The following is a 72,089-nucleotide window of genomic DNA, read 5'->3' as shown; positions in this document are numbered from 1 at the left end:
CAAAGGCTCTTGCTACCCCATAGTGCCTTTTTTAGGCAAGGCTCAAAAGACAAACCACCTCCATAGGTATCACAAGGGATAAGAAACTAAGAGTAATGCTACTCAATGCCAGAAGTCTAAACCTCAAGATGCACGCACTCGAAACTCTCCTTAGCATGGAGAACATCGATATCTGTGCAGTAACAGAAACCTGGTTCAGGGCTCCGAGAGCACCCCAGCACTACCAGGTTATACCTCATACCATGCTTTTCGGCCCCAAAACTTGGACCGAACCACAAAAGGAGGGGGAGTATCGATATTCATCAAAGATACCCACACCTCCAGGTTGGTGGCAAAGCACGAAGCATCAGAGACTATCCATGTGCAACTAACAGTGGGTAAAACTGCCTTCCAGTTTATAGCCTGCTACAGACCACCCTCCCAAACCCAGGAACCCCACTCGGCCTTCCTGAGAACACTGGAAAATATGAAGGTCTCTCCAAACACCATTATATTGGGTGACTTCAACTACCCAAACATAGACTGGGAGCATTACTCTAGCTCCAACACCCTAGCCCAAAGGTTCCTAGAATTTATAAACACAAATGCTATGGAACAACTTGTTACCACTCCCACAAGAGGGGAAAACATACTGGACCTGATCATCACCAACATGGGGACTCTATGCTCCAGACCAGAAGTGTATCCCTCACTGGTAAGATCAGACAATAAACTAATCTCACTGGATATTCACATCCTGACCCCACCCCCTGCCCAGAACACCACAGTGAAAAACTTCTCTAAAGCAAATTTTACACTCCTCAAAACTGAGGTGAAATCCTACAAAGCCCCCGGGCCTGTGGAAAATACAGCCCAGACCGCAGAATCCTTTATAAACGCATTCTATGAACACCTTCAGGAATGCATGGATCATGCGATCCCAAATAAAACCAAGATCCAATCCTCCAAAGGCAGACGTCCTGTCTGGTGGACCCCAGCCATAAACAAACTATACAATAGAAGGAGGAAGCTACTAAATGATAAAGCAAAATCCTAAAAAGGGAAGGCATCACTGATCAGTATTAGCAAAAAACTACGGGCACACATAAAATTGTCTAAGGCCAGCTTCGAGAGAAAAATTGCACAGGACACTAAGGATAATCACAAGGCTTTCTTTAGTTATGTTAGGAACCTGGGTGGTAATTCCCAGATATGCTCAGAATTAGTCCAAAATGACAAAAAATACACCAAACCTACAGACATTGCCAACATCCTAGCTGACAGGTTCAGCACAAACTTCCCACCAAAAGGGCAAATATCTATCCCAGCAGAGTGCTGCCCCCCTGACATCTCAGATGCTCAGGTAAGAGCCACCCTCTCCAAAGCAAAAAACACAGCATCAATGGGACCAGATGGTGTCCCGGGCTGCGCCCTACATGAACTCAAAGAAGAGCTAAACCCAAACATAAAACTACTGTTCAATCTCAGCCTTACTACAGGATATGTGCCCAAAGAGTGGTGTACAGCAACAGTGGTCCCTCTCCATAAAGGTGGTGCCTCAACGGATCCTGGAAACTATCGCCCCATAAGCCTGACTAGCTTGGTCTGCAAAGCTATGGAAAGGATCATCATGGACCTCATAAATAAAGATATTGGGGACCTACAAACACTGGATCCTACCCAGTTCAGCTTTGTTAAGGGCAGATCCTGCCTTTTAAACATGGTTGATTTCTTTGAAACAGTCACCAAGGCCATTGACGAGGGGAAGGTGGTCCACACAGCCTACCTGGACCTCGAAAGCCTTCGATACAATACCCCACTCGGGCATTATAGATAAGCTCACCAGCTTAAATATAAACCCCTATGTCACTAGATGGATTGCAAACTGGCTCAAGGACAGAACCCACATGGTTAGAATTGCTGGAGCCATGTTAGACTCCAAACCAGTTACAAGTGGTGTCCCACAAGGCTCAGTCCTGGGACCTCTCTTGTTCGGTATATTTCTCGCAGGTACAGGCCAACACAGAAGGACTGTGGCTGACCAAGTTCGCAGATGACTGCAAACTGGGTGCCATAATCGACTCTCCAGCCGACACAAGCATCCTCCAAAAGGGCCTCATAGAAACAGACAACTGGTGCCAGTGCCATGGCCTCAAGCTAAATGCCAAAAGTGTATAGTCATCCCTTTGGCAAAAACAAAGTGCCCACAAATTACCACATAGGTGGAAATCCATTAAGTACAGAAGAAGTAATTAGGGACCTGGGGACCCAAGTTGATAGCAATCTCTCATTTGACAACCACGTGGCCAAAGTGGTTAGAAAAACATTTTATATAGCCCACCTAATCATGAAGGGATTCACATCTAGATCAGGGAGGTCATCGTGCCTCTTTACTCATCCCTCATCAGGCCCATAATTGAGTACAATGCCCCTTTTGGGATGTACCTTACCAGACACCTGCAGCAACTGGAAAGACCCCAAAAGTACCTCACCAAGAGGATCAAAGGGCTCAAACAGATGCCATATGCTGCCCGGTTAAAGAAACTCCAGCTCTACTCAGTGGCATACCGCCTGTTCAGAGGCGATCTGTGCCTGACGTATAAAGCCATGTCCAACCCGGAATTAATGGACATGCTGCACCTCAAAAAATCTAAATCCCATCGAGCTACGTGCTCGAGAGACTTGAACCTCAGCACTGAAACAAATAGGACATGCTGGAGGGACAGATTCATAACCCAGAGGCTCCTTCACTCTGGAATAAAATCCCAGTCCAGGTTAGGCAGAGTCCCTCACTGACTCTCTTCAAGAGGAATCTTGATGAGTGGATGGGAGATCGTAGGTTTACCCCGGGTATCACTTCTGTGTCACTGTTAGATAGAGGCACAGTATACTAACCTCGAAAAAGGGCATAGCAAAATAAATTTAAAATGGGTGGCGAAAGCCAAACACATTCTGGCTAGGCTTATAAATGCCCTAGGGCAGATAGTCTAGTATGAACCTATGAACCTATGAACCTATAAAAGACTTGTTTAAACAATTTCCCCCTGAAGGGGGTGGGAGGTTGGCATAATGGTTAAGGTGTTTACCTTACAAACATAAGGTGCAGGGTTTGATTCTCACATGGGGTAACTGGCTAGGCTGAAAATGGCCTACAAGAGCAGTTAGTCTAGTACTAATCTATGAACCTATGATTTTGGGCATTTGCCCTTCTTTATTTTTGAGCAAAGCGGTTGAGAGGTTTGCAGGTTAAATGATCTACTGATTGACAGTACAGAGTAAACTGACACCCATTTAACACTTCTTTAGGATATGTATCAGCAAAGAGCTAGTTTACTTTGTACATCCAATGATATTTGTTTATTTAGTTACTGTTACCCATATTGGAAGTGTAAATAAGCTTAAAGGCCTCGGTGTAGCATCTATATCACATAACTGAACTTTTAAAAGTTCGAACGTCACATGGTCGACACCATATGATTGAACATTTAAAAGTTCAAAAATGCAACAGAAAAACTACCTGAATGGTTTAAGAAGGGGGGCAAGCCCCCTGCCCCCCCACTCTTTAAATATACCAACTCTGAAATTGCACTTCAGTGCAGAAAAGGGAAATCTTCCCATTCCGCACTGTACAGAGATCTCCGTTAAAATGTTCGTACTTTTAAAAGTTTAATCATATGGTGTCAATCATATGACATTTGATCTTTTAAAAGTTTGACAACGTGATATAGCCCCTCAGTGTAGAGCCTTACATTGTAAGATGGATAGCAAACAGGCTGACAGAGCCCACATTGTCAAAGTATGAGATGCCACCTCAAGAAGAAAAAGGTGATTAGCTGTTTTCCTCTGGTCTCTGTACTGTTCAACATCTACCTCACAGATCTTTAAAACACTAACTCATATATAGAAAAAACAAACCAGTGTCCAGAGTGGGAAGACCACCAAGAAATAAGCAATCCACTCTGTGCTGCAACCTCAAAAAACTGAAAGTCCAACGGGCATGGAATGAAGTAGGCAGGTAGTAAAACACAGGTTTATTGCTGTAACAAACACCAAGCATAAAATCCAATACAAGTAAAAGGCTGAGCGTGTAGATCCACCACTTTCGATAAAAACACAGAATTGTATCAAACACAGTCAAGCGCTTTCGCCCTGCTCTAGGACTTCTTCAGAACTGTGTAAACTAAAGACCCACCCATATTTATACCAAACAATTAACCAATGACATCACAAAAACCTATTAACCATATAAATACTTAATAAGGGTTGAAGAATTCCATTTGAATAAAAGGAACAATAAATAAGAAAAATAAATATGTTGCGTATATAGTCTTTACATAAACGCATTTATTATTTACTATCAAAAAGTATCCTACTAAGTCACAACACATTAACCCTATACTTCAATTCAGGTTTGATAGATACATTGTCATTAATGCCCAGAATCACCGTGGCATTAAGCCTCAGTTGCCATCTCATTTCTGCTTGCCCCAAATTGTTTTTCCTATCCCCCCCTCTTGGGTTGTTATCAGTGACCTCCAAAATGCCAAACAGAAAAAAGTGATTGGGATAGTTTTTAATATGCCTATATATGGCATTATCTTCATCACGTTTTCTCACAGTGTAAAGATGTTCATAAATCCTCCTTCTGAAAGTTCTTTCCGTCTTGCCCACATAAAAATCTAGACATTCTTGACAAATAGCTATATAAACAAGACCCTTATTCGAACAGGACCCAATAACTAGTTTTGTCTCTCTGTCCCTTGCTTCCAGTAATACTGAGGACCCAACTAAACTTGACGGATAAAGTTTTACTAATGTGCCCATTTCTCTTTTCACTATATCCAAATTGGAACACATTCTGGCTACCCGGACCATTTGACCCTTTACTATGTTTCTTTTTATATACAAAGGGTGATTACTTTTGAACTCTAAGTAATCATTAAAGAAGGTGGGTTTCCTATAAATTTGAGATTCAACATTCCTATTATCATAGTTCTTACTAATCAAAACATCAAGATAATTAATACTTCTTCTTCTTTCAGCTTTTCCCGGTTAGGGGTCGCCACAGCAGATCATCTGTCCGCTCATGACTGGCAGTGGAGTTTTACGGTGTCGGGTTGCCAGCCCAACGTCCAGCCTTCCACAGAAGGCACACACACACACACACACACACACACACACACACACACACACACACACACACATACACACACACACACACACACACACACACACACACACACACACACACACACACACACACACACTCATACCTAGGGCAAATTTAGAGTGTCCAATCCACCTACTGCATGTCTTTGGGATATGGGAGGAAACCAAAGCACCCAGAGGAAAACCACGTGACCACAGGGAGGACTGTTGTTAAAAGTACCAGTGAATTTAAAATATTCACAAATATTGTTTAGATATTTCATGAATTCCTCATTCATCTCTCCCACCTTTCATAGAATAAAAATATTGTCCAGGTATCGCAAATAGTGAATCCAATGCACAGAGAAAGGGGCTTTAAAAATATATTGTTTCTCCTGCCCATACATTACAAGACTGGCAAACAATGGAGCACAGCTAATACCCATGGCTATACCCTTAACCTGACGATAGTATTCCCCTTCAAACGTAAAATAATTATTTTTTAAAATAATTTCCATTAGTACCATAATGAAGTTCACCATGGTGTTATGTAAGGATGTCCTCTCCACTAATACTTCATAAAAATACTCTAATCCAATTTCATGCAGAACTGAAGTAAGCAAATCCACCACATCCACAATAGAAAAACACAAACTTTCTGAAAAAACATCTTGGTTAATTCTACTCAAAAAGTCCCAAGAGTCTTTTAACAGATGATCAATTGGATCCATGGACTCCCTAACCATTCTGTCCACAAACACCCCTAAGGTATAGGTTATACAATTCTGACTAGTTATAATCAACCTAAAAGGGGTGTCTTGGATATCCTTATGTACTTTCGGTATCCCGAAAGCAACTGGAATAATGGGATTTTGATTCACTAGAAAACCATGTGTATCATTTATGACACCCTGTAACAGTGAATCTTCTAAAATCATCTGGATTCTCCTATGAGAAATATTTATTTCATTTTTAGAAAATGTTTGGTATTTCTCTTCCTGTAGTAACATGGAAAAAATATTGTTTTTATAATCTTCTTATAAAATTATATATGCAGCATATTTATTTTTCTTATTTATTGTTCCTTTTATTCAAATGTAATTCTTCAACCCTTATTAAGTATTTATAGGATTAATAGGTTTTTGTGATGTCATTGGTTAATTGTTTGGTATAAATATGGGTGGGTCTTTAGTTTACACATTTCTGAAGAAGTCCTAGTGCAGGACGAAAGCTCTTGACTGTGTTTGATACAATTCTGTGTTTTTATCGAAAGTGGTGGATCTACACGCTCAGCCTTTTACTTGTATTGGATTTTATGCTTGGTGTTCGTTACAGCAATACACCTGTGTTTTACTACCTGCCTACTTCATTCCATGCCCGTTGGACTTAGAGGTTGCAGCACAGAGTGGATTGTTAATAAGTCATATATACCTTACATCTAAGAGGTAAATACGGTAAGGATTTTGCTAACTCTCAACCACATGGCAACAGTAATCAAGGCAGCCTTTTATATATCAAACATAATAAATAAAGATACCTCATCCAGAACAAATTAGAAATCATTTCTCTATACTCTGCTGCAATCAAATGAGTTATATAATATCATGTCTCTGTTAGTATGCATTTGTCCAACCCTTTCATGCAGCTAGGAAGAACCAAAAAGTTTCTAACTGAAATGATGTCCAAAATAACACCCCACAGCTATGAAGATAAGCTTAAAGCTTTATCCTCTACTCTGTCTTCTAAAGACATCTGATAGTGATTTATGTCTAGCATTCTATGTTATTAACGACTCAACCCTCCTTGTTGTTGTTGTGTCTTTCGGCTTTTCCCGGTTAGGGGTTGCCACAGTGGAACTCCGGTCCGCTAATGATTGGCAGTAGATTTTTATGTGCCGAGCTGCCAGCCCTGATGCACAAGCTTCAACGAAGGTACACCCATTCACGCATGTTTCCACACAGAAGACGCTCCAGCTGAGAATCGAACAGGACAATGTCTTACTGTGAGGTGACAATGCTACCGCAGCACTAATTCCATAAAACAAATGACTCCACCAACAGGTAAGTTAAAGGCTTGAATCTCCAGCAATCAATAAATAAATAAATATATCAGGTTTGCTAGCTGTGTGAACAGTAAGATAAGGAAGCTGATGTTAGAGATTAACAGTATGCATGTTGTTTTTGGGAGTGTTTGGTCGAATTAATTTCTTTTCATATGATAGATACCATCTGAACCATACAATGAACAGAATAATTAGTTCTCAACTGGGGACAGTAGTAAGAGGTTTTTAGAATTGGAAGTAACATCTCTGTAAGGAGTTCACAGAAAATTTGGTTAGTGATGTGTTGTCCAGTGAAATAAATTTAAATAACAAAATTTGTGACCTTAAAGCATTGTTATGGGTGGAAAGAATTGACGGCAAGTAATTGCTGATACTTCATACATAGAAAATAATTGTGTGATGACCTCAGTATATGAGGGAAGATGCAAGCATGTTGCTTGCAGGAAATCATAGTACAGCTGATATATCCTAGATTACTTTACTATAAAAAATAAGACTGAATGTGTAACAGTTTGTGTTCTAACCACTATGTCATTAGCACAGTTTATGTTCTTTCATATAAGCTTAGAGAATATTCTTCATGTGATAATATCCAAGTGGGAGCAAAAGTAAAACAAGGAATGAAGGTTAAAGCATGGCTACTTTTGGTGACTTCTGACCTGCCTCAAACTCTCTCCTGGTCTATCTTGTCTTGCCATTCTTGAGGCTATAGAACATTTTTGAAAAGGGTTATTCGGTTACACTTGAAATGGTCAGTAGAGCAATTGCCTACTACTTATCTATGAACCTATCACTTCACAGTTAGTTTTAAGAAACAGCCACACCAGAGAATAAAGATAAATGCAACTAATGAGAAATGGATGAGAAATTCAGTGGAAATAGTGGAATAAATAACTGGCATACGTTTTAGTTTATAGACATTTGAATTGTCAGGATCTGCTAGAGAGAGTCCTGAAATACAGAGATTGAATGGCCAAAAAAAAAAAAAAAAAAAAACCTGACTTACAATTTCTAAGTCTGAGATGGCCATTTCTAAGGATATTTCATTTTCTCTGACATATGGCATTCTCAAAGTTGGTATATATTATCTGATATATAAGTTTGGGGGTGTGGGAGGTATACCATCCTGCAAAAAAGAAGTTTGAAGGAGAGAGATTTTTAAGACTTGCTTTTGTGTGGTTTTGGTCTTTTTTTTTTTTCACTTGCTGGCACTAAGCACTTGGGTAGACATTTCAGTAGGAAGCCCTTTTGTTCTAGTATAGGAGATCTAGTTGAAGATTGTGTACCAAGGCAAGGTAACCATGTAAGTCTGAAGTTAAAAGGCCTACCTTGGTAGAATGTGTGTTTACATAAATGTTCTAAGAAAACATAATTTATGATGAATGGGATCCAACAGCAAAAAAAGATCTTGACATATAAGGAAAGTATTACAAAAAATATTTGATAATAGGCACACAAAGAGGAGATATGAGACTAATTTGGATGAGAATACATGTAATAGTAAGAAAATAATGAAAGTAGCTGTTAAGAGTAATTATGTTGCAAATATGGTGAAAGATAAAGCATAGAATAAAATGTTTGCTTGAATATATGTATAGGGTTTAGCAATGTAAAATGGGCATTCATACTATATGTATAACAGACAGGCTTCTATTCCTCACAGCATCAGAAAAAACGTAAAAAAGCAATTTTGGAAAGCAGGTATTACATGCTTTTCTCATTTGCAGAACAGTTTACAAATATCTATTAACAGACACGCTTTTTTATAAACTCAGCAATACGTGCTTTTTTTTACAAAACTGTTTCCTCAGATCAGTTCCTCAAAAATATGTTTTTTCAATATCAGCAACAGAATAGATGTTTCCTTTCAGACTTCCGTTATTCTGATTGTGTTCATTCTCACATCAGCAGAAGTGCTTACAAGTAAATCACAAAAGGACAATAGAAAAGTCTCAAACAGACATTACGTGATTTCCCACAAAAGACAAAAAAGATACTAAGAGGAAAAAACAAAATCTAAGTGCGTGACTAGAACTGTATACAGAACTGTAAATCAATTTATGTTAGAGGTATTATGAAGAAACTTAGGTTTCAAGGTAATTGGAAAATGGAAAGTCATCATTCATATCTGTAATGAAGAAAAACTTTCTAAATATATGCTACAAACTGACAGAAGAGTATGTGTCGTTTGTTACAAGAATAAGTTATTTATCAGTAACTGTGCTTACAGTGAAATATTATTGTGCTGCAGTCTTTATCAGTGTGCAATTTGAAAGGCTTGATGCTTTGAACAAACTACAGATGCAGTCATGCAAAACTCTTTGTTAACCAGACTTTGATTCAGCAGTTCCAGTACAGCCAACAACACTTTGTGTCTTAAGAAGACTTTCGTTCCAGTTCCAGTATAGCGCAGCAACAGCACCTACTTAAATTAAAATTTTCAATGGTGACCCTAGCCTATATCCAAACACAGGGAGAGTGGTAATGCCTTGTATAAGGTCACTCTAGTAAAAGCACAGTAACTAACATTTATGTGAAGTACTTCAGTTTTCTACAGTTTGCAGCAGTACAGTTTCTCAGATGTCTGAATCTGGAGTGGACTGCAATGCAGGAAAGAAAAGTGAGCAGTGCCATAAATTCTCCAAGAAAGGTACAAAACAAAGTTCCAAGACTGAAACTGCCAGTTTTGTTGTACCAGCTTCACAAGTGACTACAGAGACTTTTCAACCATCTACAGTAAAGCAACCTGACCATCTGCCTCTCTGTTGACTAGTAAGTAAATGTTTCTGTGTTACATACGGTATGAATGCCATAGAGATAATAACAGAATAAAATGTTGGCATGTACAGCATATTAGCAAATGTAAAACCTTATTAGAGCAAGTTGATAGTAATGCATTATGCAAATAGATTACAATATTTGACTGGTATCTGAAACAAAATCATGTGTGGTATGTCAAATGTTTTTTGTGTAAATCATATGAAACTGCTTTCTATGTACAATGTCATAAAAATACAGTGCATACCATTATTCAAAGGTTAGACCATACAGATAAATATTTAAATGGTAAAGAACCAGAAAAAGTTAATATGCTTACATTATATTCAGATGTTAGACAGTTATGTCCTGTTACCACATGTGAAAGGTTTACTTCAGAGTTACACCAACAGTCAAATCAATTATTAACAGAAACTCTAGTACATCTTGTTACAAAAAAATTAATAAACTTCTAAAAGACAAAAGAATGCATTCAGAAAGTTTAGACAAGTTATACAAACATTTTTCAAAAGTGCATAGGAGTTTTAGATTCAGCAGAACGGGTTACTGAGACACATCAGGCAGACCGCGAGGAAACTCTTGAGGAACAGTTATAGGATAAATAAAATACATTAGCTGAACTGACAGAGACTGACTTCCTGCATACAACAGCTGAGTTTAAGAAAACATTGCAAAACAGCAGGAAACTACAGCTGAGCTTACAAAAGAGATATATTTTACAATATGCTTGTGTTTTGAAAATAGTTACACATACATGGCAAGATCTAATGTATAGACAAATCATTCTCAAATGTTTTAAAACTTTAATTCAGTTAAATCAAGACATTTATCAGTACTACAGTAAAGTAGAGTGCATGACTACCATTCTTATAGCATAGTCAAAAGGTAAACAAAACAGTTTAAGTTAATAACAGTAAAAATTTGAAGTCACAAGACTAACATGCATGTATTTTCTTTTCATCTAAAGTACATATGTTACAATGCACAAGAATAAAAGGCAGACAGCAGCAAATATTAATAATGTACATATAAACATATGTTAGTTAAGCTAATATCTATTTTGTTTTTTACTATTTTTTTTTTTATAATTGTATGGTAACACCACACCAAACAGTTAAAGTTATGCTAGACAATTTTAAAAAGAAACAAAATCACATATGGTATTAGTCAAGCAGTCTTGCAGTTAAATACAAAAAAAAAATACTGAAATTCAAGTTAAAAAAATCTGTAAGCTAATTGTAAAGTAATGTATATTTATGTAGTATAAATGCATAGTTATGCAAATCACAAATAATATAATTTTAGGTGCTTCACAACTGCATTCTAATATCAAGTTGCAAGTGAGTTAACAGATGATTAAAAGAAAAAATGCTAAAAGGATTAACTATGGCCTACAGAGTTTAAAATGTGAGCTCAGACCTTCCCAGATTAAATGAATAGTTGCAGGAAATGTTAGAAAGATAAGGTAAAAAGCAAGACTGATTACCAGACAAGTGGCTTGAGTTTTTCTTAAAAACATTATTGTTATTAAAACATAATTAAGTGCTAACATGCAGCACTATTTGGTAATTGTAATAAAAGTCACAATTGTGCATACATGTCATTAATAATCAGTTTGCAGGCAAATGTTAAAATAAAAAAACTCATTTATATCAAGTACAGCCAGAAAATGGGCCATAGTATACATACACTTAATATAAATTATATAAAAGGGTATGAATGCCTACTAGTAGTAGGAAACAGCAAAAGCTCTCAGTTTTACACTGACTGTATAAGCAGTACTGCAGAAGGGTCTGAAATAAAGCTACAAAAAATATCTCATCCCTTCTGACAATACTCTTTTGGGAGGAGGGGAAAATAGGTATTAGTGCATGAGAAACACTGGTAAACAGATTAAACCTGATATGCCAAGATATTTTACAAGCTGCTAATGGCTATCAATGCTAGTTATTGTTGTATTTTTAGTATTAAATTGTATTTACAACCTGTTAAACTGTAAAGCTATACAAGAGATGGCTTAAAATTGCTTTATTAAAGATATACAAGACAGAGAGAGAGAGTAAAGATATGTAAAAAAATGAGCAATACTGGTCATCATGTTTTAATATGTTTTGGTAAGTTAATGTTGGTATGCAAACAGCATGAATATTTCTAATTGCTGAGTATGTAGTTTAATATCTAAAATAACAGGAGTTATGCTTCTGGTGCCAATTCCACTAGATACCTCTAAAGAGACATAAAAATTTTGCTTGATATTAATGGTACTAAATTTGTAGATTTGACTAAATGTAATTTGCAGTTTTTATATGAACAGATGCAAAAATGCAGTGTAAAATGTCTAATACTAGATTGAAATGCATGAGTAGCAAACAGTCTGTGTAAATATACACTGTATAAGGACACATTGCAAACTAACAAGTTCAAAGTAATTTGTCAAGTTGTAATTTTATCATTAATTGTAATTTTATCCCTGTTTCTTTGGCCCACCATTTTATCCATACCAATATGGGTTACCGCAGTTAGAAGAAAAAATTATTTTAAAATATGTACTCATACAGCTAATGGACTAATATGTAAACAGCATTCTTCAGTGTATACTTTACTGTCAACTAAAGAGTATGGGCAGTGTAGAAATAGGGTTAAAATGACATTGAAACTACATTTTCAGCACTGTATAAATGCATGCAGTAGCACATAGTTCTTGTCTCTTATAAATATTAGTCTTTTCTCTAATCTTTTGGTATAAAATGATTAATAAAAGTAAACAGTTAATTCAACAGCTGCAAAGAGTTAATGAAAGAGTTCTAAGTCATAAATTACATTTTGTGATTGCAAAATAATAAATTAATCAAGTTAAAAAATAAAACTAAATCAGACACAGCTCATAACTGATGGAATATTTTCACAGAATGGTCTGCAAAAGAAAAAGTTGTTAGATACATTCAGTTTTGGTAGCAATACTTGATATCATTGTATTAACTATGTAAAACTGCATTTTGACTTGTATCAAAAGAAGACTAAAGGTTTTGTTTCCTAATGTGTTTCCTATAAAAATAAAGAGAGAGGATTATTAGAGTAATTCTGTTGGAAATATGCTGAAAGATAAAGCATAGAATAAAAAAAAGTTTGCTTGAATATATGTATAGAATTTAGCAATGTAAAATGGGCATTCATACTATATGTATAACAGACAGGCGTCGGTTCTTCACAGCATCAGAAAAAAGCCTAAAAATCAATTTTGGAAAGCAAATATTACATGCTTTTCTCATGTTTGCAGAACAGTTTACAAATATCTATTAATAGACATGTTTTTATAAACTCAGTAAAACGTGATCTTTTACAAGGCTGTTTCCTCAGATCGGTTCCTCAAAATATACTTTTCAATATCAGCAGCAGAAGAGATGTTTCCTTTCAGACTTCTGTTATTCTGATTGCGTGCATTCTCACATCAGCAGAAGTGCTTACAAGTAAATCACAAAAGGACAATAGAAAAGTCTAAAAACAGACACTACATGATTTCCCACAAAAGCCCAAAAAAGATACTAAGAAGAAAAAAACAAAATCTAAGTGCGTGTCTAGAACTGTATATAAGAACTGCAAAGTGAATTTTGTTAGAGGTATCGTGTAGAAACTTAGGTTTCGAGGTACCTGGAAAATGGAAAGTCATCATCATTCATATCTGTAATGAAGAAAAACTTTGTAAATATATGCTACAAACTGACAGAAGAGTGTGTGTCATTTGTTACAAGAATAAGTTATCAGTATCTGTGCTTCCAGTGAAATATTATTGTGCTGCAATCTTTATCAGTGTGCAATTTGAAAGGTTTGATGATTTGAACAAACTTCAGATGCATCCATGCAAAACTCTGTGTTAACCAGACTTTGATTTAGCAGTTCCAGTACAGCCAACAACACTTTGTGTCTTAAGAAGACTTTGGTTCCAGTTCCAGTACAGCAGAGCAGCAGCACCTACATAAATTATTTTTTTCAGTAGCCAGGAAATCCTATTACCCAGCCTATGTATTAAGTATAGATGTCTCATTCACAGCAAATAAAGTTATTTTTATTCTATATTCTGCCTTGATATGACATTTACTAGAATATACTGCAATGCCTGCTTTACTATGTTAATGGCCACCTTTGAAGCCAGTGTCCACAACTTCGCATGTCATCAGCCTCACCTCACAAATGTCACTGCCATTTGTTAACATGCCATCACTTTCATGACCAGGAAAATATTGGACATTATCATATAGACAGAGACAGCATACGGGAGTTAGTGCTCTTGTGCCTTCCTCACATGGAGTCATGGGAAGTGCTTGGACTGTCTATCCCAGTGGAGTTGAAGTAGCAGTTACTAACTTAAAAAAAAACTGCAGACTAATGATCCTTAGCTATCAAGATAGGCTTGAAGATTTATCCCTGTACTCTGTCTCTTATAGAGTCCTACATGGTGATTTAATGTTGTCATTCTGTACTGAGAAGTACCCAGCCCTCCCTATTCTCCAACTCTTCCATAAAAGAAATGGTGCTACAAATTCTGAAATTAAAGACGTTAAATAAATCAGGTTGACTAGTTCTTAGACCAGTAATATAAGGATGTTGACTTTATAAACTAGCGGTATGAAAACTTCTTTTTGAGAGTACATGGTTGAAATACTAGTATCATACATCCTATCTGAGTCATGCAGAAAAACAGAATTTTTGATTGTAAATTGATAGTAAGAGGTTTTGTAGAAATTTGACTAAATGTCTTTAAGGTTAGGAGTGGAAAATTACTGTGCTCAGTGTTCCACTTTGGAATGAAAGATGTTAAATAAATCTGATAACACAGAGGCTTTAGTATTATGGAAAAAAATTATGTAGGGTAGTCACTGAAATTTGGTCTAGTGATGCTATTTGTCATACAAATATCAAAGGTTATGTGGGCTTCTTAATTTCAGGGCAGGCAGTAAAGCAGTTGAAGTTCTCAATTAATGGAAATAAAAATTACATCTGCATTAACTTTTAACAGTTTTAATTCAGAAATTATTTATGTTAATAATATTTAGAAATAGTGCTAATCTCCAGATAGTTAGGTTTAGGAGAAGCCCCATCACCTACTTAATCAGGATTGGTGAAAAGTATTTGTCTCTGAACTCAGTATATATGGGAAAGGCACACATATGCTGCTCACATAAGAGCCAAATGTGCCATAGACATTTTGGGATTCTTTATTATTAAAAAATAAGGCTAATCATGTAATACTTTCTGTTATATCCACTGTGTTATTAACACTGCTATGTTTTCTTTCCGACAAGATTAGGGAATATTCTTGATGTTGTATTTTACTTAGTGGTAAAAAAGGAAATGCATGTTAAAGCAGGATGACCCTTAGGGAACTGTGAGAACTTTAAAGATTTCCAGTTGTAAGAGAACTAACCAGATGTTCTATAAGAAAAGGTTTTATGATGCCAATTATTGTGCAATAAAGACTAATCTAGTTAACTGGAAATGGCCTGTTGAATTCAGAGGAAATACTGCCGCAAATAACTGGCATAGATTTTATTTCATGTTAGGAACCTTGGTAAATGTTTGTATGTCAAATAATGTTAGTCATGTAATGCTGACATTAAAACATCCCCTTGGTGGCATCTATCTGGTCATTTTAAACATAAAGTAGAAAAGACGATTTATGATAAAAGAAGATCAAAGAGCAAAAAAAAGAGAGTATTAGAAAATTAAAACTTGCACAGAGGCATTTTCAAGGCTTCATATGTGGTTGCTAGACCACTGGCCCAACAACCATTTTAAAACTAACCAAGCTTATCCCAAATTTTCAAAATATTCCTGGCGTGTGTCAATACCTCAAGGAATTTTAAGGTTACAATGCAGGCTTGTATACATTAAGCATTCACAGGTTCCTTTGTCTGTGGGGACATAGGAGCCAACCCAGTGGTAAATTTGTGATTTCCCATCCATTGGTCCAAGTTACTTTTGAATAGGGTTAAGGATGAGCATTGCTTTGCATGGATAGGAAGCCTGTTCCAGAGAAGGGGTGATCTTTGAGACACGTACCTGTCCCTCCAATATGTCCTGTTTATATGGCAAACACGTTTAGGTCCTTAGACTGGGTATTTCCTATACTGTTTGTTTTGCAGATGTGCAACAAATCTATCAGTGTGGGATCAGAGGATGCCTTGTAAGATAGATGTACATTGCCACACAACAATTTGTAGGAGAATGAGTACAGGGATAGGGCTTTAAGATGATTCACATAGGGCTTGTTGTTTACTTCCTGCATTATTTTTGTGGCAAACCTCTGTGGCCTTCACAAGCTGTTGGAAGTACCTTGTCAAATACATGTTGAAGGGTTCAGTATACTCAATGATTGACCTGATGAAAGCAGAGTACATGAAACCCTCCTTTGCCCTGGATGCCATTCCCTTACTTATAAGTTGTGCACCATAGAATGATTTTTTCACCACAGTAGACATGCGGACAGGTGGAATCCTTGGTTACAGTTAGGGTGTCCCACAGGACTCTGCCCTAGGCCCTTACTTATTTAGATTGTATCTTTCAGACCTAACTTTTTCTTTTTTTTTCCCATAATAAATCTTTATTGTTATATTATTTTCATACACAAGTAAAAACAAACACAAAATTTTAAGATAAAAAATACAAAACAAAAGACCACTAACTAATATCACTAACTATCACACCAAACAGACCTAACTTTTTCATCTGAGGTGTTCTACTGTCTATATGCAGATGACCTGAAATTGGATAAACTGGATACATGTGTACAAATAAGGCATGTCTGCAAAATAACTTGACTAAATTGACCATATGGGCACTGGAGAATAATATGTTGGTAAATACATCAAAAACTAAGCATATGACATTTGGAAGGTATAAATTAAATGGTGAATATTTAATACAGCACACAGCAATTGAAACTGTAGACTCATTTAAGGACCTCGGTATATGGGTAGATTCAGCTATGAGTTTTTCTAATTGGTTAATGATAGTTATAGTACTATAGGTTGTATAAAAAGATTTATAAAGTCTAGAAAATCAAAAATGATGAAGTCATTGCTTGTTAGTTACGTTAGACCCAAACTTGACCATGGAACAACAATATGGAAATCCTATAGGAAAATAAGCGAGAGTAAACTGAAAAGAGTACAGCAGAAATATACCAAGGGCATCCATGGATACAAAAATTTAAGTAATTATGAAAGACTAAAATATCTGAACTTGTACAGTGTCTATTATAGATGTCTAAGAGGAGATTTTATTCAAGTAGATAGGGCATTCACAGACAAATACCTCTGGGAATGTTTGTGGTTATGAAAAAGTAGTAGACAATCATCAGACAATCTATGTTGAAGACTATGTAGGAATGAGAAGTGCACTAATTGGTTTTCTGACAGAGTAGTTGATGCATGGAACAGCCTATCAAATTACATTAAAGTAAGTACTAGTTTAGATATTTTTAAGAACATAAAATGAAAAAAAAAACGCTGGCTGCAAAATAATCCACAAAAGGAATATAGTGGACTTCCAAAGTAATAAAGTTTATTGCTTTGGAAGTTCAATAAATTCCTTTTGTGAATTATTTTGTAGCCAGCGTTTTTTTTTTTTTCCATTTTATTTTAGTTTCTTACTTTCATCAGTTTGTTTTTATATTTTTAAGAACAGCCTGGACAATTATTATGGGAACAAGTGATATGATATATTGGCAAGCTAGACGGTCTTTTATTGCCCGTGCTTGAAATATTTGTATGCATGTTACTGTCAACATGCATTCGAGATCTCTGACCACTGGTTCTACTTTCAGGAGTATGATATCAATGTGACAATTCCCATGCTTAGCCATCTTTCCAAAGGATACTACAATACATTTTTTCGCAATGAGATTTAGTCCGTTGGCTCTGGCACCAGTTTTTTGTTTTTTTTGTCTATGTCAGGCCCTCTTGAAAAGTATCTGTGTCTTTAGCGGATTAAATCACCATTAATATTTTGCAGTTGTCTGCATAAATTGATCAGACAGAGGTCCTTGACATCTGCCTTGACTTCAGAGAAGTAGATGCAAAAAAAAAAAAAAAAAAAAAAAAGAGACCCCGGCACCAATAACTGTAGGATTCATAGGATCGTAGGTACATCAGTAAGCAGTAGATAAGCTGTCCTTACAGCCTATTTTAAGCCCAACAAATTTCCCTTTTTTTGTGCTTGTAATAACCTATCCCAGTTGGTTACAGATTGTCCTTACTCGTCTCATGGTTGACTAACATTACCCCTAATGAGAAGAACTGTGATCATCTGTTTTCATCCATACATCTAAGCTGCTTTTGAAAATATATAGGGATGAACTTTGTTTTATCTGAATGGGGAGCCTGTTCCATCTCACAGCATCCTCTGCGAAATATAACTGTCCCTCCAAATCATTCTGTTGATGTTGCAGAAGAGGTTTAGCTCCCTAGACTGAGTATTTCTGATGCCATTTGGCTTGCTAATGTGCAGTAAATACATCAGTAATTGGTCGGAGGATGCCTTGTATGCCAGACATATGTCACCTCTTAGCAGCCTGTAGGATACCGAGTATAGTGACAGAGCTTTGAGTCAGAGGATTCTGCTAGTGAGTGAATGGTTTCTTTGTAGAGGTGGATGACCCTATCCTACATTATTGTATACTATCAGTTAGCCAGCTGGCTATATGTTAGGTAACATATGGGCTTTTTGCCTAATTTTGTATGTTTATCTACAATAACAGAGTGAGGTATCATATTGAATGCCTTTGCCAAGTAGGGGTAGGCAGTGTACACTGTTTTGCCATCATCCATAGCTTTAGTTTCCTTCTTAAAGAAGTCTACCAGATTAAGTAGCCATGACCTGCCTTCGATAAAACTGAAGTGGGTAGGGCCCAGTGTCTGTAGGCTTCCTAAGTCATTGTTTATCAGGTCTATAATAATTCTTGCTATAGCCTTATGTATGAGATGAGTCAGACTTATAGGTCTGTAGTTCCCTGGGTCTATGGAAGGCTCCCAACCCATTGTGTAGAGGAATTACTGTTACAGTCTTCCATTCAGTAGGCATGAAGCCTACCGATAGGCTATGAAGAAATATTTTTAGGGCCCACTGACGCAGTGTTCATCACCTTAAGGCAGTCAGGACCCGCACCCTATTGATAGTTGGCACAGAAATGGAAGACTTTATTGGCTGGGTGGGGGGTGACTGCACGTGACAATTTGGTAAAATTGGAGCTGAATATGTTGACCAATAGATTTGCTTTACCTTCTGGCTCCATATATTTGATTCCATTTATCATTAATTAGGCATAGTGCTGGGTGTTGTCTTCAAGGTTGCAAACATAACTGAAGAAAGCCTTATGGTTGTCTTTAGCTTGGGGGAGTATCTCAAATTTTGCTTTGATTGACTTGATTTGACCCCAGAGTTACTTGTTCAGATGGAATAGGGAGCTTTTACCTTGCTGTATAAAAACTCTTCCTGTTTTTGGACATGATTTTTTTCTTTTGTTATGCATCTTATTTATATTGGGATTCCACTAGGGTGACCATTTATTTCAAGTAGGCGCAGCTGTTTCTATGAAGCTACTTACATGATTGCATCAGGTTTCTGTAAACCATTCCACATAGGCAGCTGTGTTCTCAGGGTTTGCAGGGGACTTAAATTGTTGAGAGACTGTCACTTAGTAGGAGATAGTTAGCCTTGGAATACGTTTTGAATGTTACTGAGTTAGCTATTTCAAAGGAGACAGCTTTGATGTCCAAACTGACCAATGAGGACTTTACACTAGGGGAGTGCATCTTTTCCTCATATCTTTGAGAATCAGGTCAAAGATATCTGTGCCCCTAGTAGGCATGCAGACTAGCTGATCAAGGGTGTTTGTGTTAAGAATGTCTAGCAATCTTTGGGCCTGCGTTTTTAAGATCATGTATGATTCTCAGTTATTTAAAGTTGTCCATAAATATTGTGTTGGGATGAATGGGGAGTGTCGCCAGTAGAATCATGTACATGGTATGAGCTTTCTGTTTCATGGTGAGGAACCTATGTCTTGCAAGGATTTGGAATGGAACTTTACTTATGGTAAGTTAGATGGGTAGTACCTCAAGTATGTCTCAGTGTTTGACCAGCCTTGATAGGTGTTCCTGTTTGTTGTAACTTTTCCAAGGTAAACTACCTCCTATTAAGTGATGACATATCTAAATTCCAAACTCCCCCAAACTCAGGGATCATGGTGGCCCTTGTGTAGATGTTTACAGAAACTCTGTGCAAGCATGTAAATAACTGCATACAAACAGCAGTACCAAAATAAAATAAACTTAGGACAAACTCCAAAAACAAGCTACCTTGGTTAATCCCCAATATAAATAGGTTGCACAACAAAAGAGAGAAAATTCTGTACAAAAATAAGAAGGCCTTTCCCAAAGGATAAAAGTCTCAACAAACAACTCAGGGAACTAATCAAGTCAACCAAAACCAACTTTGAGGCAAAAATTACCTAAGGATAACCATTAGGCATTTTTCACGCAACAGTGTGCTGAACTAATAGTAAATGGAAAATGCTTTACCGAACTGGAGGATATAGAAAATTTCCTGGTCAGTACATTTAGCTCCAGTTTCACCCCTCTATCATCCTCATTCACCCCCAGCAAATGTCATCTATCACTTACCCCCATATATCACTAAAGAATAGGTCCTCACTGCACTGTCCAGTGCTAAAAACACTGCATCGATTGGTCCTGATAATATTCAAGGATGCTTCCTTAAAAGCTTGAAACATGACCTGTCAGGCCCACTCTATTCTATTCAACCACAGCCTCCAGACAGGCTTCATCCCTAGTAAATGGAGGATTGCAATAGTCATCCCTCTACATAAAGGCCCAACATCAACAGACCCAGGAAGGTTTAATATGATAAAGTTGAATGCAATAACGTCTAATGTTCATTTGATCAAAAAATAACATCTAAACCCAAAACATTGAAAGAGAAAAATGTCTAAAATCATTTCATTGACAAAACAATTAGGTCACCTCTACTTTTATGCAGGGAGGCTATGCCCCCCCCTGCACCCCCCATGCAAGGGGCTGTGTCTTCTACACCCCCCTACTTAAATATACCAACTCCGAGATCGCACTACAGTGCGGAAATGGGCAATTCGACATTTTGAGTTTAGACTAATGTTATTTAAACTTTTCAATTCATGCATACAGTGATTTCAAACAATTCATGTTCAACCATTTCACGTTAGACCTTATGATGGTAAACCACCCAGGAGACTACAGACCCATACGCTTGACTAGTCTTACATGCAAGGCCTTAAAAAAAAATTATTGTGGATCTGATAAACAAAAACATAGGAAATCTTCAATCACTGGACCCATTTCTGTGCAGTTTTGTCAAGAGCTGGTCATGCCTAGTAAATTTGCTGGACTTCTTTAAGGAGGTCACTAGCACCATTGACAAGGGCAAAATGGTACATACTGCCTATCTTGACCTGACAAAGTTATTTGACACGGTACCTCATTTGGGTATTATAGACAAACTCACAGATTTATGCATAACACTCTGTGTCATCCAATGAATAGCCAATGGGTCACAGAAAGGACACATAAAGTTAGGGTGGGGGAATCGACCTCCATTAAGAGGCTTTAGCAAGTGATGTCCCACACGACTTGGAACTGGGACCTCTCCTGTTTGGAATATACTTCTCTGAAGTCAAGGCAAATGTAGAGGACCTTGGGCTGACCAAAACTGCTGATGACTACAAGTTGGGTGCAATCAATGAATCCATCAAAGATATAGATATCCTGCAGGTGAGACTGACACAAACAAATATTTGATGCCAGAACCATGGCTTAAACTTCAATGCAAAAAAATGCATAATTAGACTCTTTGGGAAGACCACTAACCCTGCAAATTACAAAACTGATAACACTCCACTAACAATAGACCCGATGGTAAAGGTCTTAGGAACTTCTGAGGCTATCATTCTCATATGTATTGTACTACTGAATGACATGCTACCTTTTTCAGCCTTGTACCACTAAAAATGTCTAAGTTCGAACAAGAAAACTAACAATGTTAAGTTTTAAGTATGTATGTATTCCAAGTTTTTAAGTATGCATGTAATCGTATAATTCTGTACTGGTATCTATATGTGGCTGTATAAAACTGCTACTGTTTAACTCTCATGTAACTATCCACATGTGGAGCTTTTCTCCCTGGGCCTCCGCTGAAAATGGACCTGTGTCCAGTCAGACTATCCCGATTAACAAATGTAAAATAAATAACTAACTAAATAAATAAATAAATAAATCAGGTTGACAGTAATCATCATCATCATCACCTCATTTTCCCCACTTTCTACCTGGGGTCAGGGTGTCGTGTCACTTGTCACCATCTCTTTCTATTCGGTGCCACTCTCATACCTTCTTTGTCATGCCTGACTGTAGCAGGTCTGATCTCACACAAACAATCCACCTCTTTGCTGAATGCTCTCATTTCCTCTTTCCTTCTGCTTGTCTGTCCCAAATCATCTTCACCAGATTTTTACTGTTTTCCTGCAAATGTGCCTGAACCACTGTAATCTGTTTTCAGTTACCTTTTCTGCAAATGGAGCTACATTGGCTTCCATTCTTATCTCCTTATTTCTTTGTCTGTTCTGTGGTGTGCATCCTACCACCCTTCTCAGGCACTTCATTTCTCTTAACTCTAGCTTCTTCATCTGCTGTGCTTTTACTGCCCAGGCTTCTGTACCATACAGTAATACTGGCTGCACCACTGTTTTATACACCTCACTTGTCAGCTTCTTTGGCATTCTTCTGTCATACACTACCCCTGATACTCTGTGCCATTTGGCTGCAGCCCCTGATTCTAGCTGTGACCTCTTAATTCAGATTTCCCTTTCCTCAACCACTCCTCCGAGATACTTGAAGCTTTTAACCTGTTCCACTATTTTCCCTTTTATCTCCATTCTCAGCTTCTTCTGATTTCCCTGATTTGCTGCCATTGCAACTACCTTATCTATACTCAATTTTATCCCATGTGCCTTTAGTTTTGCATTCTATTCCTCTAGCCTTTACTGATGTTTTTGCTCAGGATCTGCTTGTAATGCCACATTGTCTACATACAGCCACTTTGTTGCTCTGTCCCCTCCAACCTGTTTGCTAATGAACTCCATCACCAGTATGAACAGCAGTAGCTCCAGAGTTCAATACTCATGCACACCCAGTCCCACTGGGAACCCCTCTATAAGACTGCACACTTTTTGTACTTGAGTCACTGAGTCCTTGTACATAGCTTGGACTAATTCTACTATCATTTCTGGACTTCAGACCAATGCAGGATTGCCCAAATCAGATTTCTTAGGACCTTGTCATATGCTTCCTTCAACTCTTTGAATGCCCAGTTGAACTGTTTATTCATGCCTAGCTTCTTCTCAGGTATCTGTCTCACTGCAAACATTTCATTTATGATGTATTCCGATATGACCTCCTATAATCCTATGTCACTTCTCTAAACTGCTCACTTCCCATCTACCTTCTACTATTCTGCATATTAGTTTATGGGTCACCCTCCCTAGAACATTCATGTTCTGGGATAGGAGTTTGATGCTTCTATACAGCCCACAGTTTTGAAGGTCCCCTTTGTTCTTGATTACTGGCACTTGTGTATTTATCCTCCAGTCAACTGGGATATGTCTTTCTCTCCATATAACCTTGGGAGCCATTTCTGCTCTGTCTCACCCAACATCTTGATCATATCTGTTATGACCTCATCAGGTTGACAATAACCTGAACTTTAATCACCATAATTCCACGGTAATAAGAAAATCGTTCTACATGGCAGACCTTATAAGTAAGGACATGGCATCCAGATCTAAAGAAATCATAGTTACACTATACTTAGTTCTCATTAGACCAATAATGAGTACAATACAACCTTTGGCATGTACCAAACCAAGAATCTGCAACAGCTGAAGTGGCCACAGAGGTTATTCTTTAAAAGAATACAGGATGTAAATAATATGTCCTATGTGGACTGCATCAAAGCCCTGTTCCTGTGCTCGGTTTCCTACAGACTACTGAGGGGTGATCTATGCCTAACCTTCAAGGGATTCTCTGAGTCAATTCTAATGAATCAGCTACACACATTCACATAACAAACAGCACTAGAATTGCCTGATCTATGGATCTAAACCTTTCCCGGGATTCATGAAGCTTGCGCCAGGCGTAGGCATAGCGTAGGCGGTATAACGCCAAATATGGCCAGAGTAATGCTTTTAGACAGCTCACACCACATACATTCCCTATCGGCATCTTTGCCTTTGCGGATGATGTCACCCACCTAGAAGCATGCCTCTGGGAGTGCTGTGTTCAGTAATCTCAGTAGCGCGTTCTGTAACTGCGTAATGCTGTAGTGCCATAATGTAGTTAGGTGTATGTTCGATTCCCAGCCCTGCCAGGTGTGTGTGTGTGTGTGTGTGTGTGTGTGTGTGTGTGTGTGTGTGTGTGTGTGTGTGTTTCCAGCTGCCTGAGGACAGAGTAATGCTTTTAGACAGCTCACACCACATACATTCCCTATTGGCGTCTTTGCCTTTGCGGATGATGTCATCTGCCTAGAAGTATGCCTGTGGGAATGCGGTGATGCCGGAACTCAGTAGCACGTTCTGTTACAGCATGATGCTGTAGTGTGGTAGACTAGACAGGTAGATGCTCGATTCCAGGGCATGGCAGGTGTGTGTTTGGCAGTTATACTGTATGTGTTGGTATCTGTGGGTGGCTAGCTGCATGACGTGTCCAGTTTGTTTTGTTGCTGACCTATTTAATGTCCACAGCCCACATATTCTGCCGAGACACTGGGTTGTCAACACATACAGTCGCCAATAGGTCTGGTAAGTAACAGTCAGCAGCCTTACTCTTACCCTTGCTATGGTCTGACCCGTGTGATGCAACATAACACACGTGCCTTGATATTAACAACACTACATGATGCAGGTGGCACATGTGGTTTCCTTTTCATTCATGTGTAATGCATTGCTGTCATGTGGTTTGCTGTTATGGTATAAATGCCATATCTACATATGTGTACATGTATATGTGTGTATGTATATATACATATATATGTCCATGTATATATGTCTACAAATAATATATGTGATATATGTAGATGTAGAGGTGGACATAGATGTGAACATATGTCGGGGGACTTCAGCACTATTGACTATTTGTGCCGGATGATCTGTACGTGATAACCTGGGATCTATGTATATCTGCCATGGTGTGATGTTAATGCACATCGTCTGTGGTGTGCAGGGCCACAGGTTGTAGTCGTGTAGACACCGGTTATGTTGTTGCTGGGAAGACCATGTGACATCGAATAAGGTGATGGTAAGGCACCTGTTGCCAGTTGTGTGTGGATCTGAGTGGTTAATATGTTGGAGGTTCGGTATGGGTCATATAGCTATTCATTTGAAGACTATACTATGCAGATGAGGTTGACTATGGTGTATCACATTTATCACCAGGGTGTGCTGCTGGTTCCTAGAGTGTATGTGTGTAGTCAGCCAGGTGCAGGTCTCGCATATAGTTGATAGCATGGGAGGGGGTCAGGCATACTGTACGTACATTGCAGAACTGTGCCTCAGGACTGCTCCTGCCTTAGCAGACCTAAGCTAGGAGTGTGTCTATACCTGCCTGGTGATGTTGGGAGGGATGACAGCAGGGGTGGGGTAGTCAGGGTGTCCAGGCTGCACAAACAGGTGTTGATCAGCACAATCAGCTGATGACATGACCAGCCCGCACATGAACAGTACACTAATGCGAGCATGCAGCATACACACATGTTTCATCCACACTCTACACCACCGGTGTATACCTGCAGGGACATTACATGACACAGTCCAACCAAATGACATGGGCTGCAGCAGGCAACATATACCAACATGTGCAGGGGGCTGGGGCAGTGCGGATGTGTATGCTGCCGAACAACCCTTACTGGGGTGACATAAGACTGTAATTGACCGAGGGTGACTTACCAGGGTCATCATGGGCTGGGGATGTTGGAGCACTATGGGGTGGACAGAGACCTCCTACAGCAGCTTATTGACCTGTGCCTAACACATCACACAGGCTGAGGGGAACGCATCACAGTGGATACCATGGGATGTGTTGTCCTAGGTGTACTAGCCACAGGTACCTCACACAGCACAACTGGGGATATCATGGGTATCTCACAGGCATCTGCATCCAGAGTATTGCACCACTTCACAGATGCCATGTCAACACATGCTAGTGAGCACATACAGGTCCTCCACATACGTGATTAGTAGGCCAGCAATATGAATCTGTTCCACCACATGGATGAGTACCCTGGGGTACTGGGTGCTATAGCCTGCACATGTAGCACCACCTGGGGAGCAGGGTAGGGCCTACAGTCAGTGCAGGGGCATACCCTCCAACAGCTAGGCCCTATGCAATGGGCAGGGCATGAGATTGAATGTGTGTGCTGTCTGCCCTGGAAGCTGTGATGTGTCCGATATATGGCGTCTGACACAGCTGTAGCACAACAATGCCTATGTGGACATCCCCTACAGTCTCCCAGTGGGGGATGCTAGGTAAACACTGGTGTAGTGGCTTATAACACCCATCAGCAATGCACACACACCTGAACACTCACACCATACTGAGGCGGATGCACAAGCAAGACATATACATGTGCATGTGTTTGGGATGCTCGGTTCACAGTTCTGGTATCCAGACACATCTGTAGGGGCTCTGCAGTATTCACAAGCTACATGCATACATGTTGTTATGTTATTTGTTATGCTACACAATGTTAACCTGCAGTAACAGTTGCAGCAGAAACAGCATGGGGCAGGGCCACACAGCCCAACACCACTGCCAAGGCCTGTACAGGCACAGTGTGATTTGGTGAGGGAACTACCTGTGTAGGGCACAGTCACCGACAGCCCGTGCACAGTATGACCTGCCCTTGGCAAAGAGGCAACACATGGCATATGCACTGACACAGTAGGTGCCCACAGATTTCCCCTCTCTGACCTGCACACAGTACAATGGCTGCCAAACATGACAGTACCTGTGCTTGGCCATGTATGGGAGGTGCACTGTGTGCATCCGACATAGGCAGCACTCCAGCACCATCCTCAAGTCCATAACACAACCAGGGTATGTCTATTGACCTAACAAGTGGCAGTTGTATTAGGATGTGTACTTATCCATTGCTCTGGTATGTATGTGAGCATACAAGTGACTGTGGTGCCCAAATATTAGGGCAGCAGACAGTACACATCCATAGTGGCACCATGACCTCTGTAGCACATATGGGGGTCATAATGGTAGCCTGTAGTATACAGGGTGTCCTACCCACTGCAGATTATGGGCTGACCATTATGAGTGTCCGTACAGCCCACACACATTCCATGCAGCTGAACAGATGTGGATCAATACAGACAAATTATATATGATGGCCTATGGATATGCCCAATGACTGACCCCAACCCCGTAAGACACACACAGACGACAGCAGGCCAGGCTGTTTGATGTAGGATGTGTAATAGGATGTCCAACACCACTGTGCTGGTAATTAATGCTGGGAACTCACGTACCCTGGTATCCCTCCAACCAGTCCACACGCTGACATGGAGTACCCTGCAGTCCAGTACAGTAGCAGCAGATGTGTACAACTGTTGGCTATGCCCCCATCACACCTACACATGTGAGAGTCATGTGGACCACCCACGGTGCTGTGTAGGACTGTGGTTGCATGTCCCCCCACGCTATACATACATGTAGCAACTGTCAAGGCCACATGACCATTAGCTACCCTGCAGACACAGCATGTCACCTGTCTGTGTAGAACGGAGGGGTCAGCAATGCAGTACTAACTATATGGACATGTGACACATGCAATACAGCTGACCAAACTTTGCATGCTCACACACATGACGGTATTGTCAGTCTACAACATTTGCGACAGTCATACTGGGCATGCTCCCACACTGAAACACAGGACGGCCAGGCATGCACACACCAGTGGTCCGGACATAGCTGCCAGTACATTGCTATACTGTTGGATGTCTGCGCTGTATGGTGTTTGCGGTCTATTGTCTGTACATATGCCATGGTCTATTGTTCATTCACATGAGCTATGTGTGCAATGTACGTCTACCATCACGTGTATAGGGCGTTTTTTTGTTTGCAGACAGGCCGACTCCTTGGATACAAACTGGGTAAGGCAGAGTCCAGCAGGTGGGAGCTGTTGTGTGTGGCACAGTGTTAAGTACTGCTGACCTCTGGTCACAGCACCTTATACACGTTTACACTCCACATTTCTTTGACAGGGCACTACTGGCAACTGGTAGACAAACACGCTTACAGCCACTCACTCTCTGACATTTCCGCTTACATTTGTCACTCATGCTGGGTGTGTGCGATCCCTTGTGATGCGTATTACATCAGACTACATGACTACAGTATAGGGTATGTGTAACCATTTTGTGATGGCAGCCATTCGACTGTACGGACTCGGCGGACTGTCCAGTGACATAATCATATTATATGCGTGTTCCTCATACAATCTGCTCCCATCTGCCTTATACATGGGAATCAATACTCTGCAATGCTGACATGTGACTTGAGTTTGTTAACGCAGCTGTCTGCCGAGTCATGCTACCGCATACCAACTGCACACTGACCACCTTTCAGACTGCATGACGGGAGACTGTAGGAGTGACACCTTTCTCACTTTGCATGGGACAGTCCCTCATCACACATCACATGTGATATTACCAGAACTCTACACCAATCAGGGACACATTTCTGCAGAATCAGGGACAGGTCATGAAAAACAGGGACACATTTACAAAAGTAGTGCTATTAACTTGACACATTGATAGAATCAGAGCATATGACATAATACACATATTCTGACGTAACAGTTTTTTATAACTCTTACTTATTGTCATTAGTCAGTAAGTGTAATTCACCACCTTTCCTTCAACAGCCACTACATTTAGGAGGGATTAAGAGGGACACAGTTAGACTTTCAGTCAAACTCAGGGACGTACCTGACATTCAGGGACAGTTGAGTGGTATGGACAATACTCTGGCCATTGCAACTGTCCTGATTAGGGGACCTTCTCATGTTGTACGTGTCTGTACTGGTTGCTTGTTACACGTCTTGTATACATGATATGTCGCTATGTCATATGTAGTAGCATAAGCAACTATACTGCTGTTAGACTATGCTTTGATTTGCTCCGATATGTATATTTCTGTACTATGCATGGCTGTAAGTATGTTCTGCCCTGGTACATCTGACAGTTCTACAGAGCAGGTTCCACTTTGGCCATTCAGACTGGTGGCAGCCCTATAGACCCTATATGTAGAGCTATCACATGTGTCGAGGCAACACATACCCAAAGCATACCTCTCAACTGTCCCTGATTTTCAGGGCCGTCCCTGATTTTGAATCCTACTTTTAACTCTGTCCCTCTTAATCCCTCCTAAAACTAGTGACATTTTGAGGAAAGATGGTGAATTACACTTAATGAATAATGACAATAATTAAGAGTTACAAACTTCTTTTACTTCAGAAAATGTGTATTAATTCATATGCTTTGAGTCTGTCAATGTTTCCAGTTAATAGCATATCCATGGTTTCTCCTGCGCACCCGTGTTGAGTTTCCCCGCATAACAGACATTATACACCTGATATTGCAGCCATGACACACCTTTACACATTGCCCTCTCATGAGCATTGGGGCCCTACACACATTTTGTACTGCCTTGTGTATTCACAGGCTCACCACCCATTCATATTTGCACATACATGCCTTTCCTGGTGTTATGGATTACGAACAATTTGCAGGTTACAAGTGTAGGTGGTCACAACATGTCCTACATTCTGTCTGTTTACAATGTTGACGTAGCACTTCATCGATGTTATGGCCACTGATATAGCCCTTCCTCTGGTGTGGAGAGCAGTGCTCTACCCACACTTGAATAGCTTTATGTGACATATGCTGCGAGCACGTCATAATTCCTAACTTGCTCTGGATTTCCTTCAGAACCCTTAGGTTTGCTTTCGTTTTTCAGCGTTCCTAATATATATATGTATATATATATATATATATATATATATATATATATATATATATATATATATATATATATATATATATATATATATATATATATATATATATATATATATATATATATATATATATATATATACATATATATATATATATATATATATATATATATGTGTGCGTATATATAGATAGATATGTAGCTATATAATTGCATATATCTGTTATGTCTGTGGATATTTCTCTATACACACATCTATCTAACTATATATATATATATGAAAGTTACAGCTGTGGAAGACAACATACATCTGCTATGCTAATAGCTGCATACACCTGCACAGCCACACTTGCATCTACTTATTCTGAGTTACATATGTTTACAGGCATGTCTTTAGGATTACAAGTGCCTTATTCCTTATGACAGTACCACGTTGATAGAATCCGGTTAACGGACCCATGCGAACGCGGTCACCTTTACACGTATAACTGTTGGCTTTACAGCACAGAGGCATTCATTACACAATTAATATGTGCTATAGTCATACTTGCACCGGGAATGCCTTTACGTTGGGCGGATGCTGTAACCACTATACTATTGGTGTTCTGGTTCATTTATATGTATACCCATAGTTCATAGCTACTCTGACATACGCCTCACCTTTTCCCTTACACAGCAGGCATCCATTCTCCTGCTGGGAAAACCACAGTACTACAATTAGGACATTCCCTGTTTCCTACTGCTCTGGACCCATGCTGCGAGTCTACTCACTCCAAGGATATTCATAACCCCTACGCTTATAGTCCTCGCACATACGGGATTTTGATTGTCAGGGTTTTCATGTGCTGGTCTGGGTTTAGGCTCAGCCAGCTGGTGACTAGCACTGCCCTGGCAGTGTTCAATGATCAGACATAGCACAGGGATAGATTTAGTCCAGAGTTTAAATTCTACCTGTGTTTACCGATGCACGTGTTTGGGCATCTCTGACCACATTATTGGGGCGGTGCTACATAATTTAGGGCGGGGAGTGGTTCCACTACATAATGCAGGTTGGGGGGGTGATGGTTTCCCTTCTCATATGATTATTTCATTCATTTATACATACAATGAATATTATTCTGGACATTTGTTATGAAATCACTATGCAATAGTCTAGTCAACAGCTGGGGCAGTTGGTTGGTGTACTTCTGTGTACGGACCTCTCTCATACTTGGGGACTCGTGTCTACAGTGACAACTCAGGAACAATCACGGACACTTCTACCATATTAGTACCATGTTAGTACATGTTGACAGATTCGTAATACTACTTTTTGTCTGCAGTTAAATGCATCTAGTACTCTTCATTGTTGTGAGTAGTCATTCTCATTCAACACCTTTCCCCCAAAGGGCACTGGATTTGTGGATTTTTAAGGGTCTGGCCAGTTATTGTGCGACCACTGGTATCATTGACATTGTCATATGTATGGGTTTTGCTGTATTCTGGGGACTAGGGTTGGCACCTTTTCACATGGCCAAGATGGGACATTTCGGAACACGCCAGGTTTTACAAGCCGACACATACCCACGGTCAGTACAATGGATAGAACTTTACTTATTTGCCTACATAAAAGCCTATTATTGTAGCAGTTTATTTGCTTATTCTGTTTTTTTGTAACATTTAGGTATTGTAGATACTGCAATAATTATTTTCTGCTACTATTACATAACATATGGAGCATAATTATGCCCTACAATCCCAGGACATTTGCCATTTGACATGTCTTTTGGCAGGACACAACTGTCTAATGATAGACTATCCCTCACAAAGTGGGACAGATGACAACCCTATTGCGGACACCAGATTGTTTGGGCCAACACATAGCCACTGTCACTGCAGGTTTAGAACAGTCATTTGTTTCCTAGCTGTAAGCCTTATACCTTTGGCACTTTTGTTGTTTGCTTGTTTCTTGTACGAATTACATTTACTTGCTCTCAGAGATTGACATGGATACTGACAGATGTGATTACTATCTTGCAACTTGTTATATGCAAGCATTTTAGGTTGCACGTCGACAGCTGCCATTTTCACGCCTCCGTGCGGCACTTCAACACACCCTATGCACTCGCGCTCCTTTCCTGTACACGTGGTTGTGTCGGCAGCATGCCTTCATTAATATGCATTTGGCGCTACTGTGCCATCTTCACTCCGCACTGTCGGCGCAAGCCTACCGCCGTCCTTGCGCCGAGCTTCATGAATCCGGGGGCTTGTCTATGGCATAAACATAGCATGTTTGTGGGATGGGGATATGTCTCAGAAATTAACTCTTCTCTGGAACAGACTCCCCATTCCTTTGAAACAGCACTCTTTCCTAAGCTGATTCAAATGTAATTTGGACAAATGGATGGGAAATCCAAAATTCACCCCTGGCTTGTCGCCAATGTCCCAGGCATATAACAAAGCTGTTGTAACACATGGGCAATGATAACTGGGAAATTTGGAGTATGAATGGCTAGGCTTAAAAAGGCTCTAGGTCCGTTAGCCTAGTAACCTGCTATGCTCCTATGATACTCCTTCCCCTTTAGACCCTAACTATGCAGTAGCTGGTCTGAATGTATGGAAGGTGTTATAGCCTGGTACTGCCTAGGTGCCCTCTGCAGCTTTAATTGAGATTGTGTTAACTGCACATATGTCTATATCTGCAGGATTCTGAAAGCATGCAGGGAGTGGATTTTCCTGATCAGACTTCAGGCATTGAGCAGTACCACAATTAAATTATTCTGAACTGGTTTAACTATGTTGTTAGGTTTATCAAGTTGGCATTGTACAAGGTTGTAGCCCAATATTGGAAAACCTATGGAGGGATATATGCAAAGGAGATACAGAAAATATTATTATTATTACTATTATTATTTTTTTTAGTATTATTATTATTACTGATTGCAAATACACATGATAACAGGAAAACATTTATAAACACATCAGGAAATGGAGAAAGGAACTCAAGAAAAAGTATTATTTTAAAAGAATAGGGATCTGTGAAATGAATTTGGTGAAGTAATTGAAATATTTGCTAAAAACCTCTCTAGTTTTAGTGACAAGGGTAATAAGTGCATAAAGGAACTTTTCATATCCCATTGGGTACTTACGTATTATTGCAACCAGATTTCGGAACCAAAGGAATTCGTCATGTTTCTGCAAAACAATGTGTATTAAAGGGCAAAACCTAGGCACAGATTTTAAATATTGCTGTTACAAACTTAGAAAGTAGTTGGAATGATAGCATTTGTGTTTTTATGCAGTTTCTGAAGGATACGATGTCTGAAGTTGAAATGTATGTCATTATTTAGTTCTTCTGATCTTCAGTGCTTTGCCACAAAAACATCAAATTTTAGGAGGAGCACAGCCAAAATACATTGTGAAAATCTGGACAATTGAGAAGTATCAGCATCCACGTTCACATTGATGGGTTATCAAGGGTTAAGTACACTGTAAATGAACTTCTTGTGTGTGCTGCAGTGAGGGCTGTCCTTAAAGTCCCATGTATACGTATGTTTTTGCAATGTAGTAAACTTTGTGTAAAACTGTCTACATGCTCATAAAGAATTGTCCAGATAACTCAATACTTGTCTTACCTATGCATAATGTATGTGTACAGTTTTTCTCCTATCTCTTAAATATCTGGTTTGTCTGCCATGCACCTATGTAAGGCATTTGGGTACTACCGGCATTTGTATATCAGGCTTTACTTGACTTACTGTTACGAACCATATACGTACCTCTCAATTGTACAAAAATCTGGAGATTTTCCCTGGTTTTGGCCTGTCCCTCCCAAACGTTTTGATTTTTTCCATGTAAGCACTGATAATTACAGTCAACCGGTGATGCAAGTCAGTTGAAATGATAACTAAAAAGTGTTCATTTACATTTATTAGCAGCTATTTTGATGAATGACTATAACTCAGAAATGCATTATTATTGTCATAATTGTCGACATCTTAATGCAGGGAATATATCCAGAGGTAACATAACGGGGCCATATTTTATACATTGCTGTTATACAGACTCAGTAGAATAACAACATTTGTGTTAGCATGCATTTTGTGAAGGATTTGAAGTACTGAATTGTTTACACTCCGCTTTTTAGGTTAGCAGATATCACATTTGCTGCCATGAAAAAAGGAACGTTCAGCAGGCGGACTTGCACTAAACGACATGCTGGCAGTCAAGTGCATAAATAAACAACCACAGTATGTTTTTATATTGTAGTGATAACAGTATTAAAAACAACCTCAACTGTTAAAAAAAAATCAGTGTTTAATATTTGTAAAACATTAACAAACTTAATTCCTGATCGTCAACCAGCCAGTATTGCTGTGAAAAATCTGGTTGCGATAATACGCAAGTACTTCCCATTGAAATAATTGCCCTTAATTTGAGGGGAAGTGAGTTGGATTCTCCAGAATCAGATGGTTTAAATGCATATTCTCAGCATAAAATCACAAATTTCCTGTACTGTCCAGTACTATATTTCTTCCTGTATACCTTTTAATGTAGTTTTGTTCCTGAACTTTGGAAGCAAATTTATATTTTATCTATGTATATGACAGGTATAAGGATGGTACTTAAAATTATAGACCGACAGTCTTATAAGGATTAGAGGGATATGCTTTGATTTGAGAAAGTGTAAAATGTGTGAAGCCTTGGGGAATAAGCAGTTTAGTAATGTGCTGTAACATGGACTTAAACACTGTGGATCGTGTACTACAAACTTAATTTCTTGCCATACTGATGTGGTCCCACCAGCTGATGCAGATATCGCAAGTCATATTATTTTCTTTGACTAGGCCAAGGCTTTTGACTTGGTTCCTCACATCTCTGTTATAGCAGCTCATAAGAGGTATGGTTTCAATGGCTACCCAGTCAGACTGAACACAAACTGGCTAAATGGGAGGAGTTCCAGACTTAACCTCGGGGTGCTAAAGCTCAGTCATGTAACGAGATGAGTTGTGTTCCATAAAGTTCATTATTGGGACTTTTATTCTTTTTTTTAATTTTTATCTGAACATGTATCTATTAGGAACAAATGACCACCAGTTGTCTGTAGGGCACACTCAGGTAAGAAGGCACATGTCAGTGATATAATTCACTACCATACTGATGTTATATCTGTATGTATAAAAATCCATCCACATATCTGACCTTCACATACATTAGGAATGTAACTACAATGCCTTGTACCTCAAGAAACGTTTGTGTCCATATGCCTTGCATACTTTCGGTATACATGTTTACATGGTGATGGGAGTGCCACCTATGTCCCATAACTGCCACATTCCTTCATTATAGAATATTAACACGTGGTAGTGTGCGTGCAAATGGTAATGGGGTGACACCTATGGTCTATCAATGTCACTCCATCATTATTCAGTAATTAGAATGTAGCAGTCTGTATGCTACATGGCAAAGTATTTTTAAATTTATTAGGTTAATTGCTATTACTGCTATTGCATTATATTTTTCAAATCTGATTGCCAGACTTACTGCATATAGAAATTGCATCAAACCTTAAAATATGGAAATTAATATAAAAAGAGAGAGAATATGTTAGTAAATAATGCCAACAGAAGTCAAAAATGAAATAATTCTATTAGCTAACTTTGGGGAAAATATGTGACAATGTTTTTACGGAAGATTATAAAAACAAAAAATGTTTTTGCCAAAACCTAAATATTCCTGGTAAGCAAGCTGTAACTGTGGTAAATTAATCTGTTTATGTTAGAAGCCTGAGAAAACTATGTGCATGAAAAAATTATACTGAGAATGAATGTAGAAGATATTTAAATTTGTGACAAATGTTATTTGAGCACATTGAAAGCTGTCGTTATTCTAGCACTTGAGTTGGAAATAAAGTTGAGTGATTTTTCAAAGCATCGGACTGGGATATAATGAGGGAAAATGTACAAAACAGAGTCTTAATTATGTTTTGTTTCTTCTTCCTGACACTTCTTTTAAGCAACGTGAGGTACAAACATATTTTTAAACGTGATCAAGTATGTGCAAAGAGCATATGAGAATGTTCTACCAGCATCAACTCTTGAAATACTTTATTGCTTCCGTTGGTTAATAAGCTATAGCCTGATGATAGCAGTTCTGCTTACACAGTACACTTTTTATTATCAATACAAAAATTCTGTCTTTGTTCATGCAAATAAGGATTACATTGCATTTTTTCCCATAAACATGTATGAATAGTGATCTTTCTGCTTTGCTGAATTCTGAGTTTTGTCTGTACTCCTTTACATCTGTCTTCACATTGTTTTTAATTCATCTATTTATGTATTTATATTTGTTAACTAGGGTAGAGCTCAAATCCTTTTGTACCACTTTCATCACAGCCCAGTAGAACAAAAATACATTATTTTATTTTATGTTTATGTTTATTTTCATAGGTTCATAGGTGTGTACTAGGCTAATGGCCCTGGAGCCTTTACAAGCCTAGTCCATAGAAGTTCCCTGGTATCGTGCCACCCAACATTAGTTCCCAGTGCCTCTATTAAGTAGAGCCACTGGAGTGATCCCAGGGGTGAACTTTCTATCTCCCATAAACTCATCAAGATTTCTCTTTAAGAGGGCTAGTGAGGTGCTCTGTTTGACATGTATGGGAAGTCTATTCCATAGCATGGGCAGTCTCTGGGTTATGAATCTGTCCCTCCAACATGTTTTGTTGATTGTGGTAATGAGGTTGAGGTTTCTGAAGCATGTGGTGTGAAGGGATTGGGATTTCTTTAGATGTAGCATTTCTAACAGAGCTGGGTCAGACATGGTTTTGTAAGTCAAGCAGAGATCGCCCCTTAGTAAGCGATATGAGACAGAGAATAGCTGGATTTTTTTGAGTCTATCCATGTAGGACATATGTTTAAGGCCTAGGATCCTCTACATGAGGTACATTTATGGCCTTTCCAGCTGTTGCATGTGTCTAGTGAGGTACATGCCAAATGGGGCATTATACCCGATGAATGTTCTAATGAGGGAAGAGTAGAGAGAGATAATGACCTCTTTCTTCCTGGATGCAAAACCCTTGGTAATGAGGTGTGCTACATAGAACGACTTTCTGACCACATTGGCAATGTGGCAGTCAAAGAAGTGGTTGCTGTCAACCTGTGTCCCCAGATCTCTTATAACACCTTCAGTGTTCATTGGGCTCCCATCGATGTGGTAATTAGTGGGAACTGAGTTTTTCTCAAAGGGGATGATGATGCATTTTTTGGAATTAAGCTTAAGGCCATGGTTTTGACACCAGTCATTAGTCTCAGTGAGGCCTTCTGTAAGATGTCTACATCACTTGGGGAGTTAATAATGGCTCCCAGCTTGCAGTCGTCTGTGAACTTGGTCTGTTGGAGTCCCTCTGTGTTGGCCTGGACATCTGAGAAGTAGATGCCAAATAGGAGAGGACCCAGGACTGATCCCTGTGGGACTCCACTCATGACTGGTCGGCAGTGTGACATGGAGTCCATTACTTTCACACTGTGGGTTCTGTCTGTGAGCCAACTTGAAACCCACCTAGTGATATAGTAGCACTTAAAGATCTATGTACTGCCAAAGGTGTCCCAAGTAAAACAAACGATAAGTAAAAAATCCTAGGCACACCCCCACGTAGTAGAAACAAAATGCAAGGGTTTGAAATTAAAAACACCTAAAAAACACTTTAATGAAGAAATAAAATAAAAAGTGAAATGTATTTAACAAGTAGAAGCCTTCACAATGATAAGCACTTTTGGCATCAGCCTTCCTCAGATCGTTATTTCATTTGGCTCACCTTCCATGAATTAAAATGAGTTATCCAATGAGTACTCCTAACTCAAGGAATTGCCTTCTATACAACCAATTACACTGCAACCAATTGAGTTACTGAAACCGGGCAAGCCTCCAAGCATTAACCAATGGTTAATCGCCCATTCTATATAACAGGTTTTGATGGAGCAATCGCTTTGGATCCAAAAAAAGACAAATAGCACTGCAGCCAATAAAAGCATTGAATCAAAGAGAGCCTCCAAACACTATCCAATGGCTAAATGCCTATTCTTTAGAATAGGCTTTAGAGGGACCATCCATTCAATCCAGGGTAGTGATCAACTGTTATGTTCAGGATCCACTTTACCTCATAGAGTTCAGTCCAATTAAGCATATTACCACCTCTGTTCCCCTCAAAAATACATTTGATGGCTTTAAAAACAAATGCATGTGTGGGGTTTTGCACAATGTGACTGGCAAGTGCATTTTTGGGATCTTTATGCTTTATGTCCCTTAAATGGCATAAGATCCTATCTTTAAAGCACTGATCAGTCTTACCAATATAAAATGCAGTGCAGCTTTGACAGGTAGCTAAATAAACCAAATGCTGGCTGTTGCAGGTGGCGTTTACATTAAAAATATATGTTTTGTGCATGGTAGGGTGTCAAAATGAATTATTTCTATCAATTGTGGGACAAGCTTTGCACTTTCCACATCTAAAAGTGCCTAGTCTATGCAGTGATTTTTTTTTTTTTGTAGAAACCATCCTTGTTACACAGTAGCGTTTTTAAGTTCAATTTATTCTTGAAGACAAATCTTGGTGTACTCCCTACAATATTCCTAATCCTCTCATCCTCAGTCACAATGAGCCAAAATCTTTTAACTACATCACAAATTTGTTGGCGATCAGTACTAAATGTAAGCACACAGTTTAAAGAACCCCTTCCTTGTTTCTGTCGTAAAAAGTCCTTTTGTGTCTCTGTCAGATTCTTAGAAAGAATACGGACATCTTTTCCTTTTTGTTATATCCTCAGGGTTAAATCTAGTAACCAGATCTTTTTGGCTGTAGCCTCTTGCTTGCAGATGCTCTCTTAATTTGATCTGTTCTTTTTCATAATCATTGTCTTCAGTACAAAGCATGGAAATGCATACCATTTGGTTCTCTATAACATTTATAAAGATGAAACCAGGGTGCATACTATCTCTATGTAAATAGTGATTCTTCCATGTACTCTTTCTGTGCATGATGGTAGTTAGCTCTTGGTTACTGCAGAGCTGCAAACTGACGTACAAGAAATCAATCTGTTGACTAGAGTGGTTAACAGAGAATTTTAGAAAACTAGTGGTAGAGTGTAAATATTCTATGAACAGTATTAGTTCTTCTTCATTACCTTTCCACAAAATAAAAATATTATCCACAAAACAACCATAGCACATAAGGTTCATAAACCATGGATTGACTTCCCATAAAACTTTATCTTATTCCCACTTGGCCAGAACTAAGTTTGGGTAGCTATTGGCACAGGGGGTTCCCATGGCCACCTCCATACCTGCCAACACTGTTTGGTACCATAAACAAACACATTCTTCTCTAGAACTAATTCAAGCAGGGAACATATCAGATCTAAATTAATTCTGGTAGTGGGAGAAAACTCCGTAATCGCTTCAATTCCTTGGTCATTAAGTATCGTGGTGAAGAGGCTGGTCACATCCATGGCAACCAATATCAACTCTGAAAAATCTTTTACTTCACTACTTTTAATATAAAGATCATTCAAGAAGCTCCCTGTGTCCCTTAGAACAGTAATGGCTTGATGTAACAGCTTTTTAAATTCATTTTCAACATAGATAGACAGGGGCTCCCTAACCCATCCTCTCCCTGTTGCTATGGGTGTTAGGGGAGGATTGACGTGGTGCTTATGAATGTTTGGTAGACCACTGATGCTGGGAATAGTAGGGGTGGGTACCTCAAAGAAATCATAAAGGTGTAACCAACGGCTTTGTCACAGCTGTCTGAAAAGCAGCCACCATTATTCTATTGCGCAGATGTGGTGCGTCCACTGACCCCACAAACTATATGCATATCAGCCATTATCCATATCTGCAAGGCAGCTGGTAATAATGGGAGAGGGATCAATCAAACTCAATGGGGCTATACCTGTAAGATGAGCAATTCATCAGGTATATTAATTATTAGTTCTAAAGACGTCACCTGTGGTGTGTGCAGTAAGACTCCACCTGTGATGTGTGCAGTAAGACTTCACCTGTGATGTGTGCAGTTAGTACCCAGTTCTATAGATTGTGCTCTTACACAGGCAGCTGTTCAAATTCAGCAAAGCACAACATAATGTGAGTGCAGTGACATGAAGCAGCACCTCATCCAGCATTGTAACACAATCTTTCTCTGGAACAGATTGTTAATGCGCTGACCAGGGGGTGCAAACATATTGGATCTGGTCCTCACTAATATGGGAGAGCACCACACACCTGCTTGTGTAGTGTCATCTCTAATCAGATCTCAAAATGATCTAATTTGAAGTAAAAATAAAACCCAGAACCCTAGCTAAACTTGGAATGGCTAACTTCCTATTAAGAGAAAATGTCAAGCCCCCTAAACCCCCTAAACCCCAAGAACACTGTTGCCTATGCAGAATTGTTAACAGAAACTCTATATGAGCATGTTAATAGCTGTATAGAGGCAACTGCACTCACCAGGAATAAGTAAAAGAACTTATCCATAAAATAAGCCACCTTGGGTGGATCACAACTTCAGTGGGCTGTTTAACAGAAGGAAGAAAGTTATGGCACCCAGCAGGACAAAAGTGTTCTCATCAAACCAAACAACTCAGAGGTCTAATGAAGTCTACTAAAGCAAAATTGAGGTATTATTAGCCTCACAGGCCAAGGATAACTACAAGGCATTCTTTAGCTATTTCTGTAACCTCAAAGACAATACACAATTGTGTGCAGAGCTTGTTAATGGAGCTACCTATACTGCACAAGAAGATGCAACAACCGACTGGCATACAAATTTAGCTCTGACATTACACTTTTCTCCCACCAGCCTCCTCTCAGGAAATATGATCAAATATAATTCCCCCTTCTATCAATAGTAAATATGTCCTCAATGCTCTCACTCTAAGGCCACGAGCACCATATCTATAATACCCAACAGTATCCCAGTCTGCCCTCTAAATAGCATGAAACATGACCTGTCAGGGCCGCAAGAATCACTATTTAACCATAGCCTCCAAATATGATTCATGCCTCAGGAATGGAGAACAGCAACCTTCAACCTCTGCACACACTTGGGCTATCTATAGACCCAGGAAACTACAGACCCATAAGTCTCACTAGTTTCATATGCAAATGCCATGGAAAGAATTATCATGGAAATGATCAATAATGGCATAGGAAACCTCCAGTCACTGGGACTAACCCATTTTTGTTTTAGCAAGGGCATATCATGCCTACTCAACCTGGTGGACTTCTTTGAAAAGGCCACCAAACCAATGGATGAGGGCAAAATTGTTCACACTGCCTACCTTGATCTACCCAAGGCATTTCACATAATACCCAACATGGGCATTGCTAACAAACTCATCAGTTTAGGTATAAATGCTTATGTTAACCATTGAATAGTCAGCTGGCTTAGAGATTGGACCCAGAAAGTTAGAACTGGGAAGTCCGCTTCTACAGAGGCTACTCACCAACATCATCCCTTAGATATTGGTTCTGGGACTGCTCCTTTTGGTATCTACTTCACTGAAGTCAAGATCAATGTCAAGGTCCTCTGGGTGACCCAATTTGCAGATGATTGAAAATTTGGAGCAGTCATAGAATCCCCCACCAACACTAATTTTCTCTGGGTAGGGTGATACAGACAAATAACTAATGTCAGAAACATGGACTAAAACTAAATGCCAAGAAATGCATAATGGTAGCCTTCATGATATCATCTACCTCAGGTAGCTATCATATTAACAACACACCCCTAAGAGTTAACTCAGTAATCAAGGACTGAGTGTACACAGATATTAATCTAGCCTTTGACTGTCATGTGTCTACAGTAGTGAAGAAATAATTCTGTGTTCTGCAACAAATAAATAAAGGCATGGAATCTAGACAAGTAAGTCATTCTGCATTCAGCAGACATATCATTGAGTAAAAAGCATCCTTTGGCATATACCTAATCAGGCACATCCAACAATAGGCACGTCCACAGAGTGTTTTCACTAAAATAATGCAGGGCATAAGTAACATGTCTGCTGCAGACCACCTCAAAGCCCTATTCCTGTATTCTGTCTTCTGCAGGCTGTTGTGGGATCATCTATGCCTAGCATACAAGACATTACTGGTCCACACCATAATGGACATCCTGCATATCCATAAAATAAACAGCATCAGAATTAACCATTCTAAAGACTTAAAACTTGTATGTGATATAAATAAGACTTGCTGGAGAGACAGGCATGTATCGCAGATACTACCCCTTCTCTAGAATAGGCTTCCCATCCAGGTGTAGCAGAGTTCCTCTTAACTCATTTCTAGTCTAACTTGGATAATTGAATGGGAAACAGGAAATTCATACCTGCTTTGGCACCTATGTCTCTAATGGACACAGGCAGCATATAAATGGTTCATCTTCTGGATCCCTGCTTGTTCATAGGTTCATAGTTGTATAGTAGGCAAAAAAGCACTATGGCCTTTATAAGCCTAGCCATGCAACCCAAATATTTCATCTTTCAAGTCCTGGCTTACACTTATTAAGGGTAGTAGTCTGTCTGGGCATACTTTGTCCTGTTCCTTTGAATTCATGTTTAGGTTCCTCCTGATTATTACCTAATCATTGACAACTAAGCTAATTATGTTGTGTAATGTGTCTTGTTGTCTTGTAGGACTGAATAAGATGCTGGGGTAAATATAGATGGCAGCTAGAACTATATTTCTGTGGTTCTCTTGACTGATTTCAGTCAGGACCTAGATCATACCTCTCAACTGTACAGATTTTTGCAGAATGCCCATATTTTTGCCTCACATTTCTGGTCTGTTATTCATAAAATTGTGGTGTTCTGGCAAATTAGTGGCAAATTATTAAAGCCTGAAGTTGGAAAATAATGACAGACATTTTAGATTCAGACTTCATGCCCTTCAGAAAATTCATGCTAATGCAAAACTAGTTATTCTATCAATTTTCTAAGTTTGTAAGAACAATATTTAAAAATTGTCCCTATTTTTCGGCCTTTGCCCCACTTTTATTTATGGCTTTGTCCAGACTTCTTGCTCGAAGACGTTGATCGTTAAGGACCTAGTTTGGGTTGTTCTGTTTGCTTTGACAAATCTGAATGAGTTTATTGGTACATTGTAGCATTTATTCATTATTGTAGCTACCGCACTTCTTCTTCTGTTGCTGGTGCAGATAGCTTTGTATATGTGGCATTTACTTGTTCATAGGTTCATAGGTTCATAGGTTCATACTAGGCTATCTGCCCTAGGGCATTTATAAGCCTAGCCAGCAGGGGTGTAGCCAGGATTTTAACATTTGTACTCACAGCTCGCAGTCTGCTGCCCCCCCACCAAACCACACCCACATCAAATTGATCTCCGCCCACACCCCCTTACCAATCGCTCTTCAAGCTACATCCCCCTCACAGTGCTGCTCTCTCTCCCATCCTTGAAAAATACATGCCAGGATGCTAATCATTTATATGATGAAACAATAAAACTAAAATGGATATTTCAGTTAAAGTTTGGAAAAGCACATAAAGTAGCTTACCATGTTTAAATTATGGCTAACTTTACCACAGTGCAACTGAATCCAGATGACCCCCTCACGAGTGCACAATCTATTTTAGTGGATACTGAGAGAAGCAAACCCTTGACCCCAAGAAACTGCTTCTTGCTCCTTCCTGGGTCAATCATTGCTAGCTGGCTTGCATTTGCATAGGAATCTGTCAAGCTAATTGCTCTTTTCTTTCCTGATTGTCCCAACTAGATAAAATTTAAGTGTAGTAAAACTTCAGAAATCTTCAAGGCTCCAACAATAAATAAATAAAATCACAAAAAAGCTAATGGGAAAGAGACTCATTTGTTTTTTTGATTTTGGAGAGGAGTAAGCATCCCTTTACACCCGTATATGTACCAACTCTTATGTGTGCACCAATGTGAAGAAAGGAGAAATCTCCCTAAAGAAGTGAATCATTGCTGGAACACAATTAGAAATTGCACTGGGAATGATTTCCTTTAGGAAAAGCGGCATCTTTTTTTTTTCTAAAAGTTACCAGTGCTCCAGCCATTTCACTTTGACCATGTATAGGGAAGCCAAATCTAAATAAACATTATGCAATCAGTGTTACACTTACAAACAATGATAATGTTAATGATTGTGCTGCAGGTATAGTTGTGGTTGTATAATATTATAAATGGCTGATATCTCATAGATGTTTAGGGCATAATGGTATGAGCAAGAGATGAGACTACAACTGACCTGAAGGTGCTAAGTCAGAGATGGAATATGAAAAGGGAAGATAGACTTACAATGCCTTGAAATTAAAAAGTTAACTAATATTCATTTAGCGGATCTTTTTTCTTGCAAGAAGCACACACATACACAAATGAACTCACACATATACTCCAGTACTTAAATATTTGTAAGTTTGCTGACAGAAAGACTGTTATATAAATCGATATTACAAGTGCAGTTAGCATCCTGCACTATCAGCATGTCAGTTTACAGAGAGAAAGAAAACTCAGACAATTAAAAAAAAAAAAAAAAAAATGTAGTGCTTCTTCAGTATAGGTTATCCCTGTAGTCTAAAAACAACCCCATGCTTTCCCCTTACATAAACATGGTAAATCACATCAACTGGCAAACTACAAACCTATAGCCATCTTGTCCTATCTAAAACATTTAAAAATATGATCACATACATCTGATCAAACACCTTGCAAAGAACAAGTTACTTTTCACAACACATCATAATTTTAGGCCAGGCCATAGCACAGGAACAGCATTACTTACTTTCATAAAGTATGTTTGTTACAGAAAAAAAATAAAGGTAAAATGGTAGCATTCATATTTTTAGACTTATCCAAAGCATATGAGAGAGTTTTATATCCCCTGCTCTTTCTTAGACTTAAGGAACTATGCCCAACAATACAATCGATTGTCAACATCATAATAAATAACATTAGAACCTTTACCCTGTAGTATATTTATAACTAAAATGCATGCAGCCTCTCAACCAGCAAAACTACTACAATCTGCAAATGACTCAACAGCATACCTTTCAACCTGGAAACATCAAAAATCTGGATAAAGGCCCATGAAAGAAAATTTGCGTACATAATTATGCAACCCACTCAATCCGATGGAAATGTGGGATGCCAACATTCAAAAGCAAATTGAAGAACAGACAAAATATTAAACATGAAATATAACCAGAACAATAGTGTTTTATTTTTATTAGCATATGAAACTGCATCAAACTTTGGAATTGTGCAAAAAACTAAAATACAATTATTACGATGATTACTTATTAAACAACAATTAAAACCCGCGGTGGTGGTGCTGCGGTAGCATTGTCGCCTCACAGTAAGACACTGTCCGGTTCGATTCTCAGCTAGAGCGTCTTCTGCATGGAGACATGCGTGAATGGGCGTGCCTTCATTGAAGGTTGTGCGTCAGGCCTGGCAAGCCAGTATGTAAAAAAATCAACTGCCGATCATTAGCGGACCGGAGTTCTGCTGTGGCGACCCCTAACCCGGGAAAAGCCGAAAGACACAAACAAACTTATTAAACAACAATTGCTTATTAACTAAGCATTTTTCCCATTTGGGACTTGGCGCTTTAATAGAGTCAGTGGTTCTGCAGAGTATAAACCCCTGCATAAGCAACACCATCCCCACCACATAACCTAAAATAATCCTGTGGTATAGTTAAAATACCGTACACATCTCGAGTACTTCACTTTCTTACACTTAATAAAAGTGAGCATGCTACAAAGTTGCACTCACAGCTCCTGAAAAGAACTGAGGTTGTATTTAGTTTTCGCCTAGATTCTGATGTTTTCTTTAATCGTCCTCAAAACAAGCAACATTCACCAAAAACATCTGGATTTTGTCTCACATGTTTGCAAGTCAAAAACATTAAAGTGTATGCTACAGCAATGAAATTCACATACTTGTCTCACTTTGGAAGATGATGCATTTCTCCACAGGATTCCACTACTAACCATAATTCCCAGTCCACCTTTTATAAAAAAGACCACTTTTGAAAGCATGATGATAACTTATCATTGTAAAAGTTAACTTAAGATGCCCATCACATTACTTACATTTAGCATATTTAAAATCTCAACCATATGTTCCATCCAATGCAGCTGATAAAAATCATTCACAAAAAAACATAAGCCCCTTGTGTTGTGCCAGATCAGAGTTCAAGTAACAGCCTCGCTTTGTGTTTTGAACATATAAATCCATCAAAGAACGGAGACCATGTGAAATATGCACCTAATCACCTTACATAAAAACAGTCAAGTGCTGACATACTCTGAACCCGTATGTAGCAACCTGCTAGTCCTCCTTAGAAAGTGGATATAACAACGTGTGTTGCATTAGTATGCATTTTCTGAAAGATATGAAGTCTAAAGCTGAAATGTCTGCCATTATTTTCTGACTTGACCCTCAATGATTTGCCAGAAACAAACAATTTTATGAGAAACAAACTGAAAAGATGAGGCAAAAATCAGGATAATTGCCCTGCCTGCAGGCACCCTTGATTCTGCCTCTTCACTTGATGTTAATGCTGACCACCAGCAATTTTAATAATACCTTTCCCCTTCCTGTCTCAGTTAAAGCTAAACAGACATAATTGCATAGTCCTTAATGGAGCAACAAATACTGAATAAATTAAACTATGTAAATTCACTTGTTAGCAGTTTTCTGGACATTTTCCAGAAAACTAGCTGGCTGAAACAATAATACTCATTCCTGATGTCTTCAACAGTGACATAACAATGATCAACTCATTAAGTTGTAAACATGCTATAGAGAACTATATGTATGCCAGTTGACCTGCTGTGAATAAATTTGTCTGTCCACTAGGCTCATTCCTGATGTCTTCAACAGTGACATAACAACGATCAACTCATTAAGTTGTAAACATGCTATAGAGAACTATATGTATGCCAGTTGACCTGCTGTGAATAAATTTGTCTGTCCACTAGGCTCAATGCTCAGACTGCTAATTACATTACCTCTTGATATTTTGTGTGGGATTCTGATCCAGCTTAAACCAGACAATATTTTAATGTTTTTACTGCATAGGTAAAGCCTTTAGAACACATTATGCATTTCTAAATTGTTGCTTAATTTAAAATGCACCAGGCATATAGACACAAATCAATTACTGGAAACTGTTTCAGCATATGATCTTCTATGTTTTACAGCTTTAAAAGTTGTATGCAAGCCCGTTTAGAATATTTTCTTAAAACACAATTTATAACTTTTTCTAGAATTATTTTCTATAAATAAACGAACAACTTCTTAAAAGACAGAGTGATGTCTCCCAATCTTGTAAATTAGTTTTAAACACACACTTTCACTGACCTCACCAGTAATCATTTTTTTGTAACCAAAGACAACACAGATCTAGGCTTTTTTTCTGTCACGCAACCATATAGAAAACATATAAACAAAAAAAAAACAATGTTTTCTTAATTAACTGCATTACCAAAATTATTATTGTTTTACAGTTTACAAATTTTAAGCCACTGAACTGCCTAGATGCTTAATGTCAGAATGGGAAAGCAGTGCAATATTATCTATTTTCTAATGATACTCAGAAACTGAAGGTGATTCAGTGCTGTCTCGTATCTGTACTCAGATTTATGTGTCCTACCTGAGACACAGTCATCACCCTGAGGTGGACATAAGTGGCACTGAAGAAGGAACCATGGAGATCAACAAGTGGTCAGCTTGGAAGCAGAAATCAATACTGACCTCTCAAAGGCCAAAGACTCTGACAATGAAAACCAGTCTAAAAGTACAGGCACTAAGGCATTCACAATTTCACCTTGAGGCTCAGTCAATGTGGAAGGGCTTGATGTTGAATGAATAAGATCCAAAGACCTCAGTGCCATGGTTGGAGGAGCAATCAGTGCCAGGCACTCTGGCTCCAGGAGCTGTCTTGCCTTTGATACCTCTGGTAGCAAAACATGGATTGGGAAAAGAACAAGAATGGGTGAGAGGGTCAGTTTAATCCATCCTTGAAACCAAAAAGGATGGGATGACAATCATCTCATTCTGTGTCTTCAAAAAGGCCCACAACATACATTTCCAATCAACATTTGACACATTCCTGAAAGACTATAGAGAAGAAGTTGAAGAGGGCCTGGAAATGAAGTGAGGGAGCTCTCACTGAGAAGAAGTTTGGCTGACCTGATGATTAGGTGACCTGTCCAGGACTCCCTCTGCCAATTAAGCAGTGTAATACATTATGTTTTCTTTAAATAAAAACTGGATAATTGGATGGGCATTCACAATTTCACCCTTAGCTTGACTGGCCTAGCCATTCTTGGACAGGAGGTACTGGCAAAGAGTAAATAGTCTCAAGACTCAGTGGACTTGTATTTGTTATGATCATATATAGAACTGAATGCAGCCACCTGCATGAAAGTGCTGCCTGTTTGAATTTAGATTATTTTTGTAGGAGCGCAACCCCCACACCCCCTGCTACATAAATAAACCAAGAGCTCAAATACCATTGGGGAAAAGGGATACTCCTTAAACCCTCTTGTCACATGATCTTATACCAAGTCTGTTCCCACACATTCAACAAAGTGTGAATCAGTAAAAAAAAAAAAAAAAAAAAAAAAAACAATATTGTGCATAATTTGCAATGAGATGTTTTTTTTAATTTCTACTGTGGTTTGAACTTCCATTAGCGGACCGGAGTTCCGCTGTGTGGTGACCAGTAAACGGGGAAAAGCCGAAAGACACAACAACAACTATGGTTTGAACTGCAAAGGGATAATATTTACAAGCTTACACATTAGTAGCTTTATAACTGCACAGAGATCTTCATGGTACCTGATTTGGCACATAATGGCAAAGCTGGTGCTGCATATAAGCTGAATATCATATGAAGTTACACTGATACAACAGGCATGAAAATGTATGTCCTACAACAAACAAAGAGATAGTAAAAAGGAAATATTTCTGCCAAGAAGGCTTGTTAGAAGTAGGAAATTAACTAGTTACATAGCAGTCCAGCAGAAGAAAGAGTGGGAGGCTCAGCAATCTGCTAAATTAATAAGAACTCAAGTAACAAGAAATACAAGTTATGGCTAGATCAAGGAAATATAGAGGATTCTTCAGTACTTCATGAAAGTCGACAGTGCACATTAAAGCTGTATCCTTTGCCTGTCATTAATCTTTGTATTTGTTTCTTCACAGAGCACTTCTTATAAATATCGAAGCCTAAACTAAAGCTACTAATGTGAAGTTAAATACACATAGCTGATGAAATAGAATACTGTGCCTTTGATAAAGGCCAGTTGGCATAATGGTTCTTCTTTTGTACTGCAGTGCAAGTGAAATAAACAAGATTCTTATGAAATATTTATATTTCATTACAGTTTAGCAAATAAACAATGTTCACCTAACTGTAACTTAATAAATACATAAAAAAAGTTTTTCCAAAAAAACAGAAAACCTTGACACATATTAACTGAGCTAACAAAATGCATATATGTATTTGAATTTTTAAGCATAAAGCATGAGCCATGAAGTAGCTTTTAGCTGAAATCAAAATATACGGTATGTGAGCTGTGTCCTGAAATGACATTAGGCATATGATGGGATTTCCATATATGTGTTTGCAGTTATGCTGAATAACACTGTCCTTCCTTGACCTTGTCTGCTGGGTGACCTGTTAATCATCTAGAAGTCTGCCACAGCTTCGCAAATGCTGACACAGCCTTGATATTTCTCTGACAGGCAAATCAGTGCCAAAGCATTAGTGAACACAGAATGCAAACACTGAGAGTGTTCAAGTAGATGGCGTTTATCATAATGAAGGTCTTTTCTCATTCAGCTGTGCCTGTTACACTTACATTAATAGGCTGTACCACACTGAATGTTTCTATTAGTGTTTAGAAGTATTCTCATCAATGTTACATCACAATAATGTGGCTGAAGTGACAGACATCCCAGACTGAGTGCTATCCCAAAATGTAAGATTTCCCACGAAAATTGTTGTCACAAAAACCTGTTTAGCAGTTGCTATGGCCAGGGGTTTCAATTGAAGCATGTGATTTTATATAAATGGATTTCTTCAGCTGGGGATGCCACCCTTGTAACTATGAAGTCAATGTCTGAAAGAATTTCCTTCTGTATGTGCTGGTCATAATTAAATGTCCATCATAAAATGTTCTCCTTGCAACTACTGCAAATGCATTATACGCTTATGTTCATCTAAATGCTTTATGTTCCTAGATCAGCTTCCGCCCGCTTAGAAATGTATATCTTTAGAAGCTCCGCCCAGTAAGGGCATAACAAACGAACAAACAAAAATTTCCCTGGCATGCAGGAGACAGCATATATGATGCTGCCAGCTACTCCCCTCCAATCCTGCCTCCTCATCGTAATTCGCCACTGGAACAGCCTCATCTCCGAGGGCTAGTACGGAGGACATTCAAAAGTAAAATGGTGCACAGTTGATTATCACCTGCAGAGCATTCACCATAGGGTGAAAAAATTCAGTTTATATCTACAAATTTAGTAAGTATTTAAAATGATTTTCAGTACAATAAATCAAGCACGGTTTGTGATATAGTGCTCTAAGAACATAATAGTATCATATCTAGCATGTTACCATAGATTTTCCTAAAAAAATGTTTTGCTTAGTAAAAATGAATTAGAAAAACACTTCAAGAGAAAAATAGAGTGCATGTGTAAAATAAAAATATACATTAATCCAGCTGATGCAGAGAAGTGTTCTTTTTTTAATGACCCAGGTCTTTAGTTTCTAACTGCAAATAACATACAGCCTGACGTCTGGACATGAAGATCATTAAGCTATCTCTTACAACTTCCCAACATACACAGAGCGGAAATAAAACAAAATCCTTCAACAGCATATATCCAGAGAAACACGATCCCGATTCCCAGCATAAGCAGGGCAGAAACAAAATCCCCCAGCAACATATAGCAGCATCTCCTTACCTGCAAGAAAGTCGGGAAAGACCAGGAGGCATTTCGTACTTTCCGTTTGCACGGGTCAGGCAACAGTTTTAAACTTTCGCGCTTTCAGTTTTAGTGTGACACAAGCAAACACTGGTCCTCCTTAAAGACGTCAGGGCTCAAAGGGAATTCTTAAAGAGAAACACCCTTAAAAAAAAATTATTTTTTTTTAATTACAAGAAAATTAATGTCCTGATCAGCCGATTACGGGGTGGGGGGGTGGAAGTGCAAAAAAAAGCAATTATGGTTGAGAGGTATGCCCTGGGTCCTAGTGCCTGTTTGCTACCCCTCCATTACAAAAACTGTACTGAAGTGCGTACAGTCAGTACGCTTCCCGACGTCCCTGCTAGCCAGAGTGTGTTTGGCATTCGCCACCCATTTTAAATTAATTTTGCTATGCCTTTTTTTGAGGTTAGTATACTGTGCCTCTGTCTAACAGTGACACAGAAGTGATAGCCGGGGTAAACCTACGATCTCCCATCCACTCATCAAGATTCCTCTTGAAGAGAGTCAATGTGGGACTCTGCCTAACCTGGACTGGGATTTTATTCCAGAGTGAAGGGAGCCTCTGGGTTATGAATCTGTCCCTCCAGCATGTCCTATTTATTTCAGTGCTGATGTTCAAGTCTCGAGCGAGTAGCTCGATGGGATTTGGATTTTCTGAGGTGCAGCATGTCCATTAATTCCGGGTTGGACATGGCTTTATACGTCAGGCACAGATCGCCTCTGAGCAGGCGGTATGCCACTGAGTAGAGCTGGAGTTTCTCTAACCGGGCAGCATATGGCATCTGTTTGAGCCCTTTGATCCTCTTGGTGAGGTACTTTTGGGGTCTTTCCAGTTGCTGCAGGTGTCTGGTAAGGTACATCCCAAAAGGGGCATTGTACTCAATTATGGGCCTGATGAGGGATGAGTAAAGAGGTACGATGACCTCCCCTGATCTAGATGTGAATCCCTTCATGATTAGGTGGGCTATATAAAATGTTTTTCTAACCACTTGGGCCACGTGGTTGTCAAATGAGAGATTGCTATCAACTTGGGTCCCCAGGTCCCTAATGACTTCTTCTGTACTTAATGGATTACCACCTATGTGGTAATTTGTGGGCACTTTGTTTTGCCAAAGGGGATGACTATACACTTTTTGGCGTTTAGCTTGAGGCCATGGCTCTGGCACCAGTTGTCTGTTTCTATGAGGCACTTTTGGAGGATGCTTGTGTCGGCTGGAGAGTTGATTACGGCGCCCAGTTTGCAGTCATCTGCGAACTTGGTCAGCCACAGTCCTTCCGTGTTGGCCTGTACCACCGAGAAATATATACCAAACAAGAGAGGTCCCAGGACTGAGCCTTGTGGGATGCCACTTGTAACTGGTTTGGAGTCTGACATGGCTCCAGCAATTCTAACCATGTGGGTTCTGTCCTTGAGCCAGTTTGCAACCCATCTAGTGACATAGGGGTTTATATTTAAGCTGGTGAGCTTATCTATAATGCCCGAGTGGGGTATTGTATCGAAGGCTTTTGCGAGGTCCAGGTAGGCTGTGTGGACCACCTTCCCCTCGTCAATGGCCTTGGTGACTGTTTCAAAGAAATCGACCAGGTTTAAGAGGGAGGATCTGCCCTTAACAAAGCTAAACTGGGTAGGATCCAGTGTCTGTAGGTCCCCAATATCTTTATTTATGAGGTCCATGATGATCCTTTCCATAGCTTTGCAGACCAAGCAAGTCAGGCTTATGGGGCGATAGTTTCCAGGATCCGTTGAGGCACCACCTTTGTGGAGAGGGATCACTGTTGCTGTACGCCACTCTTTGGGTACATATCCTGTAGTAAGGCTAAGATTGAACAGTAGTTTTATGTTTGGGTTTAGCTCTTCTTGGAGTTCATGTAGGACGCAGCCCAGGACACCATCTGGTCCCATTGATGCTGTGTTTTTTGCTTTGGAGAGGGCGGCTCTTACCTGAGCATCTGAGATGTCAGGGAGGCAGCACTCTGTTGGGATAGATATTTGCCCTTTTGGTGGGGAGAGGGGGGAGAAGTTTGCACTGAACCTGTCAGCTAGGATGTTAGCAATGTCTGTGGGCTCGGTGTATTTTTTGTCATTTTGGACTAATTCTGAGCATATCTGGGAATTCTCACCCAGGTTCCTAACATAACTAAAGAAAGCCTTGTGATTATCCTTAGTGTCCTGTGTAATTTTTCTCTCGAAGTTGGCCTTAGACGATTTTATGAGTGTCCGTAGTTTTTTGCTAATACTGATCAGAGATGCCTTCCCTTTTTGGGATTTTGCTCTATCATGTAGTAGCTTCCTCCTTCTATTGTATAGTTTGTTTATGGCTGGGGTCCACCAGACAGGACGTCTGCCTTTGGAGGATTGGGTCTTGGTTTTATTTGGGATTGCATGATCCATGCATTCCTGAAGGTGTTCATAGAATGCGTTTATAAAGGATTCTGCAGTCTGGGCCGTATTTTCCACAGGCCCGGGGGCTTTGAAGGATTTCGCCTCGGTTTTGAGGCGTGAGAAATTTGCTTTAGAGAAGTTTTTCACTGTGGTTTTCTGGGCAGGGGGTGGGGTCGGGATGTGAATATCCAGTGAGATTTGTTTATGGTCTGATCTTACCAGTGAGGGATACACTTCTGGTCTGGAGCATAGTGTCCCCATGTTGGTGATGATCAGGTCCAGTATGTTTTCCCCTCTTGTGGGAGTGGTAACAAGTTGTTCCATAGCATTTGATTTATAAATTCTAGGAACCTTTGGGCTAGGGTGTTGGAGCTAGAGTAATGCTCCCAGTCTATGTTTGGGTAGTTGAAGTCGCCCACTGTAATGGTGTTTGGAGAGACCTTCATATTTTCCAGTATTCTCAGGAAGGCCAAGTGGGGTTCCTGTGTTTGGGAGGGTGGTCTGTAGCAGGCTATAAACTGGAAGGCAGTTTTACCCACAGTTAGTTGAACATGGATAGTCTCTGATGCTTCGTGCTGTGCCACAAACCTGGAGGTGTGGGTATCTTTGACAAATATTGATATTCCCCCTCCTTTTGTGGTTCGGTCCAAGTTTTGGGGCCGAAAAGCATGGTATGAGATATAACCTGGTAGTGCTGGGGTGCTCTCCGGAGCCTTGAACCAGGTTTCTGTTACTGCACAGATATCGATGTTCTCCATGCTAAGGAGAGTTTCGAGTGCGTGTATCTTGAGGTTTAGACTTCTGGCGTTGAGTAGCATTACTCTTAGTTTCTTATCCCTTGTGATACCTATGGAGGTGGGTTTGTCTTTTGAGCCTTGCCTAAAAAAGGCACTATGGGGGTAGCAAGAGCCTTTGCCAATATCCAAAAGCCCAGGGGTGACAGGTGCAAGCCATCCCTAGCGAAGCATCGTGGCTTGTCGAGCATGACATCACAGGCTGACAGGCATTGGATCCCCTTTGAATGACACCAACACTTAAGCCAATTGTTGAAATTGATCATCTTGTCTTCATATTGTGGCATCATTCTTGGTGAGGGTAAGATGCTACTCAAGGTCAGGGTCATACCGGCCTGGGCTACATGCTCAGAGAACTCCTCTATGTCTCTTTTCATGTAGTCCAGGGAGGTACGTCTCAGGTCATTCACACCAGCATGGACAATGACTGAGTCATATTTGTACTTGCCTTGGAGTGACCTGAGTGCTTGTGTTATGTGGCGGATCCTAGCGCCGACAGGCAGCTCACCGTGACCTTTTCCTTGTTCAGCCTGGTGAGCGGGACGTCAGTGTGCCTGACGATAGAGTCACCTATTACAAGTGTATCAGGTGTGTTGTTTAGCCTTAAGGGCTGTGACTGTTCGGCACACTGGCTTTGTGAGCTATGTGTTGCACATGTTTTGTTTTGGGGTAGCGGTTGCTTGGGTGTCTGCTTTGGAGGTCTCTGCTGCTTAGGCAGATTTTTATTTAGAGCCTCCAAGTATGTTTTTGTGTGTTTATGTGTTTGGTTTGTTGTCGTGGTAGGTCTATGTGAGACTGAAGAGATATTCAGCAGTTTATCTTCAGCCACGTTTCTGTAATTTATTTATTTATTTGACATTTGTTAACTGGGTTGGTCTGACTGGGCAAAGCCCTTTTTCAGCAGAGCCTCGAGGAGAAAAGCTCCGATATTACATTGCATAAACATTAATTAGCACAGACATCTGTTACAAGAAAAGAAAAAAAATGAATAACTAAGTTAAACTTTACATAATAAGTTTAGTTTTTTGCATAAGATACACATTGAACAGAAAATGAGAAAAGTAGTAGTAACATGGAGATTTATCATCAGGGACAAACCTGGAATAAATGTTTGATAATAACAAAGTATGATCAGTTGTAAGTACACTTAGGAAGTGACGCTGTAATAATGCAAAGCGGTATAAAGGAAATAGCACTAGTAAAGAATATATGAGGTGAAAAAATACCAAGATATAAGGCTGATGCTAGTATAGCATAGAAGAGAAGCAGAAGAAAAGTATGTGGAGTAGAATCTAGAAAGAAAAGAGAGCAGGTGGGGATCTGTTAAAGGACTAATATGTTCGTAGCTAAGAGGGCAGCACTTTGTGGTAGTGGAAGGTAGCTTATGTTGGGTCCTGGCAGAGACATAAGCAAGATGTGTGGAAGTAGTCTTCAACTGCAATTTTAAAGGTATTTGGGTCAGTGATACATCTGACATTGTAGGTTGTTTGTTCCAGGCATTTGCAATGGAATAGCTATAAAGTAATTTACCAGTAGTTTTGTTGGGCATATATACTTGCAATTGGTTCTGTTGTGAGCTGCGAAGGGAGTGTTTGGGAGTATAGGGCTGGATGACAATAGAGAGAGAGGGACAGGAAAAAGGTTGATGTAGAACTGAATGAGCCATAAGAAGTTGTGTTAGGATTTGGTGATGAAATTCCAACCACTGCATATTTCTTAGTGCAATGCAATGGTGGGTGCGGTAAGGTAGGTTGGAGGCAAATCAAGCTATTTTGTTATAGGTAAGCACTAGTTTAGTGAGAATATTTGATTGGAGATGTGTGAGAATAGGGGCAGCATAGACCAGAGTGGGGAGTAGAAAGGGTTGTACAAGGGACAGTCTGGAGGCATTTGTAAGGTATTTATTATGCCTATAAAGCAGACCTAGTTTTTGATAGGTCTTTTTAATGCACTGCTGAGTGTGTAGGTCGAATTTAAGATGGGCATCAATTATAACACCTAAGAGTTTGGTGTGGGGTTCAGGTGAGATCGTAGTATTATTCAGGGAGAAGACAGAGAAGAAAGATTTATTACGCTGATGGGAGGTAGGGAGAAATAGGATGAATTTAGTTTTCTTAGGGTTTAGTAGAAGTTGATGGGAAGTAAGCCATCTTTCAACGGAGTGGAGGGATTCTTGGGTGATGGTATGAAGGTGTGTGATGCTGTCAGAGCAGGAGATAATTGTGGAGTCGTCAGCGTATTGAATAAGGATAGAGAGTGGACAGGATGAGTGGAGGTCATTAATAAAGACGCTCAAAAGTAGGGGACCAAGGATGGAGTCTTGGTGCACCCCAGTTTGTACTGGAAGAAAGGGAGAGTAGTTAGATTGCCATCTCACAGCCTGAAATCTATTTGAGAGGTAGGTGGAAAACCATGATATAGTAGAGCTTGAGAGGTTACTAGAGGAGCGTTTGGATAGTAATAGTCTATGAGAAACAGTATCAAAAGCTTTGGATAGATCTAGAAACATGCAGGAAACTAATTTATTATCACGTGATTTTGCGATAGCATTGATGAAGCATGTCAGGGCAGTAGCAGTACTGTGCTTTGGCCAAAAACTATGTTGTGTGGGGGTCAGGAGATTTTCCTGGAGAATATGATTAAGAAGTTGTTTGTGGATACATTTTTCAAGAATTTTAGACAGGGGAGGTGAGATGGAAATAGGCCTGAAGTTAGAGGGGTCGGTTGCAGTACCGCCTTTATGAAATGGGATAACATAGAATTTGTTTCCAGATATCAGGCACAGAGCATTCCTTGATAGATCTGTTGATTAATATAGGGATAGGGAAAACAACAGAATTAGCAGCTAGTCTTTGGAAATGAGGAGGTAAGTTGTCACCTGACTGACAGCATGTTTTTAGTTTAGTAATGTCAAGTATCTGTGGCTTGGGTGGTGCTGCGGTAGCCTTGTCGCCTCACAGTAAGACGCTGTCCAGTTCGATTCTCAGCTAGAGCGTCTTTTGTGTGGAGACATGCATGAATGGGCGTACCTTCGTTGAAGGTTGTGCATCAGGGCTGGTAACTCGGCACATAAAAATCAACTACCAATCATTAGCGGACCGGAGTTCCACTGTGGTGACCCCTAACCAGGAAAAGCCGAAAGACTCAACAACAATGTCAAGTATCTGTGGCTTGTGCAGTCCAAGCCAGACTTCTGTTTTAGCCCATTAACTTTTAATACTACCAATATTAATACAGGTAATATTAAGTCCTTTGCTACATGTTGGCCTTTTTGAATGCTGAGTGCAGCTGTTTGCATTATTTGAGGGAATAGTTGCTTTGGATGGACATTGCCGTTGTATGTGTCATAGATGGCCAGGTGTCACTAATATCATTTGTTATGGTTGTGTAGGTGAATGATAATAGTTCTGAAGTGCATGATTTACTGAAAATATTTATTATTGTTTTGTTGAAGGTAGTAATGATCCTGGGTGGAGTTGGTTATTGCCTCACAGATGCAGACAGATGGAAGAAATGAAGAGATTTCTGTTCAAGGTAATTTTTGAGTAAGTGAAGATATTGTACTTAACAATTTAATAGTTGATTAAGTATAATAAGAATGGAGATGTGAGTTGTAGCATAAGTCATCAGTCTACCAAGAAATGTTGAATATAGGGAAGGGTTTGTATTGTGATATGTATGATGTTCTGAATATTGAGTTGGGAGATGTAAGCAGTTGTGAAAGACTGATGTTATTTATTAGTAGTATTACAATTAGAAACAACAGAGGTGTAACTGCAAAATGTAGTTTGCAAGTCATAAAATGTCAGAAAGTAAGTAATTAAATCAAATTAGTAGAAAGATCTGTAGGTTAATGTATAAAAATAGTCTAAGTAAAGAGAAGTTAGAGATAACAAAGTGTATTGCAGTATTATAGTTACTGGTTATATGAATGTGTACTTTATCTGTATTTCATTTGACATATAATGGAATGATAAAGCTATAAAGTTAGGTGAAGATATTTCCAGAATGGAAGAATGAGGACTACTATAGATTCAGAAAGTGTAATGTTTCCCTGTGCAAGTAACAATTTATCAGGAAGCAGGTATAAAATTTAGCTATTAGGGTTTTGGAAGTGGGCATATTACAAAATGTAGCTATTAGGGGTTTTATTATTTTTTTGTTGTTATTTTTTAATTCAGTACATAAATGAAAACCTGTTCTACTTTGTGTCTCCTTGTTAATTGCTATGTACTGGATATAAATTGATTGTCCTCTGTAATAACTGACTTATTTATTTATTGCATTTGTTAAGCGGGAGAGTAGATTGGGCCTAAAATGAGCCCATTTTCAGTGGAGGCCCTGGGAGAAAAGTTCCACAAAGATACATACAAAGAGAATAAAGTCATGTAGATAGAAAACAAAATTGTGCAGTACGGTTACGTTGGATGAGACTGGTAAATAGAAGCAACGGTATAAGAAAAGAATACAATCATTAACATATCAAAATCATATAGTACAGTTCCATTGCAAGAATTTGTGTAATAGAAGCAACAGTGTCAGAAAAAAGAAAAATACAATAATTGACATATAGAAATAAAGACAGGCACATGTTTCAGAGAGATGTTAGCGGTGGTGCATGGGGTGTATTGAAGTACACAAGAAAGTAGTATATCATATGTGTGAGGAGATTAAGTACAGAGTGAATACAGAATGGGATATAAGTGTGGAGGATGGAACAGGACTAGTGAAAGTGAGAGGGGAGCATTAAGTAGGCAGGAAGGAGGAAATAAAGTGATAGAGGTACAGCACAGGGAGGAGAAGTCAGGAGTTGTGGTTTTGTGTTTGGGAACAGGAGCATAACCATTTAGAGGAGAGATGCACTTTGAGGGATTTTTTATAGAAGGTCGGGTGGCCGATTGCTCTGAGCGAAGGGAGGAGATTATTCCATGCCTTAGAGACATAGTAGGAATACAACATTTGGCCAGTTGAGAGCCTGGGTTTCTCTGTGAATAGTAACTCTAAGTGGCCGGTTCGGATGATATATGGATAAAATGGAAGAGAGTGTAGGGCAAGTTTATGGGTGGTAGATGAGCTTGTGGGCAGTAGTTGATTGTAAGAATTTGAGGTAGTATGGGAATTCTAGCCAGTTAAGTTGATGCAGAGAGGAACAATGTTGGGTAGCATATTTAACATTTGTGGCAAATTTGGCAACTTTGTTGTAGCAAGAGTCTAGTTTTGTTCAAAAGAAGGATTGTAGTTTTGTGAGAATAGGAGCACCGTATAGAAGTGTTGAAAGTAGGAAGGATGAGACCAGAGCCTTTTTAGTGGCAAGACTGAGAAAACAGTTTTGTCAGTAGAGGGCACCTAGTTTTTGATGGGGTTTTTTTGATGTTGCTGTAAATGTGAAGGTCGAATGTTAATTTGTCATCAATGATGACTTCTAGTAATTCGGTGCTCGGGACAACCTCAATAATGGTGTTATTTTGGGATTGAATGGAGAATAGTAAGTTGTCAACAGGGTTGTATTTTCTGGGGCTAGATATTAAAAGTTTTGTTTTATTGGGGTTAAGAGCAAGATGGTTCTGGGACATCCAGGTTTCAGTGGAGGTAAATGCATCTTGGGTGAGATGCTGTAGAATAGAGGCAGATTTAGCAGAGCAGATGATTGTGGATTCATCAGCATATTGGATGACTGTGCTATGGATGAGAGGAATGAAAATTGACAAATATGCTGAATGAGGGGTCCCACTATTTACCCTTGGGGACACTTGTATTTGTGGTTATGAAAGGTGAAGAAGTGTGTAGCCACTGTAGCTTGCTGCCTGTTCCTGAGGTAGTTAGTGAACCATTGTAGGATTGGTGGAAAAAGCTGGAGATTAGCAAGTTTATTAAGCAAGAGGGAGTGTGATATGGTGTCAAATGCCTTTGAAAGATCTAGAAATAATGCTGAGTCTAAGTATCCAGCATCTCCTGCTCTGTTAACTGTGTCTGGGAAGGAAATGAAGGATTTGTTAGTACTATGATCTGGCCTGCACCCATGTTGAGTGAGAGAGAGGATTTGGTGTTGTATCAGGTGACTTAGGTTATAGATAGATAGATTAGATAGATTAGTACTAAGCTAACTGCCCTTGCGAGCCATTTTAAGCTTAGCCAATTATCCCTTGTGAGACTCAAACCCTGCACCTTGTGGAGCTGGGTATGGATAAATTTCTCTAGAACTTTTGAGATTGGGGAGAGAATGGCAATAAGGTGGAAATTTGAGATGTCAGAGGTATTGCCACCTTTGTGAAGTGGTAGTATAAATGCTTTTTTCCAGATATCAGGTATGCAAGATTCCTGAATGGATCTGTTTAGGAGGATGCTGATGGGATATGCAATAGTGGAGGCTGAGTGTTGTAGGTATTCAGTTGGTAAGTTATCAGGGGCATTAGTACAGAGCTTGAGTTTGTGAAAAATTTGTTTTGATACTGGTGGTGGGAATGGGTGTTAGTGTGAAAGAAGGTAGAGGAATTGTAGGGGGGTGCAAAGGTCGAGTACTAGGTGAGTCAGAATTAGTATGCGGGACTGTGGTAGTAAGTTTTTTTATGGTATTGATGAAATAATTATTAAAGAGGAGTCTATTTCAGATGGAGTTTTTTCTGGGTGTGGACACAGATTGTTGTTAGATCCAGGGTGAAGTAGGGAGTTGATTGTACCAAAATATTTCTTTGGGTTTAGTTTATGTTGGTCTTGGATGGCCTGGAAGTAGTCTTTCTTATTTTTGATAACTAGGCGTTTAGTCGGGTTGTGGAGTTGTATGCATAGATTGAGGTTACACAGTATTTTATTTTTTTTGGCCAGGCTTTCCAAGCTTTGTCCCTACTGGACATTACTTGCTTTATAGACCTTGTAAGCTAAATTGCATGTTTTGACTTAATCCTTTTTAACCGAAGTGGGGCAAGACTATTTAGGATCCTGAAAAATGTAGAACTGAAGAATTCAATGGCTTCGTTAAGTGGGAGAAATTTAAGTGGGCTCCGACTGGTTTTGTGCAGAATGTCATTGAAGGTATTTGGGCAGAAATGGGATAGATCTCTGCTGTACCTGTACTGGTGGGAATTTGGTATGGAGGTGGGCTTTCATATTATGAATGCTGGAGAGTGATTGCTTACTGTTTGGGAGAGTACCTGAGGTGGTAATTTTTTCTGGGTCAGAGACCAAGATCCAATCCAAGATAGAGCCTTTGTCTACCTTTGTATTGGGTCTAGTGATATCAGAGATTAGCTGTGAATAGCTGTGAAGCTTAATATCAGTAGAAGGGTTTTTAATGGATATATCTAGCCAGTTGATATTGAAATCACCTAGGATGATGGTTTCATTTGTTATATTGCTTGTTGTTCAGGCAAGGATTTCTTCAAGAATGGGAGAATTATTTCCTGGGGGAATGTATAGGACTATTATGCAGAGGGTTTTGCTGTTGTTAAGTTTTAGGAAGGTTACCAGTAGCTCTGCTGTGGAGAAGTGGAGAATAGGCTTGGAGTATGGGATTACTGTAAAGGAGCTAGGGAATAGTAAGGCGATGCCACCACCATTTTTGTGTAGTCTATCATTTCTAAGCAGGAGTAGTTTGGGGGTAAAAATACAGAATCTTTGATGGATGGTTTTAGCCAGGTTTCAGTGATATAAGTAAAGTCTGGTTTATGTTGATTTAGCCATGTGTGCAGTTGGGGAATTTTGTTTCTAATGCTTTGGAGGTTAATTTTTGTACAGTTGGGGGAGTTGGCAGGGGGAGGAGAAGGGCCAGGCTTAGGATGTATGTCACTGCAAAGGACTAGGTCAGTGAGAGCAGGGATATTGGTAGGTACAGTTTTCTTTTTAGGTACTTGAAATTATGGTTGTGGAGGTGGTTGTGGTTTGGGGAGAGGATGATTAGTTTCTTTAGTAATATTAGGTCAGTACTATAGACAGAGGAGCATATGGCAGAGTAGCTGGGGAGGTTGTGTGAGTGGACTGATGTGGAAGGGGAGGGTGTGGCAGGTGTGTAATGTGTTTGAAATGATAATAGCTTTAGAAGAAGAGAGAGGTAGATAGTAAGCGTAAGAAGAAAAATGTTCAGTGTAAGTGACATGGCTGAGTAAAGTTGGGATGAAAGAGGTTATGGTAATAGTTGTGAGTTGTGAGTGAGGTATGGCAGGTAAGGTAAGGTAGATGGAGACGAGAGACAAGGCTAAGACTAGTACACTAGAGTTATTGGGGAGGGTGGTTGTAGGGGGTAGGTTTGGAGGAGGAGCATGGAGTGGGGTAGAAGAGAAGTTTGGTAGAGAGTGGGGAGAGATAATGAAGAATGGTGTGTGTATGATAGAGATGATTGGTGGGACGTGTTTGGAGGTGGAGTGTTGTGATTTGAGGAAGGGTGGGTAGGTGGGGAATGAGCATAAATTTAAATGTAATTGAAGTGGGGGTGGAAATGGGGTAGGGGAGGGGAACGAAGTGAGCTTGAGTGTAACAAGGGTGAATGGAACTGGATTAGCCCAGCAGGAAGAGGCAGGAGAGCCGAAAAAACAATCAGTCAAGCACAGGATAACAGGTAGGCTATGTGTAACAGGGCTGCAAGACAATCTTTGGAGGGGAAGTGAATGAGAGTGAGGCACTTATATTCCTAAACTGTGTGGTCTGTGGTACATAGAAATGCGTGAAAATGGCAGGGAGGTGCACGAAGAGTCATTTGTAATTGGGTAAATATTATATATTAATCTGTACAAGGGGTTATGCAGTACATGTTGGCTTTGCATACACTTCTACTTCCATTTAGTGGTGTCTAAAGGCGATGACACCTTAATTTCCTAAATTAAGGAATAAATTGGGAGACTGACTGGGGAATAAACCTGGGAGATTGAGCAGGGAATAGGGGTGACCTTAGGGGTCTGCAAGTGTGCAAGCCACTAATTACACAACTATTTCAGTAAGAATAACAGCATATAGTTGTAGTCTGGCACCTACACTGTGGGGCAGGTTGGAATGCTCTTGCTTGAAGTCCAGCCATGGATTTGTGGCTAATACTGCAGAAGATAGAGTCCGAGCAAAAATTGTAGGATGCAGCAGTGATGGAAGGGCAGACTGGGTTGGAGGGAGGTTCTTCCAACTGTAAAAGAAGAAAATAAAAATGAGGCAGTGTAGAGGGGACCAGAGGAGAGGAGGGGAATGGGGTAACAGAGGACTCAAAGAGAAGTAGAGTAGGAAATAGACTAAGGAGGCATGGAAGCTAGGCAAAGGTAAAGACAAATTATAAAAAGAAGTCCAAGAAGTTTCACAGCAACAAAAATATTCAGCAAAGACCACAGTCGTTAGGCTAAATGCAACCATTCCATCCATTACAAATTACACAGATTAGCTCTGGCATATAAACCACATTGTTTGCTCTGGCTACCATGCAATGGCAAGGGCCATTTCAGCTGGAAGTATACAGCTCACTAACGCTAAAATCCTGAGCAATGTCTAATGCTATATCAAGCAAAAGGCACTTATTCAGTTTAAAACAAGTATTTAACAAACAACAGCAAGAGCCATTTCAGCTGTAAGTCTATCACTACAAACACGGGCAATGTTCAACACTATTTTCAAGTGGAAAGCATTTACTGAGATTGAAATAAGCACTTATCAAACGATAGTACTGGTTTAGACTAGATAGTAAGCTACAAGTTAGCATAATGCAGGGTATTACAATTTAGCAGCTCGTAGAAACAGGAACAACAGCAACAACAGTTAAATCAATATGTAGTGAAGTATACTGACAGGAAATCTTTGCTATACACTGTTTTTCTATACATACATAGTGTACAAGAGGTGATAGCCCCAGAGTAGTAAAGCACTGAGGTCTGGCACATTTTAAATGGAACCATGCATCAACAACCTTCTATGGTGAGCATCTGTAGGTACAGACAGTAGCTATGCGAGTATTGCAACAATGTGTGTGGCCATAAAAGTGGCAAGAGTATGGAAAATGAGTAATATTCCAAAAATGCAGCAGAGATAACAGTGCTGAAAAAAACAATCAGTCAAGCACAGGATAACAGGCAGGCTATGTGTAGCAGTCCTGTAAGACAATCTTTGGAGGGGAAAGTGAGTGAGAGTGAGGAGCTTATATTCCCAAACTGTGTGGTTTGTGGTACATAGAAATGCAGGAAAATGGCAGTGAGGTATACTACGAGTAATTTGTAATTGGGTTAATATTATATATTAGTCTGTACAGGAGGTTATGCAGTATGTGTTGGCTTTGCATACACTTCTACTGCCATCTTGTGATGTCTAAAGGCGATGACACCTTAATTTGTAAAAGTTAAGAAATTAACCTTGGAGACTGAGTGTGGAATAAACCTGGAGACTGAGCAGGGAATAGGGATTACCTTGGGGATTCGCAAGTGTGTAAGCCACTGATTACACAACAATTTCAGCAGGAATAATAGCATATAGCTGTAGTCTGGCATCCACACTGTGGGGCAGGTTGGAAGGCTCTTGCTTGAAGTCCAGCCGTGGATTTGCGGCTAATACTGCAGAGGATAGAGCCTGAGCAAAAATTGTAGGATGCAGCAGTGATGGAAGGGCAGACTGGGTTGGATGGAGGTTCTTCTATACTGTGGGGCAGGTTAGAAGGCTCTTGCTTGACATTCAGCCATGGATTTGCAGCCAGTACTGCAGAGGATAGAGCCCTCGCAAACATTGTAGGATGTAGCTGTGATGGATGGGCAGATAGGGTTGGATGGAGGTTCTTCCATACTGTGGGGCAGGTTAGAAGGCTCTTGCTTGAAGTACAGCCGTGGATTTGTGGCTTATACAGAAGAGGATATAATGAACGACACCAATATTACACCCACAGTAATAATATTTTCCATAATGAACAAATAAAGAGGAAAGAGTGTGGCATTACTTTATATTTCCCCAAAATTACCATATTCCATCATAACAAACCAATACCAAGATTCAGTTCAGCAGTGCTTCTTATTACTTTTCTAAAAATAAAGAGATATAAACAAATCAGTTTTACTGTCCTTCACATCCCTCTGAGTGACAGTACAGCTATGCTGGAAAATATCATACATTGGATACCCATAATGATTCCACAAATAAAATACTACTAGATGATGTCAATATCAAATGATTGGACACGAACTCTAACTCCCTTTCATCTAGCATGAACTTACATTTTCACACAACTAATTAATAACCCTACACACTATAACAATCCATCAAATTCCTTATTAGACTGGATGTTACTTTCAGATCCTAGAAAATTCACAACCACAGGTACAATATCAGACTTTCTCAGCCACCATCTCCCAATCTATACAATCAGACATCTCACACATCCCCTTTATCAGCATGTTTATAAAGCACACAACCTTCCATAGTTTGTCCCAGAAATATTCATTACTACCCTATCATGTATTAACTGCAACAGTCTAAAAATCCTCCCCTTAGATGAAGCTGTAAATTCATTCAATACAATTTCTCTAAATGTTCTAAATAGCCTTAGACACTCTAAATTGGCCCTAGGTGTGAGTGTGTGTGCATGTATGTGCCTTCTGTGGAAGGTTGGGTGCCGGACTGGCAACTCAACACTGTAAAACTCCACTGCCAATCATGACCGTACAGATGATCCGCTGTGGCAACCCCTAACTGGGAAAAGCCGAAAACAGAAGAAGAAGATCCTAAATAGCCTTGCACTGCTTGTAAGGGGCAGACTAAAAACAAATAATGTAAATCAGCTATTCAAAAATTCTAGAATGCTAATGCAGGTTAGGAAAAAACAGTGGAAAGAATGGTAAAATACAAAATACCACAATATCTTGTAAACATCAGAATGCTCCAAAACTGTACTAAAAAGCAAAACAATGAAATTAAAAAATATATATACTGTAACAAATTTCAAAACAATAGTAAACACAACTGTAAAAAGTTCTGCTCATCCATTAAAGAAATCTTACATCCTGGCCAAAAAATCAGTCTTAACCCCATCAGACTATCCCAGTAATCAAATATAATAAATACATATTTCTGTGCCATTTAGTGAGCAGATTTTTGAATTTTGTTTATGTAAGTCCTTTATAGACACCATAAATTGAGCAAGATTGTCTCCAATGTACTCCCTGACCTTTCTAAGACCTTCAGCCCAATAATACTAAGACCTGATCACCACCCCTCTTGCCATAATTATCTCTAAATCTTCTCCATTAGCTACCAGGAAATCTCATCTTTATAACCTAAACACCAGTCTTCTATTCCAAACTCCAGTAAAAGAATTAAATATACACTACTAAATACCAAGATTATACCCACATATAGAACACACATCTCTAAAATCTCACAGTGTGGAGAAATCCACCCTAACTCTGGACCCCTCTGCTGTCCTTGTCAACTCTTTCCACTTTTCCAATGCAACTTATACTTCCCCTCATTATTACAGTGTCTTTTCCCCATTCCCCCATTGATAACACCCAGCCCAACTCATCTTAATTCAACCCTCCCTCCAAATACTAAAAGCCCCTCAAAGAATCTAAATCTCATTATGGCAAATCTTTGCAGTATATACAACAAAACAACTAAACATCATACCTAGTTATATATGCAAGACAGCTTAACCAGCATAGTGACCTAGCTCAACTGAAATGTTAAAGACACTAAAATTCTTCCCCTGGCTATAACTTAGAGAAGACATGAGTCAAAAAAAAAAGCAGTGGTATAAGCCCCTTTTACACTAACTTCTATACCATCACGCAATTCTCCAAGCCAGTCCGAGTATTCCATAATGCTAAAATACTTGTCATGTTCCTAAACATAAACAGAAATAATAGCCTATGCATTATTGTAATCTACATACCCCGAGGCAACAATGTCCTTATACTGGAAGACATTCTATCCTGGGCACATAATACCATCGGTAATTAAACCATCATTCTGAGTGATGCAAATATTGACTGTCAAACCCCATCCCCAGACTACTCTTTTTCCAAGATACATTTATTTGGATTTTCATAGCTTTTAACATCCCCAACCAGATTTTATTTATTTATTTTTTTTACATTTGTTAACCGGGTTAGTCTGTCTGGGTTCTTAGAAGCCCTTTTTCAGTAGAGACCCGAGTAGAAAATCTCCCAAAAAAAGTTTAGATAAACAAATAGTAAGAACAAAGATAATAAACACAGATCACATTTTAAGTGTACATACTTCTGAAGTAATTACATAACATGCAATAAAGGAATATATAGAATGGATAGAAATGCAATACAATGCATAAATGGAAATTTTCACGTAGTTTGGCAAGAAACTAAGCAGAAATATGGTAAGACTAAGGTACATTGCTAAACCAAGGTACTAGGCATGAAGTAAGTAAATATACAGATAAAGGTGTGTGAACTTTGGAAGTTAATAAATAAATTAAAGAACAGTAATAACGGATTATGGGAATTGAGTGTAACATGAACTAACTAGTATGGAATATGACAGAAAAAATGTGTAGGTAGTAGTAAGAGAGAGAGCTAGAAGTGATACAGTTAAGTTAGGTTATCCCTGAATGTTTCTTGGGTATTAGTTTAGAGCATGAACATATCCAGTTTGTTAGGAAAAAAGATTTAAGCTGTTTCTTGTAGGCATTTTTGTCTTTACGGAGTCTGAGGGCTACAGGCAGTGTGTTCCAATTTTTTGCAACTGAGTGACAACAGAGTATTTTCCCAAAGGTTTTGTTTGGCTTATGGACTTCAAGAAAGTGTTGATTAGTACTTCTTAGTGGGCATTGAGGAGTACAAAGTGTCAGAGAATTTGCAAGGGATGGGCAGGATTTAGGATTGTGTAGTATATTGTTGGCTATAAGGAGTTGGGATTGAGGCAGTAAGTTGGAAAATTCAGGCTAGTGTAAAGCCTTTAATGAGAGGCAGTGATGGGATTTGTAAGGCTGATTTGCAGCAAATCTGGCTTCTTTGTTGTATGCAGTTTCTAGTCTGGATATTAGGTTACTCTGTAGATGGGTAAGAATATTTGAAGCATATTGTAGGGATGGTAGAAGCAGGGATTGGGCAAGGGATGGCCTGGATGCACAGGGAAGAAAGTTTTTGTGATGGTAAAGCAGACCTAGTTTTTGTTGTTTTTTTTATTGAGCTATGAATGTGATGGTTGAAATTAAGTTCATCATCAATTATTGCTCCAAGGAGTTTTGTTCGGGTGTCAACAGAATTTTTAGTTCCATTAAGGGATGTTACGAAGAAGTTCTGTTTTTGCATGTTCCAGATGTTTAGGTAGGAAAAGTAGTAGCTTAGTTTTGCTCGCATTTAGCAGGAGTTGGTTGGATTGTAGCCAGTTTTCAACTGAGTGGAGTGAGTTTTGTGTGAGGGAGTGAAGGTTTTCTATGTTGTCAGCAGAGGTGATGATGGTCAAGTCATCAGCATACTGAATAAGATTGGATTGGAGGCAGGATGAGAAAAGGTCATTGGTAAATACACTGAAGAAGAGAGGGCACAGTACTGATTCTTGTGGGACCCCTGTCCTAACTGCTAGAAAGGGGGAGTAGGAGGAGTTCCATCTAACAGCCTGGTGTCTATTAGTGAGGCAATCACAGAACCAGGAGGTGGTGGAGTTTGAGAAGCCTAGGGTGAAGAGTTTATGGTGAAGCATGGTATGAGATACGATGTCAAATGCTTTTGACAGGTCCAGAGGGCTGATACTATTTTGCTATTATCCCTGACTTGAGCAATGTTATTAGTAAAGGATATAAGAGCGGTAGCTGTGCTATGTGCAGGGCGGAAGCCATGGTGAGTTAGTGTGAGTAGGTTTTCTTGCAGCAGATGATTAAGTACTTGCTTATGGATGCACTTTTCTAGTATTTTAGAAACACTGTAATGAAATAGTACAGAGATAGCATCCTTGACTGGATACTGGTATCTGTACCCTGCAAATATGCATCTGCATGTGCACTTTCTGATGCTCTAATGGACTATCTCCCTGGTTTCACCCAGAGAAAGCATTGCTACCTGTCTAAAAACATGAACTAAAAATAACCTGTGATCTTTATATCCTCAGTCCTCAGTTATCCAGTGATTTATTACTATTTATGAACTGACCCCCCTTTAAAAACTCTTGGCTAATCAAAGCTGTACTATTTCATTACAGTATTCCTAAACACCAATAATAGTCGAGCTCTACTTCATAGAAAATGAGACAAAATAATCTATGCTATATGGATTTCTACACAAATTAAAAACCTTATCAAAATCTACTGAGTGCAGTTTCCGTCCATACCATAGGACAACAACTGCTCTAATTCCCTTCTAAGATGCATGAATTCTAGAGATAATAAAAACTTTGTCTCTTCCCTGTTTTTATATCTCTCCAAAGCCTTTGACACAGTCTGTCATTCCAAATTACTCTTTAAATTGTCTGCACTCTGTCTAATACAACACTCAAATGGTTTGCTAACTACCTTTCTTGTCAGCAAAAATCTATAAAATGGCTCTCTAGATACCCATATTTTCTCCCAGCTAATATTGGTGTGCCCAAATACTCTATCTTTGGACCTCTTCTTTTTAACATCTTTATTACCAACTTATTTACATCCTCCCAACAGCCTTCCCTCATCCAATATGTTAATGGCACCACCTTCATTTGCTCAGTAAACAGATGCTTGGTGCCAGAGCCATGGGCTCAAGTTCAATGCCAAGAAATGTATAGTTATCCCATTTTGGGAAAAAACATGTACCCATAAATTACCACATAGGTGGCAGGACACTAAACACCAAAAGTGTGATGAGAGACATAGGTGGACAGTGGTCTCACCTTCAATAACCACATTGCCACAACAGTCAGGAAATCCTTCGATGTGGCACACCTCATCACTAAGGGCTTTTCATCCAGAAAAAAGGATATAATTGTCCCACTGTACTCATCCCTCATTAGACCCATTATAGAATACAATGCCCCATTTGGTATGTACCTCTCAAGACACCTGCAACAACTGGAAAGGCCGCAGAAATACCTCACTAAAAGAATCACAGGCCTAAAGCAGATGCCCTATGCTGACTGTCTTAAAAAACTCCAGCTATACTCTGTCGCATATCATCTATTCCAAAGCAGTCTCTGCTTAACATACAAGGCCATGTCAAACCCAGAGATGTTGGACATGCTACACTTAAAGAAATCTCAATCCCTCAGAGCCACATGCTCCAGGGATCTAAACCTTGTCATCACAATAAGCAAAACATGCTGGAGGGATAGGTTCCTGACCCAGAGACTCCCCAGACTCTAGAATAGACTGCCCATACATGTAAAGTAGAGTGCCTCTTTGGCCCTCTTCAAAAGGAACCTTGATGATTGGATGGGAGAAAGGAAATTCACCCCGGGTATCATGTCAGTCGCCCTGCTAGACAGGGTTCCAGGGAAGTAAATAGTGTGGGAAGAAATAGCCAGGGAATTGTTATGGCTAGGCTTGTAAAGGCCCTAGGGCCGATAGCCTAGTACCAACCTATGAAACTATGAACCTATGAAACACTCTTCCCCATTTACACTCTATTATTCAAAATGCTTACAATTGATGGTCAACTGAAATTTGATCTTCTTATACAGAACTGTATAAAACAAAACACATTAAAATAATGGTATTCTCTATAGATCGAAAAAATCTTCAAGAACTCCTCCAGAGTTACAAAGGCAAACACATGCATAGAACTCCTCCAGAGTTACACTGGCAAACACATTCATAGAACTCCTCCAGAGTTACACTGGCAAACACATGCCTTCTACCTTCTCTAATCTATGCCTTCCTGGTTCATGTCAATATTCAGATCTCCCTCATCACAAAACTAGTACTTCATTATAATAAGGTAGCTAGGTTGGCATCCAATCTATTATATAAAAGTAATCATTGCTGTGCTCTCAAAACATGAAACTGGCTTGAGTTGTCCAATTACCTCAAGTACACTAAACTTCGACTTGCCCATAAAATGATATATAATCCTTGGGTCCCTATTAAATTGTCAAATGTTTCAAAGTTCGAATGTCATATGGTCGACACCATATGATCAAATTTTGAAAAGTTCAAAGGTAAAAGGCAACAGCTTTCTACACGCAGAATGGGAAAATTTCCCTTTTCTGCACTGAAGTTCGGTCTCGGAGTTGGTATATTTAAGTAGGGAGATGGGGGGGTGCAGGGGTGCTTGCCCCCCTGCTTAGAGCATTAAGGTAATTTTTTTCACTTTATTATTATATATTCAATGTTTCAAATTTCACTCATATGTTGTTGAGCATATGAGATTCAAAATGTTGAAGCTTTGAATATATAATATAGACCCATAATCCTTTCCACTGTCTCTCCATCAGTACCATTCTCAACCAATGCCTTTGTAACTATCCACTTCACACATCTGAGAAACTGTAGGTCCCTTAATGTGCACAGTCATAACTCCTGGTAATATAGATGCCAGAGGCCTTTTGGTGCTATCAGTCAGCATGCCTTGTGAGTTGACTAGTGTCTTGTTGGCACTCACAGTAATGATATGGGACTGTCTGCTATTCATGATATCTAGCAAAGTTATTCTTAGTTTAAGGCCCCTCAAGAAGGAATGAAAATACAGCTGTCACACTAGAAAAGGAAATCTGTCAGCAACTGGATATAACCTACCATGCAATTGTATCAGCTGTTATCAGGCATATTATAGGATTCTGCAAATTAAGCATGTGAGAGCCAAGAAAAAGATCAGCTATTGGTGCTAGGATCTGCCATATTACACATGTACTCAAGTCTCTCGACAACAAGTACTGTTATGACTCCGTTATAGTCCATGTTGGGGTGAACAATT

The sequence above is a fragment of the Protopterus annectens genome, chromosome 1.part1, assembly GCF_019279795.1.
Source record: "Protopterus annectens isolate FY-2018-M chromosome 1.part1, PAN1.0, whole genome shotgun sequence".
Taxonomy (NCBI): domain Eukaryota; kingdom Metazoa; phylum Chordata; order Ceratodontiformes; family Protopteridae; genus Protopterus; species Protopterus annectens.
Note: the sequence above shows the minus strand (reverse complement) of the source record.